This window comes from Lactuca virosa, chromosome 9 (genome assembly GCF_052849685.1).
Source record: "Lactuca virosa cultivar CGN04683 chromosome 9, Lactuca_virosa_CGN04683_v6, whole genome shotgun sequence".
Taxonomy (NCBI): Eukaryota; Viridiplantae; Streptophyta; class Magnoliopsida; order Asterales; family Asteraceae; genus Lactuca; species Lactuca virosa.
In genome coordinates, this window is record NC_136434.1 from 169,439,102 (window position 1) to 169,511,190 (window position 72,089).

The following is a 72,089-nucleotide window of genomic DNA, read 5'->3' on the forward strand; positions in this document are numbered from 1 at the left end:
ATGAAAAACCCTTTTATTCTTTTGAAAAACCGCCCTTTTTCTAATTTGATCATTCTTCCAATCATCATCCCGAGAGCGAGTTCTTGAGGACTTTCTAGTTAAAGACCTTCCTCTAGATTCGTTCTCTCCTCTTGGTGACATATAATGCACAAAAATCCTATTTTGACAATTCCTAGCTATATGACCACCAATACCACAATTAAAACAAATCTGATTATTATTATTAAAAGTGGTACTGCCTTTCTCAGATTTATTTTCTTTACTGACACCCTTACTCTTCTCACAAGAACATGTGTGAGAAACAGGTTGTGAGATAAGTGTGGGTGCATAAGATGGTGTGACCTGTGGAATTGGTGTGTTTTCATTAGAAGCATCACAAACATCAGGATTATCAAATAATTCATCAAACACTTCAAAAAAATTTAATTCAACAGGAGCAGATGCGGAAGAATCACAAAAAACATTGTCATTTTTAACATCAGAAACAGAAGTTTTTTCATTGGAAACAGAAACATCAGATTGAGACTCAGTTTTATTATCAGAAACAGATCCTTCAACTTCGTGCTTTGACTGATCTAAGGATTGATCTGCAGGGGAAGTAGAAACGTTAGTACTTTCAACATTAATAAATCCTCCTGAAACAAAACCAGATGGCTTGCCATAAACCATGAATGGTTCGTTGGCAATCTCCTCTTTAGACAAAGGTTGATATTGATATGTATGATTAAAAGGAGGAGGTACATTATCGTATCCTAAACCCTTTTGCTTGTTTCGTTTGAACTGCAGACAATGGTCAATCATGTTAGCAACTACCTCGCTTGATACATCAAACCTTTTAAAATCAAAATTTGCAGTTTCAAATTGTCTTTTTAATGTATCAAGCTCAGCAATTAACTCATCATTTTGTCTCTTGATATAATCATAATGTTCACATTTGTTACTGTAGTCTTCCTGAATTCTCCTAAAGTCCTTTATTTTTGTTTCTAACTGGGCCTTTAGGGGTTTTTGTCCTTTTCTAAGTTGATAACCCTCATATCTAAGATCCTCTACTTCTCTACGTAATGATTGTATTTCGTCATGAAGAATTTTAACATAATCAATACATGCCTGAGAACAAGAAGGTAAACCTACCTCGCTTTTCTTGGGCTCGGAAGTAGAAGATACCATCAGTGCAAACTGCAGCTCCATCATCTTTTCTTCAGGATCAGCTGCAGCATTCTTCAAGGGAGCATCATCATTGATTTGGGCTAGGTGAGCATTTTCAGATTTTGAAATGTTCAGAGCCTGAATTTGGTCCTCCCAGTCAAATGACTGAGCAACCATAGCAGTCTCACTGTTGGCCACAGCACCTCCATGATTGTTTCCCACCGCAACCATCGTCCTGTCATTGTTCAACCTTCGATCCGGTTTCGGGCACTCACGAGCAAAATGACCTGGCTCGTGACAATTGAAACATCGCAGCTTTCCCTTATTGAACACTACCTTTTTATCAGCATTCATCCCCCAGTTGTTTTTCCCTGTCTTTTTAGCAAACTGCTTCGCCCTGAATACTCCCATAGCAATTTGCCACGTAATATCCATCTCTTCCACATCTTCTGGATGAATCTGATCCAGATCAGCAAATGACAACTGAGGTGGAAGCTCTCCAGCTACAAAAGCATTATAGCAGTTAACAAGTCTTGTGGCGAGAGCAAGATTTTCATCACTTTCCTTTGTGTTTGAGGAAGAGGCTACAACTGGCACATTGGAGGAGGGAACAGCTTGTGGAGTGACAAATGATTGGCTTTGAGAATGAGGCATGGATGACGCAGTAGTAAAGGTTTGAATCTGAGGTTGTTGAACAGCAAATGCTTGACCTGAGGAAGAAATGATTGATGAAAGGGCATTGTTAGAGGAAATTCCGAGATTTGCAGTCGAATACGAGTTCACATGGTTAATCTCTCGCTGTTTATCATCAATATCACAAGCTTTGATGATCGCCATTGTTTCAGCAAGAGTAAGGCGATTCAGATCCTTGGTCTTCTTAATAACAGCAACATTCATATCCCATGACTTTGGAAGAGCATTCAGTAGCTTTTTATTTATCTCGGACTTGGTCAAGAAGATCCCATATATATTCATCTCAGTAGTGAGAGTTGTGAATCGCTACAGCTGTGCCTCCAGGGTTTCTCCGGGAATGTAGTTAAACATGTTGAATTTCTGTCGCAACATATCCTGGCGGCTTTCCTTCATGTATTCATTTCCTTCATACACCTCAATCAAGGCTTCCCACAAATCTTTAGTTGAAGTATACTCTCTGAAACCTTGAGCTATATCAGGAGATAAAGCCATGGTCAGAGTGACCAAAGCCCTTTCCTGTTCTTCAACTTTCTCAAAATCATCATCTGTATAGTTCTCAACTGCTTTGTCAATCACTTGTCCTGCAACCATCATAGTAATTCGGACAGGACCCTTGATGATGCTTCTCCAAACTTTGAAGTCTTTCATTTTAATATACTTCTCAATCCGGTATTTCCATTCAGAAAAACCATCTGCAGATAGCAACCTCGGAATACGTGTGGTTGTGCCCATGACAGTATCCAGTTCATGATGATGTGTTTGACTTTGAGAATCCATTGATGATTAAATTTTAAATCAGAAATTAAAACAAAAGAATGTCAAAGGTGAGTTTCCGGTCAGTGAGTTTACGGCCGTAAACTGAGTTTACGGTCAATAAAGATGCACTGATTATGGTCTTTGAAGATGAGTTTGCGGTTATTGAAGATGCTTTGTTTACGGTCCAAGAACACAGTTTACGGTCTTTGAAGATTCTTGAGTTTACGGCTATAAACAGAGTTTACGGCCGTAATCTCTTGGCAGTAAACTCCCAGAAGTTCTCGAAAACACAATTTTGGAGTAGATTCGATCCCTTTTAGCAGTGAAAATACCAAATCCAATCTCGGACAGTGAGGAATACGGCCGAAAGCTCGATTGAATGATGCTTTGACACCGGTTTTTCTCTGATACCAATTGTAAGGTCCTAAAACGGATCTTTACCAATGATCAAGCAATCAAACAATCAAAAGAAACTAGAATATGAGTAGAAGAAGAAGAGAAATCAAGCTTGCACACGTTTATTTCTGAAAAAACGTCTGGTACAACTCGATATACTTGGCCGTGAACTCTATGGCATCAACAACTAATAATGACCTACAACACCCCTATATATAGGAAACTTGGGCCGGAAACTGGGTTTACGGCCGTAAAGGGGTTTATGGCCGTAAACTCACTACAGGGCCGTAAACTCACTAACAACCTACTAAACCACAATAAAGACTCAAAAGAACTATTACAATGAAAAGCCTAGCCCAAACCACTAACTGGACCCTTCAGCCACTCGAGGCTATAACTCTATTTGACCCTCGGGTCAGTGTGTCTCAGTGGGACCCTCCAGTCCCACAACTCTGGTGGACCCTTCGGCCCTAACTCCGTGGACCCTCTGGTCCTAACTCTGTGGACCCTCTGATCCTAGCTCTGTAAAATCTGAATAATACATAGCAATAATCACATAGAAATAATGTAGTATATCACAGTACACAAATAACATATAAGATACTCTATCACACAGCTCTGGTTACCACTCTAGGTATGTATAGTGAGAAGACTCACCTCGTATGCTAGTAAGTAAAATCCTCGTGCTCGGGAATCCTCGATCTAGCCTCCGCCTAACACAAGGATAATATCTCTAATTAATACCCTCCTCATACTCGACTACACCACTCATTGGTCTCTCTTACACTCTTAACCCTAGAAATAGGTAAAAGACCATCTTACCCTTCCCTGACCTCCATTACTCATTTGACCAGCCCTAAAGTCAACAGAAGTCAATTCCAGTCAACAACCCAAATTGACCAGACTCGCCGAGTGCACTTGCACGACTCGTCGAGTCCCACCGTTCTCAGGAATCTCATGAAGATCCAGCTCGTTGAGTTCACCCCTGACTCACCGGGCCGTTGCATGGTAAAGCTTCATCGGGACAAACCCTAATCTACCCGCCGAGTCGGTTCATCAACTCGGCGAGTCCATTCAGACTCAACTTGTATTCAGCCGACTTTAAGGTAGGAGTCCTTCCCAAACTCCAGATCCATGCTCTCAGGGCTCATTTATCACGTAAAGTCATAGACTTTACGTCCATGCATGGCATTTTGGGCATGAAAAGCCAAGAACATGCTCTAAATGGGTTATTCACTCATAAATTCCATCAAGGCTGAATAAAGCAGGAACCTTTAGATGTTCGGGACCTCCTAAGGTCCAGATCTGGAGTTCAAGCCTTCTCATGAACCCAAATCCTCAAAGTCCCAAAAATATAAAGAAAGGAAGCCCTAATCTTCAAAATGAGAGATCTACTCAAATAAAAGAGAAAGGTTCGAACTTGATACCTCTAACAGGATCCCTTGGAGGTATAAGCAGTAGATCTATCAGCCTCTTCACAATCCTTGCTTGGAATCTTCCTTTCCTCTACCAAAATGCACTCACAAATCTCAAGTAAGGCTCAAAACTTCTCTCACAAACTCAATAGGGCGATTAGGGTTTCTTCTCAGTGAGGTGTGGTCGCAAATGAGGCTATAAGTGCCTTTAAATAGGTCTCAAACCCGGGGATCTAGGGTTTTCACTCCCAGCGCCTACTCAGCGAGTCTACTCCCAGACTCGTCGAGTAGATCATTAAACCCACGTGGCCATCCCGTCTCTACTCGGTGAGTTATAGCACTAACTCGTCGTGTAGTTCAATGAACCTTAAAATAAATACTTAAAATAACATACATGGGAATTCGGATGTTACAGGATCATAATTCCGTTTGGTACTCTTCTTAGGGTTCAAGTGCCGAAAATGGGAGTCCCAAGGGTTCCTTATATAGCTGAGCTGCTAGGGTTTCAGTCAAAACCCTAATCTGATTGCTTAGGCCTTAAGCAGTCCAGTAGATCCTTCCAGAAGATCCCTTTGGACGATTTCTATGTGGGCTACACATAGAAATTCGTCCACCTCTTCTTAAGGGTCCACAAGCCCAACTTTCAATTATCATATAAGTGCAATATCAGACCCTTTAATTTAATTAATCTCTTTTGACCACAAAATTAATTCTAAATTAATTCTTGACCAATATTAATTAAATAATATGATTTCTCTTTTATATATTATTCCTATAATATATTAATAAATCATAATTAACCTCTTTCTCCATAATTAATCCAGTAAAGTTGGTATGGTGAAGGCAACCCAAAAGGACCATGCTACTATCGGGTCAAGTACATATCAAATATAGTTATGGGCTTAGACACCTAATCCAACATCGCCTTAGTCTTGTTCCCTTGAGTGATGATATCATCATTCGTAGCAGCAGTTTCAAGTTTAACAAACATTTCTAAAATAAATGGACCTTTTGTTGATGTTTCGCATCAAATCTTCATCGATCCCATTCAGATAGTCTTCCATCCTATCAGCCCATTGCTCATAGTACTCGGGAATCTGCATCGGAATCTTAGTTGATGATCCGAGCAAGTGAGAGAAATTCGTCATTGTGTTCAGATTGAAGTTTGCCATTGTTGTTCGGATTTAGAAGAAAGAGGATTTTAAATTTAAAACGAGATTTAAGAATGAAATCAAACAAAGATTGATCATAAATCAATCAATCTAACACGCAGAGTGCATAATCAATTCAAAACAATTGATTAATACAAGTTTCCTGAATCAAATTGCAGAATATTTTGAATCGGAATGAATGACTCAAAAAAATGAAAAACACAAGAAAACTGCAATTGATTGAGAGAGTCTTGCTCTGATACCAATTGAAGTGTGTTAGATTTGATTACGAACACAAATGATATTATGAAAATTGTAAAGAACACAAGATCTACATATGATCTTATTGGCTCGTATAAAAGTATGATACAATAGAAAGAGTTTGAGAGTACAAAGTGTAGAATGACGCTCAAAGTTATTACTCTACTATATATACCTATCATATTTATAAGATACAAACAGACTTATAAAAAATTACAAGGACTACACATCAAAGTGTAGAAAACAAAAATGCCTTGTAAAATAGATAGAGAGTTAAAATCATGTTGATTTCAACTCCTTACAGACTCTGACTATTTCGAATCCTCATTATATACGTTCGACCCCTACATTATCATCCAATAGATAGATGGTGTCACAGAATAGTCTGAACAGATAAGTAGGCGACTTATGTGGGTTGGAACCGTCAAGTTTTAGATCACGTGTTACATGAATATAATGTGTTAAGTCATCCGCGAGTAGGAAGGATAAGGGTTAGTATGCTTGACCATGATAGACCCTTCTCGGGAAATGGTCAAGGTTTGGATGATTGTGATAGACCCTTTGTGGGAAGTGACCAGACCTCGGTATCCTTGTATTTTAAATAGCCCTTTTTGGGGAATCGGTTTGTTGGTTTATAGTTAATACATGTAAGGAAGAGATTATGTTAATGGATACTAACAAGTTGGAAGTTGTGGTTGTACATAAGAATTTTCGTTTTAGATCGGTTATTAGTATGTGATATTGGTTCTGGAAAATTTTGAACCGTGAGGTCCACGGTAAAGCTCCTTTATGATCATTTGAAATAGGCATGCTCCTGATCTGGTATAAGAGTTTAGATACGACAAGAGATCAAGTTTTCTCTCATTACGATGTTTAGGGAATCAGTGGGATTGTGGTAACTCGTTAAGAAACCAAGTGAGCATTAAAACACCTTGTTGGGCATGGCTTCAAATTTGGGAAGGTGTTGAGTTGTTTATTCGTAATGTATCCAGATACTTATTTCTTCATAGTTGTGGCAATTCTCATCGAAGGGGATTGGTTGGTATGTGTATGGTGGTAGGACGTCAGTCTTTGGGTATGACTTCCGAGGTTTCAAACCAATGGATTTCCTTTCCAGTGAAGTCTATCGTATAAGTAAATTATGTGGTTGTAGTGTTGGGATTTTTGTTAAGGGTGACTCCGCAAGGTTACTAAATGGATCGTCAGTAGTGGAAAGGAATGATAATTATTGAGAGTCGTGGCAGTTCGATGGATGGGTAGAAGGACAACGTCGTATGAGTTTTGAGTGGTATCGAGAACTCTTTTGGGATTCTCCAATTCAATGAATTATTTTGGGAAAAACGTGAAGGATCTACCTTAGAATTGTTTAGCCAAGGCGGAGGGTATGAAATCTAGTCAAGTGGGGGAGAATTGTGACACCCAGTTCAGGTAGGGTTTGATGCTTTGCGTTTTTTAGATATAAGATTTAGACTTGAGGTTTTTTGCCTCCCCACATCGTGGTGAGTGTTCTACCACGACATTGTGATGACACGTTACCACGACGTGGTGAAAACTTTTCCACAGTGTGGCGCCGAATGAGGCCCAAAACCCTAAGTCTTGGATCATGAGCCTATTTAAAGAATGTTAGGGCTAGGATTTTCCCACCCCTTAGCCCCCATCTCCTCCAGAAGAAATCATCCAATCCCTAATTTCTCTTTCTCATGTTCTAAGCCTCATTGTGTGCTTTTGGTGATTTTATAGGAAGAAGTGGTGCTTTGTGAGTCTTTGAGCCTTCAAGCAAGAAAACTCCAGCATTCCAAGCATCTTATGGACCTGTGAAAGCATCCTAGATCCAATCTTTTTAGTCCATTCTTTGTAGATCTAGAGAAATAATCAAGATTCTTAAGATTTGGGTGAATTTGAGAGACTAGAAGTTATAGATCTTGCAACTTTATTACTCTATGAGGTCCCATGAGCAACATATGTTTTAGATCTAAGCTAGTTCTCTTGATTGATTCCATGCTTGGGGTTTTGACCTCATTTCCCACCATTTTCACCTAGGTTTGGCTAAGTACATTCATGTCCATAAATTTACAATTTTTATGATTAATTTTGGTGCAAGGAAGCCTTTTCTAAACTATCTTGGGTTGTCTTAATGGATAAAGTGTTGAACATAAAGATGAAGACTGTCATACAGCCCACGGTGTGGTCGATAGGTGACCACGACGAGGTGAGAAAGATCATCGCGATCTATGGTCTGAAGCAGACCATAGAATGGTGAATAGGTGACCACAGTGCGATAAATAATTTCATCGCGACTATATGACTAGAATCGGACCACGGCGCACTCTTGGTCTCACCATGACACAGAGACCGTTGACTAAGGTTGACTTTTGGTCAAATTTTAGTGAAAGTGTATCTCAGGATTTTGAGTAAGGAAAAAATGATCGTTTGCCCTAGGATAAGAATTAAGAGAAGAAATAATCGTTTGGTGGAGAAAGTTAAGTAATGTACCTTAATTTCTAAATTAAGAATTATTTATTGAATAGTGGCTCGAGGCAGTGTCAGTGCCACCTAATTTGCTGTGCGGATTACCTTATCAGTTATTTAAGTGAGTTCTCATGAACTTACTAAGTAGATTATATGTTGTATGTCAAGCAGACTTGAGATAGACCTCTTAGAGGGAATCTAATGGAATCAGGATCCTGATAGACCTCTCAGAGGGAAGTGGTCAATACCATGTTAACTAGAGATAGACCTCTTGGAGGGAATCTAGTGGGCTGCGATTAGTTATGTCAGCATGATAATAGTTTTATGTGTTTGGTTATATGTTTATAATTATAAGTCTATGTGCTTAGTTATGTGTAAGTTTTAGAATACATATCATTTATATAGTCATTAGGTGTTGTGACTACTCACTAAGCCTTAGGCTTACAATTGCTACTTTATGTTTTTAGATGAAGGTCCTTCCGGTACGAATGGCATGAAGGTCCTTCCAGTATTAAAGACAGGGAGCTGGTATAACTAGGATATATGGACATTCTCAGTGGGGCATGGCATCTAGTTTAACCATTCTATGTTACGTTATGGTATTCAAAACAATTCTTAGCTTCTGCATTTTTACTATGAGAATCTTAATGTGATATGAAAAAGAGGGTTTTATGATTTAATAACAATATGAACGAAACCTTTAGGTAAAATCTATACTCTAAATTTCAAAAATTTATGGTTGGATTTTTGGGATGTTAAATTGATGAATGTTGTGATGATCTTTGTAAAGTGATTGGAATCGAGTTTGAGTGGATAAATATTATGTTATTGTCTAAGAGGGGTAAAGTTGGAATTTAAGAAAAATATAGGGTTTGAGACTATTATGCGGTATGTAGGTTGGATATATGTCGTGCATGTTTTCAACGTAAACGATGTTATACGTTTCTATTTCATGAGATGGTAACATACTTTGATAATACGTGACAAGTAGGGTGGAGGTGCCATGAAGCGTTCAAAGTATGTTGTCATAGTAAAAGCGTTGACTATTATGCTACACGACACATACATAGACATTATGCAGCATGTAATTCTACGGGAAGTGTACATGGGTGTTAAGCAACGTGTAACTTCCGACATAGATGAACAAGATATAAACATAAAAAGGTCAGTCTTTACCTCATTTTCTTAGGTGTGTGCTCTTGTAGAGCATGTGAATGTCGATTTGAGGCCGGGACATCTCAAAAACAAGATTTTAAGCTAAAAAATCAAGAAAATCAAGCTTCTAACTTCATCAATTGGTTAAGGTATCCCTTTCCCCCTACAAACTTTGTTATTGTGTTTATGGTGGAGTTGTAAGGGGTGATGAACCCTTTGGATTTGTATGATTTTACTAAAAGAAATCATGATAAGGATGATTTTGTAGTAATATTAGTAATACCAACTCAAGTATCATGTGTTAATTTCATGATTATCTCTTGATTCGGTAAGATTGTTGATGAGACCTAAATAAGAAAAGTTGAGATAAAGTGAAATTGAGTTTGTAGCTTAATCTAATAAGTCATATGAATGACTTATATGTGAAGATTAATTGGTTTTGATCCAAGATATTAGTTATAGCCTTGAGCTATGAATAAAAGCCTTGTACATTAAGTTATGGTACTTGTAAATGAATTGATTGATATTGTGGAATAAAACTCATGTCCTAATGAATTAAGATACAGTGACAAGTAATTCATGGAGCTTAATAAGTTTCACCACATAATTGTGTAATATGAATTTAAAGGAAGCGTCAGATTAAACATATAAATGAGATATATCTTGTGTTATGATACTCAAGAATTATATGTTATCTTTATAGTTGTTGAAGTGAAGGAAATAGGGATGAGGATAAGAATTCAAGAGTTGGAGGCAAGCATACATCAATCATTTCTAAGGTGAGTAACCATACCTTCTTTCGAGATAATTGATATCTAGATGTATAATGGTTATTGTGTTATGTGAAAAGTATGATATGTATAATATTAGTGATTAATGTAGTGTATATTAATCAATTGGCGTAGCTGCATACTATAGCATGATATTGCTATATAAAGTAATGAGCAAGTTTAGTTGAGTTATATTGTATGAGTGAAATGGATAGTATATCAATTCATTGTTGTTAGTTGTTTATAGATATAACCAAAGTATATGATTACTTAGTTTTATATGAGAAGTGAATGGGTGTGACAGATAGTTATAGTTGAATATGACTCGTATTATTGTACACATATGGTTATAAACCATCATACTGTATAGGCTAAAATGGTTTTTGTGGACAATGATTGTTTGTGGTGGGTAATTATAACTATTATTATTGTGCACAAACAGTTATAACTGAGTATAACTATTGTATTGTACAAGATGGAAACTGTGATTAGAGATCTGACGAAAAATCAAAACCGAATAACCAAGTTGAACCGAATAATATTTGGAATATTTGGTTTGGTTTATTCGGTTTTTGGTTAATTTGGTTTGGTTAACCAAACAATAATGATGTATTCGGTTTGGTTTTGGTTTTTTTTTAATTGTTAAACCGAATAAGCCATATTATATATATATATATATATATATATATATATATATATATATATATATATATATATATATATATATATTAATTTCATAAATATATATTTTATATCTAATTTTATAGTTTAATTAATTACCAAAGTTTTTACTTAACGGATTACTTGGTAATGAATAATTGTTATTATTTTATATTTATATCGAATGTATTATTACGTAGATAATTACCAATGTGTTCTTCACAATCAGCCACAAATTATTCCTGCAGCTCCAATGCTTCATTCAACTTGTTTTTTTTTCTTATGTTCTTTGTTATTTGTTATGGTTAAATGGTGTTTGAAATTTAAATTGGCTTAATTTGGAAAACCACGTAACCATATTGAATTTTTTTGGAAAGGGAATTTCTCTAACGAGAAGTTTGGGTCAGTTTTTACGTATCGACTAATCTTTCGTTGTGAAAATGAGACTATGTCTCATGCCTTAGAGTTAGTGCAGACGGACCTCCATAACCACATGGGTTGAGTAGTGCCAGAATTTAAACATGAGTCAATAATTATCCATCATATCTTCCACATAATCATATTGAATTGAAATATTGCAAGAATAATATTATATCTATCGGTGTTTTCTTTATTTGGTAAAGAACTAATATGGTATATTTATTTCGTTTAGTTTGAACTTTTCTTTCAACTGAAATGTTATCGGTTTAACCGGTTAACCGTAACCGAAATACCCAAAACGATTAAACCGAAGCTTATTTGGTTTGGTTATGCTTACTTTATACGTATGAAAAAAAAACCATTTAAACCGATCCGATTAAATCGAAAACTGAATTAACCGATTGAATAACACCCCTAACTGAGATTAGGCATGGCAATTGGGTTGAGTTCGGGTTGGCGGGTCACGGATTGGTAGGCCAGAATACATTGACCCAACCCATAATATATGGGTTGGCGGGTTGACGGGTCACGAGTTGGCGGGTTGGAAACATCAACCCAACCCAACCCATAAAACCCGTTTAAGTATATGGGTACGTGGGTTCGTGGGTTGATTTCAGATCAAAGAGTCGACATTTCATTTTTGGGTAACTTTTCACATGTTCAATTTATACGAATTATACATGTCTCTAAATTAAATAATAATTAACATTTTACATTGGTTAGAATGAAATGAACAACAAAATATCAATCTAACATAATAACTTAATAATCAACACGTTTGAAAAAAAAAAGTTTCCAACGTCGTATATTGACTTTTATATTAATTCATAAATAAGATTTTAATATATATATATATATATATATATATATATATATATATATATATATATATATATATATATATATATATATATATATATATATAGCCGGGTTGGCGGGTTGAACCGCGAATCCAAACGGGTAACCCAACTCAACCCATGAAATAAATGAGTTGGCGGATTGACGGTTCAGAAATCTCAACCCAAACTCGTTTATTTTCATGTCAAGTTAGGGGTTAGTTCAAAAATTGTCACCCCTAACCGAGATTGTATGTAATTGGATAGTTACAGACATAGTTGAATATAATTATTATTACTATACACGGATGTTTATAGCTGAATGTAACTATCATACTGTACATGCTAAAATCTAAGATCATATATAGAAGAGATTTAACAGTTATAGCTAAATAAACGTGATATAACTAAGTCAAGTTGAACGGTTATAGTTGAATATAACCGATTAGTTGTGTGCAGTAGAAAAAGAAAAAAGTGAGTATAGTCAAATGCTTATAGCCAAAGATAATTGGTGTAGTTGATGATAGCTAGTTTGACTGTAATCCATTATTGTATGTAGTTAACTAAAATGGTAACCTCTATGGTTATAATACTATAATTGTTTATTGTTAATTGAAAAATGGATTGTGTAGTTGTAATATTATAGTTGCATGTGACTAATTGATGATAACTTAAAATGATAGCTTGAATAGTTGTAGAATCGTTATTAAGATTATTGTTAACTGAATTAGTAGTTTGTGTAGTTGTATACTTATCGATTAGTAAACCTGTATCGTAATACTTAGTATGAGTACGTACTCAGTTGTTTGAAATGTATTTAAAGATTTAATTAAGTTACATTAAACTATTCATATAATTTACGATATGATTATTATGTATATTGTTGGAAAGGTTACTCACTAAGCATTTGTAGCTTACTTTACTTTTTGTTGTTTAATGTATTACTTTCAGGTTCATGTACATTATGGAAGTGAAGATTGGTAGCTGTAATGATGTTGTCTGGCTTATATCATCATGTCATTTATTTTGTAGATGATCATTTTGTTAACTTCTTGTATCTAGTTATTTAACATAAATGTACACCCAATTATTTTATTAATTAAAAGCGACTTTGTGTTAAAAAGTCGAGTGTTATATAAATAAAGGTTATTACACTTTAAATGAACAGAAAAAAGGATCTGTAATGGTTCATATCGTTATATTGGTGTCTAATCCCCACAACAACATCCCAACAATGAAGTTCAAACAAGCATGAATACTTAAAATGAGAATCTAGATGCATAAATTGCCACACTAATCATCAAATGATGATTGAATATCATTATTGGATGTGCAAAATCATAACATCAATCTAAACTTGAAACATGGATCCATAATCACGAAGATTGGGATACCTCTAATTTCAATTCTCATTTAAAAATTTACAATTTATTTTGCATACAAGAAGTTTATCACAAGGATCGTACCGACCAAAAGTACAGAATCGAGTCGGAAGTCACAAATAATCTACCTGCAAAATAGATCATCAAAAAAACATAAGTCTCGCGGCTTAATGAATAACAACTATAATAACATAAAATTACATAGATCATATAATCATATAAATCATTTAAATCATGCATCAAGATCTAATGTAATCTAATACTTAGAAATAATCTATCTCTCGGTGATGATTTCTCTTTTATCGATTAAAAATAAAATTTCTCAATCATGACCTATCCCAATCAGATCTCTCTCATTAATGATCTATTTCATCAATCATAAACAACTCTCTCAATAATCCATCCCTCAACCACAATAAATCTGTCAAATAAACTCTGTCTCTCAATCATAATCTATTTCATCAAACCTCACTCTCTCGATCAATAATTAATCCATTATATATAAATCAAATAATGCATATAGCAGATATCACAACAACGGATGTTAGAATAGTGTTACTCACTTGGTCAGTCGACACGACAGACTAATTCCAGTCTCGGTTTACATCCTTTGTTGCCTATCAATTCCTCACATGGTAACACCTAGTCATCACATAACAAGATCCTCAAAACCTGTCTCAACTCACTACTAGGTATACTTTATGACCACTCGTCACAAAAATAATCAAATATCATAATATAACCATAATAGGCTTAACCCGTAAGCCATTAGCTAAATTTCTCATAATGGGTAACTCTCATATATTGGGGTTCGTAACAACACCATATCACAAATACCCTTAATACACTTGGGTGTAACAAATCTTAATAATAATCAAATATTGTAAATACAATTTAACGGGTAAAAGATACCTCAATGTATCATGTAACTCGACTCAGTATCATCCGTACAACGGTATAACTCCACAATAGTAATCTCCCGTAAACGACTCCCGAGCAGCATCTCTGGTCCCGCGTGCCAAACTCTCCCAAATGACACAAAAACTCTCGTATTTATAGCCAAACGCACGTCACGTCGTGACCATATAAGTGTCACGTCGTGACGATATTACACAATCCGAACTCAACATGTATTGTACTCTTCTGCTATGTGTCTCTATGATCTGACTCATGTCACGTCGTGACCACATATGCATCACGTTGTCATGGCCAATAGACTCTGGTTTTGACACGTATAAATCTCGAACATTCTGATGACTCATCACTCTTCACGTCGTGGCATGCTTACTGTCACATCGTGACATACTCAACGCCACACCGTGGAAAACATTCATCTACTTCGTGGGATTCAAGAGTTTGACCGTTGACTTTGACTTCCGTTGGCTTTCTCAAAATAGCAACGTACTTTTGTCTCAACTTTAAACGCCCATAACTTTCTCATATAAACTCCATTTTGGATGATCTTTATATCCACGAAATCTTATCAACAAGGTCTACAACATTCATTAACTATCTTTTTCTAAATAGCACTTATCAATTTAAATAAACTCAAGGCTTTATTTTATCTACTCATCTCTTAAGATTCATATCTTGTAAAATAATACCTCTTACGAAAAACCAGGTGTTACAGTCAGCTCACATAGCGTTTCAGAAACCTGGGCTCCTAGGAAACCAAAAAAAACTCTTCAATCTCACAAGTATATGTTAGTTTTATACTAGAGCTGGATATATGAATGTAATCATTGTATAAAACTCATATGAACTCTATAAATGGAAGGGAAATTCAAATTTGAAAACCCACATAAACCCTAACACAAATTTGAATGAGAAAATGGGAAGAGAACTACATTCCACGCAAGTAAATGAAGAGGTATGAGGAAAGCTTTCAACAATTGACTCAAGACTTTTAAACATCATGGGAAAGGAGAATACAAATACCCCATGAGAGTTGATTTTGTAAAGAAGAGAAAAGGCTTAAATGTTTATATTTTTGACAAATGGCAACTAAAGTCCTTTCTTTGCAAGTTCTCTTCAAAAACACTTCCGGACTAACTAGCAACTTATGATACTTTAGGAAAGGTCCTTGTCCTCACAAACTTGATCCTTCCTAACTACTTGGTAAGTTATCTTGTTAAACACAAGTTTTCCAACTTGTCACATCTGACCCCTTATTACTAAAAGATTCCATCAACATCAAAACGTTATCATATTATGGATATCAACTAATAATAACATTTATTATTATTGTAACACCCCGACTCTCATGTATCAACTTTTCATTCTTATATTTCCAATTTGAAAGGCCGACTCGACGACTTGGATACCCTGACTCGTCGAGTAGGCACTGTTTTAGTCACGTGTTTTAAGTGACCAACTCGACGAGTTAGAGGACCGACTCGACGAGTTGGAGCTGGAGGATGAAACCCTAATTTTCTGGGTTTTGCACCATATTTAAAGGATCATTAGCCTCCCTTACATCCCCCTTTGAGCCCAGAAACCCTAAATCGCGTTTTCTCTCCATATTTGTGTGTTTTAAGCTTGGAAGGTAGATCTTGGTGAAAGGAGCTTGAAGATCAAAAAGCTTTGAGCAATGAACAGTTGAGGATCTGACTCTTCTGCTTATTGGCATCATTTTGAAGGTAACAAGTCATTACCTTGACTTTCCTTATTCTAGATCTCTTCATGTTTTAGATTAGGGCCTTTCTAGCATATATGTGAACCATTTTCGGGTATGGGCTAGGATTTGAAGTTGCAACTTCAGATCTGAACTTATCTTAGTCTCTACAATTATAAAGTTTCCATCTTTAGAAGGTATGAGCTATTCCCTTTGAGTTAAACCCCATTTTAAACTTGGATTTAGTATTCTAAGCCTTTAGAACCTTACATGCACGTAAAGTTTGCAACTTTACGTGATAAGCATGCATTAGGAAGCGAGATCTACCATTTGGAGCTTTAGAATGGCTCAAAACCATCTGGACAAGAAATAGACTGTATGAACTCGACGAGTCGAATAAGGAACTCGACGAGTTGGGAAGGGTTTTCCCTTTGTTTGGTATCTGCATTGACTCGACGAGTCAGCAGAGGACTTGACGAGCCAGTTAGGGTTTTCCCCGACTTCAGAACACGCATAGACTCAACAAATTGGTTGTAAACTCAGCGAGGCAGTGAGGGTTTTATGACCTTCTGAACCCTTAAGGAACTCGACGAGTTGCTAGCTGCACTCGACGAGTTGGGTCAACATGGACTGTTGAATTTGACCGCTGAATTTGACTTGGACCAAGGGTTGACCAGTTTGACATCTGGGGTATTTTGGTAATTTTGGAACTTATGGAAGGGAGTCACCAGTGGTTTTAGGTGTTGGATTGGGATCTGCATTTGGAGGAGTTTGACTTTCTCACTTCGAGCTACTTGCGAGGTGAGTTTTCCTCACTATATCAACAGGGTCTACGGCACCAAGGCCGACCTTTTATGATTTGCATCCTGTTTTTAGGATGGTTGCTATGTTATTGATCTGTTAGATTTCATCCTGGTTTTAGGATGGTTGCTATGCTAATAATCTGTTAGATTGATATCCTGGTTATAGGATGGTTGCCATGTTAGAGATCGGTTATATCGTCATCCTGGTTTTAGGATGGTTGCTATGTTGTTGATCTGTTAGATTTCATCCTGGTTTTAGGATGGTTGCTATGTTAGAGATCGTTTAGATCTGTATGATTGTCTGTTATTTCATGCTAGCGTATGATATTTATGTGCACCTATTTGTTGGGATTGGGATTGGGTTGAGGAAGATCCTGCTTTGTGTTGTAGGCCAAGACACCCAGGGCGGACCGGATAGACTAGGGTTTTCCTTTTATGAAATTGACATCATTACTGTAGTCGCTTAGTGTATGCATTACAGTTGTACATAATTAAGATCTTATAGCCTGAGAATGTTTGGTTTAACCTTATTTCCTGTTCTTGTTTTATAAAGGGATTTGGGTAGGATCAGGTATTCGAAATTCTATAGGGTCCAACGCTATGTATGGCTAGCATACACGAGTGTTTCAGGGTTGGTGGAAGTTTCATGGAGGGGTTGTGTGCATGAGTCCGCCGGTTATGAGATATTTAGCCTTCCTCTAAGAGTGAGGACTGAGTGCATGCCATGCTTATGTATAGTTTTAGGGCGTTGTGATGATACTTGAGACAAATATGGGTAGGTGTGGAAGGTAGTATGGGCCCGTACTACTGAAAGCACAGGACCCATACGCGTAGCAAGGAAGTCACAACCCCTAGGGTTTTGGTTGGGAGTTGGTTCCCAGATTGTTCTGTAGAATATCTGATATCTTTTTGGTATGTTTTCAGCATGGTGGTTACACGACGATTCGTGACTGGATCCGGGTCAGGATCAGGAGAGGGTGGACAGGAGGCGCCGACAGCGCCCGAGACTATCGGCCAGATGAGGCCACATGAGATGGATGACAGGATCCGAGAGATCCTGGATGATGAGATTGCTGATATGTTCCGGGCTCAGCTGTCGGAGATGTTTGGGTCTATCAAGACCGCTATGGTGGAGTATTTCGATGATCGCTATGCAGCCCTCACTGAGGCGGCTGCCGCAACAGCCACAACAGCTGTATCGGCGGCAGGGTTGGGAGCCGGTCTGGCTTTTCAGTATCGGGACTTCGACAACACGAAGCCCCCTACTTTTGATGGGACTCAGGATCCCATCAAAGCCATGAGGTGGTTGTCTGACGTGGAGGGGTGTTTCTTCACGTGTTCATGTCCTACTGACCAGAAGGTCAGGTGTGCCCTGAACCTGCTGAGGACTGGGGAAAACGACTGGTGGAGGTTGGTGACTGGGTCGTATTTGGATGATTAGAGAGCTGATGTTACTTGGGAGCAGTTCAAGGATATGTTCCGCACTCGCTACATTCCACGAGTCGAACGGGAACGGCTGACTCAGGAGTTTCTGGATCTGAGACAGGATGGTGAGACGGTGATGGAGATCACCCACATGTTCACGGAGAGGGCGATGTTTTGCCCGGAGTTTGCTTCTGAGCATGCTCAAGACTGATATTTGGCAGTTTGTAGCGACCCAGCGTTGTAATACGCTTTTGAATCTATAGGAGGCCGCTAGGCGGTGTGAGTTGGAGATTGAGCTGTAGTTGAGGGAGCAACGGTAGGCCCCGACACATTCACAGCCGGCGCCAAAGCGGTCTAAGACCACTGATTCCAGGTCAGGGGGACAGCAGAGCCGCACTTGTGGCAAGTGCGGGAGGGAGCACTCGGGGGCTTGCAGAACAGGTAGCGCATGCCGCAAACGCGGCAAGGAGGGGCACTTTGCGCGGGACTGTCGCCAGACAGCCCCGGTTCAGGATATGAGGATCGGCTACCATTGTCATCAGGTTGGTCACGTGAAGACCAACTGCCCACAGCTCGCGGCCAAGCCAGCACAGGCTCCAGCGCCGGCTACATTGAGGATTACTGACGGGGGTCAGGGTCAGGCAGCGCCCCCGAGGGCCCAGGGACGCGCCTTCCAGCTTACGGAAGAGGAGGCCAGAGCAGCACCGGACGTGGTTGCCGGTATGTTTCTATCCCTTATCTTATTGATTATATCTGTTTTATGCTTATATGTATGTACCTGTGATTAGGTATGTTTTTTGTGAACTCTTTACCTGCTTTGGTATTATTTGACTCGGGGGCGAGTCGGTCGTTTGTCTCTCAGAAATTTAGTAGAGAGTTCGGTTTGCCAGTAGGAGAGCTAGAGTGTCCGTTGCAAGTCTCTATCGCCAACGAACACGGGATTTCCGCTTCTTCGGTCTATCGGGGTTGCGTATTGGAGATCTTCGGAGTATCTTTTCCGATAGACCTGATCCCGATTCACATGGGGGATGTATGTGTGATTGTGGGTATGGACTGGCTTAGTCGTTTCGGTTCCATGATCGACTGCGAGGGTCAGCGAGTGGTAGTTCGAACCCCAAGTGGGGGAGAACTAATTGTTTATGGCGAGGGCACCAGATTGGGATCAGGGTTTTGTTCGGCTACCATGGCTCTACAGTACATTCAACACGGGTGTGCGGGTTATCTAGAGTATGTGGTGGATACGCGGGTCAGAGATCAGGTTTCAGTATCCGAGGTTCCAGTGGTCAGAGAGTTTGCTGACGTGTTTCCAGAGGAGTTACCCGGAGTGCCTGCGGAGAGGCAGGTTGAGTTTAGGATCAACCTAGTGCCGGGTGCGGCCCGTATCACCAAGGAGCCGTACCGGTTGGCACCACCAGAGATGCAGGAGCTGTCATCACAGCTGCAAGAACTGCTGCGCAAGCAGTTCATCCGTCCGAGTAGTTCCCCGTGGGGAGCGTCGATAATCTTCGTCAGGAAGAAGGATGGTTCACACCGGATGTGCATTGATTACCGGGAGTTGAACAAGTTGACGGTGAAGAACCGTTATCCACTCCCAAGGATACATGATGTTTTCGATCAGCTGTAGGGAGTATATTGGTTCTCCAAGATAGACCTGAGGTCTGGGTACCATCAGGTCAGGGTTAGGGAGGAGGACGTGGAGAAGACCGCGTTCCAAACTCGTTATGGACATTACGAGTTCGTGGTGATGCCGTTTGGGCTCACCAACGCGCCACCAGTATTTATGGACCTGATGAATCGGGTCTGTAGACCGATGCTCGATCGCGCGGTCATATTATTCATCGACAATATCTTGGTGTATTCCAAGACCCGAGAACAGCATGAGGAGCATCTGCAGGAGTTATTGGGAGTTCTGAGGCAAGAAAGGATTTATGCCAAGTTCTCAAAGTGCGAGTTTTGGTTACGAGAGGTCCAGTTCCTGGGAGATCTCGTTAACCAGGAGGGGATTTTAGTCGATCTGCCCAAAATTGAGGCGGTTATGCAGTGGAAGGTTCCGAAATCTCCCTCAGACATCAGGAGCTTTTTGGGATTGTCAGGGTACTACTGGAGACTCATACAGGATTTATCCAAGATTGCAGTACCCCTCACTCGTCTGACGAGGAAGGGGGTGGATTTCCGGTGGGGCCCCGAGCAGCAGAGGGCGTTTGAGACCCTCCGACAGCGACTATGAGAGGCTCCAGTTTTGACCCTTCCGGAGGGAGTGGAGGATTTTGTGGTGTTCTTTGATGCATCCATCACAGGACTGGGAGCGGTCCTCATGCAGAGAGGACGGGTGATAGCCTCTGCATTGCGACAGTTGAAGTCGCATGAGACGAGATACCCTACTCATGATCTGGAGTTGGGAGCGGTGGTATTTGTTCTCAAGATTTGGAGACATTACCTCTATGGGGTCCGTTGTACCATCTACATAGACCACAAGAGCTTGAGACACATCATGGATCAGCCGAACATGAACATGAGACAGCGCAGGTGGCTGGGCGTAGTCAAGGACTACGACTGTGAGATCCTTTACCATCCAGGTAAAGCGAACGTGGTGGCGGACGCTCTGAGCTGCAAGTCAGCTGGATCATCCACTCCAGTGACATGTATGAGGATTTCAATGGATTCTCTACTTGTGGGCTTGATCAGGGAAGCCCAGGCAGAGGGTATGCGTCAGGAAAACTGGAAGCTGGAGAGGATTAGGAGTGAGAACACCTGGTTTTTTCAGGATAGCCGAGGATTATTGACCCGTTGCGGTCGGGTCTGGGTTCCGATGTCTGGTGGGGTCAGACAGACTATATTGGAGGATGCTCATAAGTCTTGTTTCTCTATTCACCCGGGGGCCACCAAGATGTACCGGGACTTGCGATTGAGTTACAGGTGGACATGCATGAAGCGAGAAATCGTTTGGTATGTTGAGAGGTGCTTGACCTGCAGGATGGTCAAGACCGAGCACCAGAGGCCACATGGTAAGCTGCAGCCTCTGGAGATTCCCATTTGGAAATGGGAGCAGATCACGATGGACTTCATCACCAAGCTACCGAGAACGGTGAAAGGGTTTGACACTATTTGGGTCATCGTGGATCGATTGACCAAGAGTGCTCATTTTCTGCCCATTCGGGAGAGCTCATCGACCAAGAAGTTGGATGATGTGTATATACGCGAGATTGTCGCTCGTCATGGGGTTTCGGTCTCTATCATCTCAGACCTTGATGTTCGGTTTACATCCCGATTTTGGCAGAAGTTCCACGAGGAACTGGGCACACGGCTACACTTCAGTACAACCTATCATCCGCAGACGGACGGCCAGAATGAGCGGACTATACAGACTCTTGAGGACATGTTGAGAGCCTGTGTTATTGGCTTTGGTGGGAGCTGAGACTCCTACCTACCCCTTGCAGAGTTCTCCTACAACAACAGCTTTCACTCCAGCATTGGTGCTCCACCTTATGAGTTGTTGTATGGACGGAGATGTCGCACCCCAGTCTGTTGGGGCGAGGTGGGTCACAGGGTGATGGGTCGGACCGAGGTAGTCCTGCAGACTACCAAGATGATTCAGCAGATTAGGCAGTGGATGCAGACTGCACATAGTCGGCAGAAGAGCTACGCCGACCGGCGCCGATCTGAGTTGGAGTTTCAGGTCGGTGACATGGTACTCCTGAAGGTCTCACCCTAGAAGGGTGTGATTGTGACAACCCAAAATTTCTATCTTGTACAATTATTCAATTCAATCTCAATCATACTCGTTTCTGCTATCTTTAGCATTGTTTAGGGTCTGTTTGAGTGTTTTAAGCTTAGTACATTCAAGGTGTGGGTTTAGGGATGAGATAACTTAAGTTCATTGTATTGCACTCGGGCCAAACACTCCATCAAAAGGAGTGTACGACCGTACACATGAGTGTACGACCGTACACATGAGTGTACAGTCGTACACCCAAGGTGGTCGTGAACCCAATCATATATATAAGTTTTCCCTTCATTCTTTCTCACTTTCTCACACTTTCACCTCAATAAATCCTATTCTCTCTCAACTATCATCAAGTTTTACACCTTAATCTTCAAAGATGTAAGTATTCCTTCCATTGAATTGTTGATACATGGCTTTATCTAGTGAAGATCCATGTTTTCATCCATGAAATCTTCTCTTTTGGTTAGATCTTCAAATCTTCTTCACTTTCACCAAGAACACCTACTTGTTCTTAAGCCTTGAACTCCTTAGAAGCCTTCAAAAGTGTGAGTATCTCTTCTATCTGCTTATTAAGCTTGAGAAACACTTAATTCCTAGCCTTGATTCATCATCTAATGCATGAACACCAAGGGTGTACGACCGTCCACACTTTATATGGCCGTAAACCCTTGTTTAGTGCATGTATTGGCCTCAAACTCACCCTATGTTCCAACATAAGATCATGAACACTTAATGGATGCTAGATAGGACCATGAACAACCATTTTTGCATGCTTCTTCAATGAGTGTACATCCGTACACTCCATGGCCGTACATATCATGACCGTACACTACATGGGTCGTACACATAATGGTCGTACATTCCCTTAAGTGACCATAAACCCCTTTAGTGCAATCACATGTGATTGTAACACTTCAATTCAAGTGTTTCCTAGTCCCTAAAGTGGTTTCTTATATAATTAGTTGTTATATACACTAATTATATCCATATATGTGTCATTATATGCTAATAGGATCCGTTTGTACTCAAGACTTCACTTGACACTTAGCATCCTACATCGACCTTTCACTCGAATCACTCACTACAGGTGAGTTCATACCCCCGTATTTTCATAGTTTTTACTGTTTTAAGGGGGGGGGGGGGGGGGGGCGGGGGGGGGGGGGGGGGGAATACAAGTCTAACACAAAGATTTTGTGTTATAAACAAATGATTTCAAATATCTTATCAAAATGGATTTCAGTTATCATCAATTCAAATGGTTTTTCAATGATTGTTTCAAAACGACATCAAGTCATTAAAATGTATTTCAAATTATTAAACTTCTTTTAAATGTTTTTATAAACTTATATTTCTTTCGGAAATCATATATATATATATATATATATATATATATATATATATATATATATTTATATAAATAAAATTTAAAAGGCTTAGGACTGATAACCCACTTTGGTTCCTTTTCCTTGTTTGGATGTGGGATTATAAGCATCAGTTATTTGTTAGAGTGTCATTTAAATTTTACTTATATATAACTGTATATGTATACAAGTATAAAAGTTAGTTCATTAAGTTCAATTACCCTTTGTAACATGTTGAGCAAGGGGTTGCATTCATGAATAATCAGTATCAATTCAGAAAGTACATATAAATTATAATAGGTATAATTTATGATTCATAGAACATTAATTCACAATTCAAGCATACTAAAGTACAATGTTTTACAAGAACAAAGGTTTGATTCAAAACTATTTAAGGGTATACATCTTTCAGATACATGTTAAGAATACTAATTCAAGAACATACTATCAATCATTTATTTCAGAATGATTGGGTTTTCATAACTATTATACATGTAAAATTTATATGCTTTTTATGAGTCAATTGATACAGGTTGTTTAATTCATTTAAACAATATAGTTAAAGTCCTAACATTATAACCAGAATCTCCAGCCGGGGATCGAAACAATGTGTGTATAGATCTATATTGGGATTGACAACCCCGCACACAGACTGCTAGCTACGGTCAGGCATACACGCCTGTGAGTGACAATTGTTATCAACAGTTTTCAGCGCATTCATAGCGTTGGATCAGGCCATCTAGTCAGTATGGTTATAATAACTCATATAAAAGATATTAACAATACGTTAGTGTATAATTAACTAAACTTAAGTACATTTTCAAAGTACTAGTTTACCAGATACAGTTTACAATATTACACTATAGTTTACAATAACAGTTGATGAAACCAGGCACACTGTCAGATACAAGTTTACAAAAGGAATACAAATACAGAACATTGGTTTACAAACAGAACGGTTTTATGTAACTAAAACTACTTTTCATATACAGCAGAAAATATAGGATTTTCTGGAACAGATTACATATTCAAGAAACAGAAAACATTCTTTCAAACATAAATACTTATGCACTCACTCAACTTTATGTTGATACTCTCGTTTCAAATTACTTGTATTCTCAGGGAACCAGTAGACAGCTACTCCCCGAGCTTTTGAGAAGATGGAGCTATTTATGTCTTGTCTTCTTCTTTTGAATAACTATTTGGTTTCAATATACAATGATGAAACACATGTAAATACTTATACTTTTTAAATACAGTGGTTTTTGTACTCTGATTACTATAATGCATGTGTTGTAATACTACAAATGAAGTCCTCCACCCCCCGGACGTTTCCGTCGTCTGGTTTGGGGGTGTGACGGTGATCCGCTTCAAGAAGAGGGGGAAATTGGGTCCCCGATACATTGGACCGTTTCGGGTCATTGCCAGGGTTGGCAATGTGGCATATAGACTCGAGCTACCAGAAGAGCTTAGTCAAATCCACAGTACTTTCCACGTTTCACAGCTGTGGAAGTGTGTTCTAGACGAGGAAGCGGTAGTGTCATTAGATGATATTTAGGTCGATGAGCGTCTGAATTACGTAGAGAGGCGGTAGCCGTTCTGGAGAGGAAAGTGAAGGTTTTGCGGAACAAGGAAGTGCCTTTGGTAAAGGTACAATGGGAGCACCGGAGGGGATTTGAATGGACTTGGGAGCCGGAGGCTGAGATGCGATAGCATTATCCGGAGTTGTTCACCGCAGCAGACTTCGAAGACGAAGTCTAGTTAAAATGGGGGAGAATTGTAACAACCCGACTCTCATGTATAAACTTTTCAGTCTTGTATTTCCAATTTGAAAGGCCGACTCGACGAGTTGGATTCCCTGACTCGTCGAGTAGGCACGGTTTTGGTCGCGTGTTTTAAGTGACCAACTCGACGAGTTGGAGGACCGAATCGACGAGTTGGAGTTGGAGGATGAAACCCTAATTTTCTGGGTTTTGCACCCTATTTAAAGGATCCTTAGCCTCCCTTACAACCCCATTTGAGCCCAAAAACCCTAAATCGCGTTTTCTCTCCATATTTGTGTGTTTTAAGCTTGGAAGGTGGATCTTGGTGAAAGGATCTTGAAGATCAAGAAGCTTTGAGCAAGGACAGTTGAGGATCTGACTCTTCTGCTTATTGGCATCATTTTGAAGGTAACAAGTCGTTACCTTGACTTTCCTCATTCTAGATCTCTTCATGTTTTAGATTAGGGCCTTTCTAGCATATATGTGAACCATTTTCGGGTATGGGCTAGGATTTGAAGTTGCAACTTCAGATCTGAACTTATCTTGGTCTCTACAATTATAAAGTTTCCAGCTTTAGAAGGTATGAGCTATTCCCTTTGAGTTAAACCCCATTGTAAGCTTGGATTTAGTATTCTAAGCCTTTAGAGCCTTGCATACACGTAAAGTTTGCAACTTTATGTGATAAGCATGCCTTAGGAAGCTAGATCTACCATTTGGAGCTTTGGAATGGCTCAAAATCATCTGGACAAGAAATGGACTGTATGAACTCGACGAGTTGGGAAGGGTTTTCCCGTTGTTTGGTTTCTGCATGGACTCGACGAGTCAGCAAAGGACTCGACGAGTCAGTTAGGGTTTTCCCCGACTTCAGAACACGCATAGACTCGACGAGTTGGTTGTAAACTCGGCGAGTCAGTGATGGTTTTATGACCTTCTGAACCCTTAAGGAACTCGACGAGTTTCTAGCTGCAGTCGACGAGTTGGGTCAACATGGACTGTTGACTTTGACCATTGACTTTGACATGGACCAAGGGTTGACCAGTTTGACCTCTAGGGGTATTTTGGTAATTTGGGAACTTATGGAAGGGAGTCACCGGTGGTTGTAGGTGTTGGATTGGGATCTGCATTTGGAGGAGTTTGACTATATCACTTTGAGCTACTTCCGAGGTGAGTTATCCTCAATATATCAACAGGGTCTACGGCACCAAGGCCGACCCTTTATGATTTGCATCCTGGTTTTAGGATGTTTGCTATGTTATTGATCTGTAATATTTCATCCTGGTTTTAGGATGGTTGTTATGCTAGTAATATGTTAGATTGATATCCTGGTTATATGATGGTTGCCATGTTAGAGATCGGTTAGATCGTCATCCTGGTTTTAGGATGGTTGATATGTTGTTGATCTGTTAGATTTCATCCTGGTTTTAGGATGATTGCTATGTTAAAGATCGGTTAGATCTATATGACTGTCTGTTATTTCATGCTAGCATATGATATTTATGTGCACCTGTTTGTTGGGATTGGGATTGGGTTGAGGCAGGTCCTGCTTTGTGCTGTAGGCCAAGACACCCAGGGCGGACCGGATAGACTGCAGACCCGGTTAAGGCATACTAGTCAGGCCGAAGGCCCGGCGAGCGGTTCGGATAGGCTGAAGGCCCTGAGAGGGCGGTCCAGACGTGCCGATGACTCGGAGAGCGGTCCAGATAGACTGATGGCCTGCGAGGCGTTCCAGTCAGACTGATGGCTCATTATGCATGTTATGTTTGTTATATGATATGGTTATATCTGTATGGTGTTGGTATTTTGGGGGAATTCACTAAGCTTCGGGCTTACAGTTGTTGATTTTATTTCAGGTACTTCTGACGATCGCGGGAAGGCGAAGGCATGATCGTACACCTCCTATGCTTTTATGATTGGTTCTGGGACACTCTGACATTAGATATTTTGAAAACAAGTTTTGTAATAATCAACAGATTTTGGAAATGTTTTAAAAGTTTAAATTTGACATAATTTTTATGGTTGTTATAATTATTATTATTATCACTTAGTATTATTTTGAATTATTTATTTATTGATTTAAAATTTAAAAGTTTTTTATTTTTTATAAAAGTTAACCTAACGGTAAGACGGATTTTGTTTAGACCACGGGGTATGTATGGGAAAAATCCTTCAATTTTTAGTGTCACATCAGCTTTCCCTCACTCTCATTTACCTCACCAAAAGACAGAAAATTGTCATCTTTCACTACTTTTCACTATATTTTATTTTTTTATTTTTTTTAAATATACATTTTAAACAAATATTATACATATTTTATAGGGAATTAAAAACCATAAATTTTGATATATTTTTTATGATTTTTTAGTAGGTATAAAATTAATAATTATTAAAAGAAAAAAAAACTAAGCAATCACATTGGGAGAGAGAGTGCGGGATACGCTCCCCTCACTCTTTCCCTGCACTCATCTTCCTTCACCCTCGGTATGATGTTCCAGGACGAGGGAAAACTTCCCTCACTCATTTCCTGCTCCATACCAACCAGCCTTAGAGATAAGTGGTTTGAATCCCGCATTCCATGTTTTTTGGTTTACTAATCTTATTTTACGCCATATGGTATTAGATATTTCAAATCTAACAGTCATATTTTTCTTTCTATCAATTGCTTTTTAGTTTTAATTGTTTGTTTTTACCTCTAAAGATCTAAATAATTCAAATTTAACAATGACATTACACATCTCAGTTTGTTTTTTAGTTTTAGTTATCTGACTTTTGTTCGTAAAAATATTTCACATTTTACCACTATACTTTCTCATCAATTTTATTTGGTAATAAATAATACATTCCCTTTTTATATATAAAACAACTCTGTATTAGATCTTACGATTTAACTTTTTAATTACCAATTATTAATACTATTGATGACGGTGAGTCTAACCGTCGTCCTCAAAATCTCAGCCGTCTAAACTCCACGTTCTTTCAATCTCGTCCGCATAAACTCGATTTTGGCGGTTTCTTGCAGTTTCGCTTCCTGGTTCTTCTCCCCCACGATTCCGTCTCTACCCACGTTGTACACAATTGGCTGTTGTTTCCTGAAGAAGCAATTGATTTGGAAACTGCATTCAAGTGTAGCACGCATCGAACTTTTGCCGTTAACCGCAAATTGGTTTTAATCAAGAACTGCACCACACAATTCCATGATTGCTAGAAATCAGGTGGTTTTCATTAACTGTCTTGCCTATATAAAGAGTTGAATTTCAATGTAATTGCTTCAATGATAGTTGTCGATTGACAATTGTTGGAATAAATATTTGCTTCTGTTGATCCAATGGCTTCTGATTCGTCTGACATACCTTCACTTAAGGTAAAAAATCATTTGTTTAATCGATTTCGATTCTTTGTATCTCATTGCATTTGTTTGTTTCAATTGGTAAAACTAATTGATTCGTTTGATTTAATGTTTTTGCCAATTCGTATATTCTTTCTTCTCGTAATGTTAGCTTATTATCTCCATTCCTTTGATATTTAGTCCATTGTATAATCAAGTTCGATATAAAATTGAAGGTAATGTCCATTAATGTTTCAAGTTTCGATTTCATATGTATTAACAATTGTGTTACGTTTACTTTTTATGTAGAACGTTGAAGTTGTTGTTGGAAAAGTGAATCCACCGAAAGATGTATCAAAATCGACAGTTGATCCTAATGATTCCAATTCGTCTGACATACCTTCACCTGAGGTAAACATTCAATTGTTTAATTGATTTTTGTTGTTTGTATTTCATTGGATTTGTTTGTTTAAATTGGTAAAAGTAATTGATTCCATACATTTATGTTTTTCAATTCGTTGGTTGTTTTTTCAGATAAGGTAAGCTTTTTTTGTCTCTGTAATCGTATTCTTTGATTGTTACTTAATTGTATTTTCAAGGTCGATGTATATTTGAAGTTAAGGTTCAACTATGTTTCATATTTCGATTGCTTATGTATTAACAATTGTGTTATGTTTAATTATTATGTAGAACTTTGAAGATGTTTGTGGAAAAGTCGATCCACTATCAGATGTATCACAATCGACATTTGATCCTAATGATTCCAGTTCGTCTGACATCTGTTCACCTAAGGTAAAAATTAACTTCTTCAATCGATTTCTATGGTTTGTACTTTATTGTTTGCAATTTGCCTATTATTTCATTGCCTATTATTTCTTCACACAAGGTGAACTTATTGTGTATGTAATAGATTGATTTGATTTGTAATTCATTGTGTATTCAATTTCGTTGAAGTTAAATTTCGTTTATTTCTCAAATTTGGATTTGATATATATTAGCAATTGTGTTCTTTGTAATTGTTTTGTAGAAATTTGGAGATTTTGATGGAAAAGTCAATCCACATTCAGATGTATCATAATCAACATGTCTCTCTGATTCTGATAGTGTTGAAATAATCGACTTTAGTGTTCACTTCAGTCCCTACAAATCCCAGTTGGAGAGGGTCATTTCGGAAGAGGTAAAGATTTTATTAGTTTTGTTTTCAGATAGATATGCATGTTAGTTTGTTTTTCTCTTTCAGATTTCTTTAATTGCCAAAGAAGAGGAGAAGCTGTCAAAAAAAGAAAAAAGGAAGTTGGCTTTGTTATGTTGGAAGTGGGAAGAAGTTGTAGATCTATGTGAAGATGAAGACTTGGGTGTAGATCTACCATTGATACCAGTGAAAAAGAAAGTGAAAGTTTCCATTCAATCTCGAAATCGAGTCATGAAACTTTTTGATGAATCAGATGTTGATGAGTGATTTAGAATTAACTTTGTGAAATTTTTTTTTGTTTTTTGTATTGTTCTTTTGGATTTGCTGCACTTAGTGGTTATTTGTTTTTTTGAATTAATGTTTATAAGTTTTTCAATTGTAGTTAATTGTTTTTAATGTTATTTCACTTTTATTGCTATCAATTAAGGTAACCCACTTTCATTATCAACTATCTTCAGCATTTTTTATTTCATTTAATACTGTTTATCCCTCGTGCATCATTTATGGTTTTGGACCAATTTACCCTTTCTACCCCCAATTTTGTATTGTATTTGTGATGGATAGTGTTGGTTTGCAAACAATAAAGAAAGTCAATTATGCAAATAATAGATTTTAATTGCTAATAGAGTTTATGTTAATGAAAATTCATATGAAAATTAATAAATGAAATCAAGTTCAAAACAGAAAAAGTCAAACCTATTATCAGGTTTGCAGTTCAGTTTTGATCGAAGGGCTGATCTTTGGAGGTGTATATGTGTTGATTAATATATGAAGTGTGCTTTCATTGAATAATTCGAGTCCTTGGAACTTGTGCTGAATGGTTTAGTTGTTGGACATACTGTTAACATGTTAATCTTCTAAATTTCCACATATACCCCTGAATAAGCTTTTTACCTCAAAATAGTTAAACACACTGAAAATGAAACCTTTTACCAATTATAAAGACGTTAAAGTTTATATAAATTATTTTGTCTATACTATGGAATTTGAAATATTTTTTAATTTGGGTTATCCATCAAAAAAAATTATGTTATTGTCTTATTTAAGCAATGTACTTTGCATGATAGCATCATACTTTATATATATATATATATATATATATATATATATATATATATATATATATATATATGTTTTTTGTTATTGTAACAGATTGGTAATTGGTTTTAATGATATTGGACCATTTTACCCCTCTTGCATTGTTAATGATTTTTAACCATTTTACCCCTGCTTGCATTATCCGTGTTTTATGTTAGAGGTTGTCTTGAGTTTTTGTTGTAAAAAACACAAATAATAAAAAAAGTAATTATGTTATATTTTCGTAATTAAGCATTATATTGTAAATTATAGCATCATACTTTACATTTTAATTCTTATTTACAATAAAAGAGTATTTTTTTTGTTATTGTAACATATTCGTTATTCGTTTTAATGATTTTGGACGATTTACCCCTCCTGCATCTTTTCTGATTTTGGACCATTTTACCCCTCCCCCATTTGTATTGAAATGATTATGGGTTGTCAAATAAAATATCAATAAGAAAAATAGCATAATTTTTTTAAAAAAATGATGCTTTATTTGAAAGTACGTTGGTTAAATAGTTAAATCTTTTAACTTTATTTACAATACATTTGTTGGAGATGGACAATTGTTTTATATATCTACTTTTCAATATTTCATCATTAAGAAGCACCACAATTACATCTTTCAGTTTGTCATGTGATCTTGAGACCTCTGGTGCACCATCTATGGCTGCCTCTGATGCGTACGGTTCGTTTATTGTACTTTGTGGTGTACATGGGTTGATATGGGTAAGGTCAGGGGCATTTAAGACATTTGAAGAACCTTTTGTGTTCTTTAAAGCTTTTAGAGATCTGAAGAGTTCGTTATCTTTGATTTCATTGGTTGTCTCCATTTCTTATATTTCTGTCTCACAACTATAAAAAGTTACATTATTTATTCAAAAATATTGGAAAATGAACAGGGTAGTTTTCGAATGGAGGCACCTTTAATTTTTCTAACTTCTGTTTGGTTTTTTCAAGCTTTTAAGTTTCTGTCGCATGCTTAAATGTGAGAGACACACCCTCCTTAGATAATGGTTATATGCAAGAAATAACAATGTTCTTTCATTGATTTGTTTATCATAGCATCCCACTTTCATTCTTCCTATTAAATCTTTTTACTTTGAAAATCTACCAATCATAGCAATGTCATTCAAATACAAATGAATTTTCATTAACATAATTAAGTAGACTTTTCAAAGAATGATGTCATAATAATAAATAGTTTAAACTACAATCAACCTGATTCCTATAGCCAATGTGATTTTTGCAGCCATGTTGATTCCACAATCAAGCTTCTATCAAATATTGTATACCTACTTTTGTTGTTACACTTTCCAACGACATTTTCCACAATATATTAAAAAGAATTCCACTTTATAAAAAGATAAATTGATGTAGAAAATGATACAAAATTGAAAGTTGCAAACCTGATAATAATCACCTGATTTACAGATGTGGTATGAATCGAAACCAGTTAGAATCCGTACAAATAAAATACTTGTAATCTTTTTATACGATTATAACGGATTCCTAATTCGTTTTACTTATTTTTGACCGTTTTACCCCTGCTGCATTATTTTTATTTTGGACCGTTTTGCCCTTAATTGCATTTTCACTTTTTTATGTTACATATCATTTTGATTTATTGCTGTAAAAAACACTAATAAGAAAAAAAAGCATGATTTTTTTTTTGAAAAAATGATGCGATATTTGAAAGTACACTGGTTAAATAGTTAAATCTTCTAACTTTATTTACAATACATATGTGGTATGAATCGAAACCAGTTAGTATCCGTACAATTAAAATACTTGTAATCTTTTTGTACGATTATAACGGATTCCTAATTCGTTTTAATTATTTTGGACCGTTTTACCCCTGCTGCATCATTTTATATTTTGGCCCCTTTTGCCCTTAATTGCATTTTCACTGTTTTAGCTTACATGCCATTTTTATTTATTGTTGTAAAAAGCACTAATAAGAAAAAAAAAGCATTATTTTTTTTTTTTGAAAAATGATGCTATATTTGAAAGTATAATGCTTAAATAGTTAAATCTTCTACCTTTATTTACGATACAGATGTGCTATGAATCGAAACCAGTTAGCATCCACACAATTAAAATACTTGTAATCCTTTTGTACGGTTATAACGGATTCCTAATTTGTTTTAATTATTTTGGACAGTTTTACCCCTGGTGCGTCATTTTTTATTTAGGACCGTTTTGCCCTTAATTGCATTTTTTGCTATTTTAGCTTACATGTCATTATGATTTATTGTTGTAAAAAATACTAATAATAAAAATAAAATCATTTAACCTATTTTATACCTACTAAATTCAGTTAAGTAGTTACAGAGGCTTAAAAATATAAGAGATTTTATGAGGGAAATTTAAATTAGACGTTTTGCTTTTTTCTTTTGTTTTTTATCTATTATTTGTTTATTTAAATATTATTTATATGAATAAAAAAATTGAGGGCAATAATGAAATTTGCAAGTTTATGTGATTGTAGTTTACGAAAACTTGGGATTAAAGTTGAGGGGTAGTGTCTGTAACCGTTTCTTCTTTAACCTGTTACATCGGATTTTGCTCTGCACATTTATTCTATAAGTTGCGATCACATGAATTATGTGCATTGTAGTACATCTCCCTATGTCCATAACTTCCTTCATTCTGCTTCAATTATTCGGGAAATCTGAAATTGGAATACATAAAAGGGTGATACAAGGTTTTAACTTCATATTAGCTATTACTTTGATTTTTTTTAATGTTTATTTATATGTTTGTAAGTTATTTATGCGACAAAAAGTATGACTTTTGTGAAATTGGATTAGTTAGGCCGTTTAACCATTGAAATATTGTATTCTGTTTTCGAAGTTTTTTTGTTATGTTTGTTGATTTTGTTGTTTTGTTTGTAAAGATAACGTTTTACATAAAACAAAATCGGATTATTTTGCCACATTTTGTTTGTTTTTGCGTAAAATTGTAGATGAATTTATGTTTTATTTTATTTTGATGTAAGTTGTTTGCTATACAGGTTATCTTTTTCTTTCTGATATCTGTCAAGACAAACAAACTCTTTTTTGGTGTGTAATTATCTGAAACAATATAACAACTTTCTTTGCTACAATCAAGAATGGATGATGCTGAAGGTTATGAAATCAATCGTCAAACAGAACTCCATACGAAGGTATCTTTTTCAATTATGTTTATGTCAATATGAAAATTGCATAAATTTTGAATCTTATTTTTGTTAATTTGTTGCGTCTTGTGCTCTTTGGTTCGATTTTTATCATATATGAATGTGAATATTATGTGACATTACTTTCTTTTTGGTTATAGACTCATTTTACATACATTACCGTTTAAGTCTGATGCTGTTACTTGACGTTTTGTTAATCTAACAACCCTAATGTTAAGTTCTCGACATTGGCAATTATTAAATAAATCTATAAATGGTGTGGGATGAAATGGGAGGAGTGTGGGCATAATGGTCATTCTACTTTCAATATACTACGATTGTACTTATAATGGTTATTTTTATACTTTCATCTACCTTTTTTTTATCATTCATATGTTATATGCATTTTAAATAATTATTTTTAGTTTATGTTTGTTCATTATATGATTATTTTAATTGTTTTACAGCTGGCATTATTGGAGACAGACATGTTTATTGAAATTCTTTCAAGAACATCATTAAAGACATTTCATATCATACGTTGTACAAGTAAACATCTTGAAAAACTAACATACAACAGCCATGTTCTTGATCTTTTCAAGCGGAAAAATAATGTGCTTCATGGAGTTATTGTTCAACAAAAGAAAGCTTGGGGACCGATAGAACGTAAGTTTATTTCGTCGTGTGGTTCGATTAATTTTGACATTGGTTGTATACCAAATTCGTGTACAATCTTAGCAACTTCGTGGAACGGACTCATTCTTGGTGAATGTGATTGTCCGGATGAATATCCAGAAAAGTTTTTATTTATTTGTAAACCGACGACATTAGATTGCAGAACATTACCATTTCCAATATATAAGTACATTGCGGTTAAGTTTGCTATGGTGGTTATGTGTTCGAACCCGTTGCAGTTCAAGATAATTCGTTTATCATATGAAGAGTCATCGTAAGTCGTTTTTACAATTATTATTTAAGTATTTATTTTATTTGGTTGTATAACTTTTATGTATCTTTCGTTGTAGTGACGTGACAAACGATCATGACTATGAAAACTTCGGAGTAGAATTATTTCAGTCCACTACATGAAAATGGAGGGACCTTGGTAATATTCGGTTACCATCTTCTGTTCATCCTGTATCGGAAGAAGCAGTCATAAGTAAAGGTGTAGTTTACATCTTATTGTCAAACTATCAAATTTTGCAATTTGATGCATATTCTGAAGAATATGTAATCATATTCTCACCTTCTACAAATATAAATTACATGTCGTATACATCGAGGCTAATAAAATTTGAGGGAAAGTTAGGATTTTTTTGTCTGAATGGAGATCATATGTGGGGTTTATGGGTTCTCATTCGTAATCAGTGGGTTGAAGTTGATGTTATTAACATCAATGCAGATGCACATGAATGGTGAGATTATCGAAACAATGAACTTTCTTTTTTTACAGGAAAAAGAATTGAGTGTGTTGTTCCGATTCATCGTTGTCATGAAGTCTTTTCATTTCGTTCGGATTTCGAGACAATAACTATGCCAAGGAGATTTATTTGATTGTATTTATTTGACATTGAATTTATGAACCATTGTTTATTTGTTGGGTATTATATTTTAAATATTTGGTTTTATTTTATACTTTGTTTTTATTGTAATTTATAATTTCAATCATCAGATTATGTTGTTTTATGTTATATGATCTGAAATTATTATTTTATATATGTTTTGAAGAAGGGAAACCATTTATTTCCAATTTTATATAAATTTTAAATCTTATTTTATCTTCAAGGGTTGCAATTAGATGTATAATCTTAGAACCATATTCATCATCACTTTTATTTGACATAAAAAAACTATATCTACATTCTTTGGGGTTCAGACAATCTGTTCTACAATGTGTTGATCAAACTAGAATGTCCAACATGGTGGGGTTGTTATCTTGCTTAAAATTTAATTTTGAAAACAAATACAATGAAAGGTAAGACCTTGAAAAAAAAGTTTATATGTTAATGTTTTCAAGTTTTCTAAGTTTCATTATCCAATGATTGTGGTTGATTTTACTCTCCAACATTATATATTTTTAGATAGATTATTTGTTGACATGTTTAATGATTGGTTGTCAGTAGATTAAGCTAACTAGCTTCCTTTTTTAAGAAGAAAACTTCTAGAATCTTGATTCAAATTAAAATGGGTGTGGTGATTGTTTTGTTGAATGAGTGAATTGGGCTATGGAGTAAAATTTACAAGGCCCTAATAAGAAATATTTTCACTTTATACCAGATTCAACCCTCCTTCCTAACTAAAACTCATATGACTCAAGTAGTTTTATTTTTTGCAGCCTAGGTATATGGTGAATCAAGTGACAGTTGGGGATTTTGCATGCTTTATGTCAGGAATGATTTATTGCAACAAAAAAGATTGGTGGTATGTTATCATTTTTCTGTTATTCCTATATTGCCCCTGTCAGTACCGTTAAGTTGCTCCCTCTTTTCATAATAAACTTTTTGTTTTTATAGCTTTCAAGTGTAAATGCTATCATTTCAATCATTGATTTCTTATTTGCCTTAACTTTATTGTCTGAAATTAGAAAATTTTAATGTTGCTCAATTCCTCAACCCTTCATTTCTATGGATGTTGCTCATGCAGTTGAATGGCAAGGATCTTGATTAGTTTTTGAATAGATTAGTTGATTCCTGTATCATCTTTAAAGAAATATGTATGTTCAACCTGTAAATGGTAAAAAAATATTATAACATTTTATAAAAATGTAAAAGTTTATAAAAAAATATTGATTGAACAAATGTAAAGGTTTTATATAAATTTTAAATCTTATTTACAATAAAAAATATGTTTTTTTGTTATTGTAACATATTCGTTATTCGTTTTTATGATTTTGGACGATTTTACCCCTCCTGTATCTTTTCTGATTTTGGACCATTTTACCCCTCCCCCATTTGTATTGAAATGATTATGGGTTGTCAAATAAAATATGCATAAGAAAAATACCATAATTTTAAAAAACAATTATGCTATATTTGAAAGTACATTGCTTAACTAGTTCAATCTTTTAACTTTATTTACAATACATTTGTTGGCGATGTACAATTGTTTTATATATCTACTTTTTAATATTTCATTATGACGTGAATGCAGTTAGATTCCTTAAAATCAAAATACATGTAATATTTTTGTACGACTATAATGGATTCCTATTTCGTTATGACTCGAAACCAGTTACAATCTATAAAATCAGAATACATGTAATCTTTTTGTACGATTATAACGGATTCCTATTTCATTTTAATGATTTTGGACCGTTTTACCCCTACTCCATCATTTTTGATGTTGGACTGTTTTACCCCTTCTTGCAATTTCAGTGTTTTATCTTACAGGTCGTTTTGATTTTTTGTTGTAAAAAACACATATAATAAAAAAAAGTAATTATGTTAAATATTTCTTATTTAAGCATTATACTTAAAGTTATAGCATAATACTTTAAATTTTAATTCTTATTTTCAATAAAACAAATATGTTTTTTTTGTTATTGTAACATATTCCTAATTCGTTTTAATGCTTTTGGACCATTTTACCCCTCCTGCATATTTTATGATTTTGGACCATTTTACCCTTCCTCCCCGATTTGTATTGAAATGCTTGTGGGTTGGCAAATAAAATATGAATAACAAAAATAGCATAAATTTTTTAAAAATACGATACTATATTTGAAAGTACATTGCTTAAATAGTTAAATCTTTTAACTTTATTTACAATACATATGTGGTTTAACTGAACGTTTCTTGGAGATTTACAATCGTTTTATATATCTAATTTTCAATATTTCCTCATGACGTGAATGCAGTTAGAATCCTTGAAATCAATATACATGTCATATTTTTGTACGATTATAACGGATTCCTATTTTGTTTTAAAGATTCTGTACCATTTTACTCCTCCTGCCTAATTATTTTTGGATCGTTTTACCCCTAATTGCATTTTCAGTGTTTTACCTTATATGTAATTTTGATTTTTTGTTGAAAAAAACACAGATAATAAAAAAAGTTATTTAACCAAAATTTTACTTACTAATTCGATTAAGCAGGTAGAAAGGTTTGAAATGTAAGAGATTTTATGAGTAAAAGTCAAATGATACGTGTTGGTTTTTTCTTGCTGTTTTTTATATGTTATTTGTTCAATTAAATGTTAGTTAAATCAATTAAAAAAACGGTTAATGGCACTAATGGAATATTATTTGTTCAATTAAAGGTTAGTTAAATCAATAAAAAAACGGTTGAGGGCACTAATGGAATTATCACTGTCAACGTTATTGGAGTGTAGGAACCATGTTATTAAAGTTGAGGGCTAGTGGCTATAACCATTTCTTATATAATCCATTACACCCGATTTTGCTTTGCACAATCATTCCTACTATTTAAATGAATTAAATGAATTGTGTCCATTTATAATCTCGAAACCTTCTGTGTCTCCATACGTTTCTTCATTGTGCTTCAATTAGTCGGGTTTTCTGAATTTGGAACACATCTTTGGGTGATACAAGGTTTCAACTTCATAATATCTATTACTTTCTCTTTTTTTGATGTTTGTTTATATGTTGTTAAGTGTTATATACCACAAAAATTATATGATTTTTGTGAAATTGGATAAGTTGGATCGTTTAACCATTTAAATATTGTATTGCGTTTTCAACTTTATTTAGTATGTTTGTTGGTGTTGTTGGTTTGTTGGTAAATAAAACGTGTTACAGAAAACAAAATTGTATTATTTTGCGACATTTTGTTTGTTCTTGAGTAAAATTGTGGATGAATTTATGTTTTAATTTATTTTGATGTAAGATGTTTTGCTATACAGGTTATCTATTGCTTTATCATATCTGTGAACACAAACAAATTCTCTTTCCGTATGTAGTTCTCTGAAACAATAGATCATCTTAACTTTTGTTTCTTAGTCAATAGTATTAACATGTTTAATAGATTTTATGGTTTAGTTTTTTTTTAATTTAGGATTGTGCTAATATGAAATTTAACAAGTATTGCATTGGGGTTTGCAAAATTAATAAGAAAGCTGTTAATCATATGATCTAATACATTTTAAACCTAATAAAGGAAATCTAAATTTATTATAAAATGATTTTTACAGTTGTAATTATAAATGTATACATAAATAACATCTTATTATGTAATGTCATCGTATTATTATATTTGTCATATTAGATTATCGTTTCATAAACTTTATTTAATTTAACTTACCAATGTTTATAGAGAATGGATGGGTATGTGAATGTTGAAGTTTTTCAATCTCTTCGATTCCAATATACTGGAGTTTCATATAAGATATCATTTGTTCGAGTTCATTTTGTCTGGCACGACATTGAGAGAAAAAGAAAACAGGTTATATTCATTGATAAAAAATGTCGGTATATATCTTTCATATTGATATTATATTTTTCATAAAGATTTACTAAATTTATATTTTTAGAGAGAAAAAATGGTAGGTTTTGTCCCAGAAGAATTATTTCATTTATATGGTGATCATTACATGAGATGTCTTTTTTCGTTATCGTCTTTTCAAGTAGAAAAGTTTCACTTCCATGAATACCCGAGATATGAAAATTACTGTTTCATTTATGGTGATTTAAAGATTATTATCAATGAGAAGACAGAACTCGCTCCGATATAGGTGGATTTTCACAATGGATTTCCTTTATATCCATTAGTGTTTCCTATTAAAACAATTGTGCATGACAGTGTTGTTCGAAAACTTATAATCGGTAAATATAAAACGATACTTATTTTGTGATCATATTAACAATTACATATATTAAATATATATAAATATGTTATTACATTATGTTTTCATTTTTTGTACATTTTGTTGGAAAAATTGTGTCGGGCAAACGAATTAAATTCAAAGATGAATTTATAATACTTTTGGAAGATGAATTGTAAGTAAATATTTTTATTAAATTTTTTCATAAGTATTTTGTAAGTAAAATGATAGAAAAATAAAATGTTTTATTAAAAACTATAAATAATTTGTAGGGGACATAGAATTCAAATGAAGCTATATGACACAAGTGCTTCGCTTATTGTTCCAACGCATCGTGCAATATCAAGGAAATATATCATTTTTGCGTCTCAGGTCAAGTTGGTTTGCTTACCGTCAAGTATGTTATAAAATATATTATCCTTATTATTATACATTATATTGTCTTTCAAAATATTAAATGACAGTGTTTTATCTGTAATATATATTAAATTTTTTTTGCAGTGTGTCTTTTGGTATCAACAAAATTTACGCAGCTTGCATTTAAACCAGATATGTTTGAAGCACACAAGATTTAGATTTAGTATAATAGTAAAGTAGAATTTTACTTTGATTAGCTATTAGTTTATTTTTATTAGATTTTTTTTGAACCTTTATATGTCTATAGTATTGTTTTATTTTCAAATTTCTTTAACTTATGTTTGTCTTATAATGATATAGAGAAACCAAAAAAATGCTATTCGGTTAAATTTAAAATAGTTAATATTTTGTAAAAATAACAATCAAATTTCATATGTATGTTATAACATAAAAATGATCATAAAAGCAATAAAGAAAGTCAATTATGCAACTAATAGATTTTAATTGCTAATAGAGTTTATGTTAAAGCATAACAATATGTTATTTGTCTTTTATGGATCTAATGATGTATCATATGTTATCGAAACATATATATTGTAATGGATAGTCTTGGTAATACATCTCTTCATTCAAGTGACTTTTATTTACCGTCAACAACCGATGTTTTTATTGCTTTACCTTCTGATACTATTGAAGCCGAACAAGTCACGAGACGACGCCGTGGAGGTCGTCCTAGGGTAAGACGACGACCTCCAGATTGTAGCATTGACGATATTACTTCCCCAAGGTGTCGTCGTGGGAGACTGTCTTTTGTTGTGTCTCCTTACTTTGTTGGTGACAATGCTCATCGGTATTCACAATATGGAAGTATACATGTCAATGAGAATATTATTACTTCAAATTCGGTACCTAGCATGACATTCTCATCAGGTTTGTATACTTATGTTTGTAAGTAAGTTACTTACATCGAGCAACCATATGTATCATTTACATTATATAATTTTATATTAGCCTGTACTGTCAACATAGAGGTGATGCGCGCTTCCAATCGGCCATCACCTCATATGATGATTTCTTCAAGTACAACTATTGGTATTGACGGGAATCCAGTTCATTCGACTATAATGAGTAACTTCAATGCTCCAAGTACAACTAATAACTTAGTTGTACATTCGGTGGTACAAACTTATAGTCTGGATAATGGTAGAAGTTCTACTGCTTTACCTTCTAATACCTTTGAAGCACTACCATTCTGGAGACCAAGTCGGGGAGGTCATCCTCGGTTAAGAGGACGACCTCCAACTTTTAGCATTGACACTATTAGCTCCACATGTCATCATCGTGGTAGACCTTCTTCTGGTGTGTCTCCTTTCTTTTTTGTTGTGTCTCTTACTTACATCGATGAAGGATATGTATCATTTATATTATATAAATTTTTTTTATTAGCCTCTCCTCTCAACAACGAAGAGATGCGCACTTTTGATCGGCCAGCACCTCATAGGATAATTTCTTCACGTACAACTTTTGATATTGGTGGGAATTCATTACATTCGACTATAACACCTAACTCGAATGATCGGATTACAACAAATAACTCGGTTGTACATTCGTCCATACCAACTGTGGATAATGCAAGAATTTTGTCTTCTAATGCATCACAAATTATACATTTTCAACGTAATCCTTGAATACTTATGAATCAATTTCCGAACTTTGTAAGAGCATGTCATTTCCTTATATTTAATTCCTTTAAATTGATGTTCTTTAGGTCGTATTTTGTCGTATTGGGATTTTGGTGATGCAACTCGCACATGTATACACTCTCAAGCTATATTATGGTATGAGGAGCGCACCATTAAAACGTATTCGCCATCCATTCCAAAGTTCTCCATATGTTGTAGTGAAGGGAAGATTAAATTGCCTTTGCTTATGCAACCTCCTCAATTGTTGTGGAACTTACTGGATTACAACGGTGATCGACGTTCAAAAGTTTTTAGAAAAAATATTAAGCTTTTAAATCGTATGTTTGCGTTCACGTCAACCGGAGGAAAGATACATACGAGTGGTAATGATGGTAGAGGTCCGTATACATTTCATTTGAATGGACATAATCACCATAGAATCGGTACTTTGTTACCCACACACGAGGATGGACGTCCTAGATTTGCGCAGTTGTACATTTATGATACTGAAAATGAAATCGACAATCGATTTTATGCATTATGCAATTGTGTTCCTACAAGGTCAGATGTAACTATGCTTCGACGGTTGGTTGAAGAACTCCTATCTATGCTAGATGAGAATAACTCATTGGTTCAAGCATTTTGTATGGCTAAAGATAGGTTGCATGAGTCATCAACACAGTCGGTTAAGATTCGATTAATTGGTAACCGAACCAAAGACGGGAGACAGTATAATCTACCAACTGTATCTGAAGTAGCTGCATTGATTCCAGGTGATGGTAGTCCTATACAGTGTCGTGATGTACTTATTGAGGATCGTGGTGACGGTACCGTGCGAAGGATAAGTGAACTGCATCCATCTTTTATGGCTTTGCAGTATCCGTTACTTTTCCCATATGGAGAGGATGGGTTCCATTTAAATATCCCTTTATCGAGAAATTCTACATCATACAAAACAAAGAATGTTACCTTGAGGGAATATTATTGTTTTCGTTTTCATTTTCGGTTAAATGAAGGTAAAACTCTACATAAAGCTGGTCGTTTGTTTCATACATTCATAGTTGATGCTTATGCTGCAGTGCTTTAACATGATTTAGAATGGTATAAGAGAAACCAAAGTACTATTCTTTCCGAGCTGTATCATGGTTTGACTGATAGTTTATGTAGAGGCGAAACAAGTGCTTCATATGTGGGTCGTCGAGTTATACTACCATCATCATTCAATGGTGGACCGAGGCATAAGATACAACAATATCAGGATGCAATGGCCATATGTCGCTGGGCTCGAACTCCGGATCTATTTGTTACGATGACGTGCAACCCTAAATGGCTAATTGAACGTCATATTCAAGAAATGGTACCCGGTCAACCAAGTACCGATAGACCTGAAATTGTTGCGCGTATGTTCAAGATTAAGCTTGATGAGTTGATGAATGACATAAGGAAAAAACATCATTTTGGTCGTACAAAAGCTGGTATGTTTTCTTAATATATTTGTTTTCGTCTATAATTTTAATGTATGTTATTTTGCTGTATAATTTTAATTATATGTGTATGCAGTTATTTACACAATTGAGTTCCAAAAACGTGGGTTGCCACATTGTCATTGTCTTGTGTTTCTTCATCCGCCAGATAAAATAACCACAGCCCAAAAGATTGATCAATTTGTATTTGCCTCAGGAAAATGACCCAGTTGCTTTTGAAGCTGTTCGTAGTCACATGATGCATGGTCCATGTGGCCAGCTTAACACTTTAAGTCCATGTATGCACAATGGAAGTTGTTCTAAAGGGTACCCTAAGGAATATTGCGATGAAACTTTCATTAGGCGTGATGGTTGGCCTTGTTATAAAAGGTCTAACGATGGTTCGAAAGTTAATGATGGTAATGAGGATATCATGCTTGATAACCGATACGTTGTTCCTCATAATGTCAATTTGCTTGTCAAATATGGTTGTCATATAAATGTTGAGTATTGCAACCAAGGCAGTTTGATTAAGTATCTTTTTAGTTACATTAATAAAGGCCATGATCGTGCCACTGCTGTTTTGGAAGGTCTAGACAGAACACGATCTTTTATATCGATGTTGCACAACAAGAATGAGATCGAAGAATATATTAATTGTCGTTACATTTCTGTATCAGAAGCATGTTGGAAATTGTTGGGCTTTGAGATGCAGTATCGCTCGGTTGCAGTAGAACGACTACCATTTCATGAAGAGGATTGTCAAAGAGTTTACTTTAGAGAAGATGATGATATTGCAGAAGTTCTGGATAAGAGGGTATCTGCAGTGTCTAAGTTTACTTAATGGATGAGAGCAAATCAATTATATCCAGAAGCCCGTTTGTTAACTTATTCAGACTTCCCGACGAAGTTTACATGGCATGAAAAAGGGGATGTTAAGGAATGGAGGCCACGTAAAAATGATTTGGTTATTGGTCGGTTATATTTTGTAAATCCAAATGAAGGAGAAAGGTATTATCTTCGTATGCTACTAAATGTTGTACATGGAACCTGCAGTTTTAAATATATTCGCACTGTTGATGGGGTTGAGCATCCGACCTATATGTCTGCTTGCAAAGCATTGAGGTTATTAGGAGATGATGGTGAATGGGTTGAATCAATCCGAGAGGCTTCCCAATGGCAGTCAGGAAAGCAACTTCGAGAACTATTTGTAATTATTTTGTTATTTTGTGGTGTTACTAATCAAGAAAAGTTTTTTTGGGATTGTTTTCCGTTTTTATCAGAAGATGTTGCTTATAATCAATGTAGATTGCTTGATAATGAAGATCTAATGTTCTCGCATGATGAGTTGGTAAACTACACTCTGATTTATATCGATAATATTTTATATGGGAATTGTCATTCGTTGGTTGATTTCCCCAATCTACCTCAGTTAAACCATAGTTTGTTAAGTATAGGTTCGAATAGGTTAATTGCTGCTGAGCGGACATACAATGTCGAAGAAGAAATAAGGATTTTCAATGAGCTTTACAGTGGTTTAAATGTGCAACAAAAAGAAGTTTATACTATTATAATTAATGTTGTCAATGAAAAGACAGGTGGCTTTTATTTTGTATCTAGTTGTGGAGGGACAGGCAAAACATATTTGTGGAGAACAATTATTGCTTCTATTCGATCGCATGGAAAGATTGTTTTATCAGTCGCGTCATCTGGCATTGCTTCTTTGTACAGCGCATTCGAGGTTTAATATTCCTATTGATATTGATAAAGACTCAACTTGTGGTATCCATGTTGGCTCAGATCTCGCAGAGTTGATTAATATTGTTGAGCTGATTATTTGGGATGAAGCTCCATTACAACATCGTTATTCATTTGAAGTTGTTGATCGTGAATTTCGTGATGTATGTCGTTATTATGTTGTTGGATGTGAAAACAAAGTGTTCGGAGGGAAAGTGGTAGTTCTTGGGGGTGATTTTCGTCAAATTTTGTCTGTTATTCAACATGGAACCCGTTCTGATGTTGTATCCTCTTGTATAAACAAATCAGAAGGTCTATGGAATTCATGTCGTTTTTTTTTGACAACTAACATGCGTTTGTCTGATCAAAACATTATTGGCGATGAACTTATAAAAATGTGTGATTTAGTAAGTGGATTCATGATATGGGTGTTGGTCGGCTTCCTACGTGTACAGTTGAAGGTGACGACGATGGTACATGGATCACTATACCTGATGATCTTCTTATTCCCGTTGCTGATAATCCTATTGATGCTGTTACATCCATTGTATTCCCAGATATTTTGAGTTCAGTTAACGACATCTCTTACATAAAGGAACGATGCATTCTTTGCCCGACAAACGATGATGTTGACATGATTAATTTACATGTGCTTTGTATGATGTCTGGTGACATGCATGAAATGTTAAGTGCTGATGAGATTTGTCGAAGTACTGATAATTTTGCCGAATTGGAAATTATGTATTCTTCTGAATTTCTTAACACGTTGCGGTTTTTAGGAATTCCAAACCATAAGTTAAACTTAAAGGTTGGTGCACCGATCATTTTGTTACGTAACTTAAATTTGCAAAGAGGTTTGTGCAACGGGACTCGGTTGGTCATCACACAAATTAGTCGGAGGGTTTTGGAGGCGGTGATTATTATCGGTACTCATATTGGAGAGAAAGTATTAATTGGGAGGATTGATATGACTGCATCGGACACAAAATGGCCTTTTAGATTTAAAAGAAGACAATTTCCTGTCAAAGTTTGCTTCGCTATGACAATCAACAAAAGTCAATGGCAAACGTTTAATCATGTATGTGCTTTCTTGGTGAAACCTGTTTTTTCGCATGGTCAGCTTTACGTGACAGCGTCTCATGTAAACTCTCGTGCTGGTCTTCACTTTTATATTGACAACAACGGGAAGTGTGGTAACAATATGACAAAGAATGTTGTTTACAAAGAAGTTTTCTATAATTTACCATTACATGGAATAAACAACATTGAATGAGTGGATTGCAAGTTCCGATATAGGTATAATCCTGTTCATAAATGCATAAGTTCATGAAGAGGCTTATTTCTTAAAAGGTACAATTTTTTTTTTGTTTTTCATAAAAATAATCATGTAATGGTTTTTACATCCTTTTTTTTAATACAAAATTATCATATATTATATTTGATTTATTAAAAAACTATAATTTTTTAAGGAAATATATATATGCATCATTTACTGACTTCAACCATTCGGTACTAAATTAACTACTACAATCGCTTTAATACTTCTATTAGGGCTATTAATGTAATCTAGTTATTTATTTATTTATTTATTAATTTTTTTTAATTGATTAAAATTTTTTATACTTAACGTTTTACCCTAATTGATATCGTCTATCTCCACTGAATATATCCGACTTATCCCTCATTCCTATTTCTCCGCTGTTAACTTCCAACGATCGGTAGCTCCACGTTCTCTTCTAATGTTTCAACTTATTCGATTGTTCAGGGTCTTCAACCTCTTGTAGATCACTATTGTCATCTGCATATTGTCCTTCAGGGATAAGTAAACGTAATTGCCTCTTTTTTGATTTCATAGTATACAGAATTTGTGCGTGCAAGGTTAGTCTTTCTTTATTTTTGTTTTTGATGTATGTAATAATCGATTATTGACGACACTGATTAACGATCACACTGATGGTGTTATAAATCGAACTTCTGGTCAGTTTATTTATTAGAAATTTTGATTTATGTTGTATATCGATCGTTTGATTGCAATTTTGATTTTTGTTGGATATCGATCGTTTGATTGCAATATGTTATGGATATGTATATAGGAAGACATGACGATCAGTTCCAATTATCTGTTGATAAGTGATTTGAGGCCTAACATTACTGATAAGTTGCAAGTACATGTGATGGTCACACGTAAGTGGACAACATGCAACCCTTCAACAGATCGTGTTTTGTCTTTAGATCTAATTCTTTGTGATGAAAATCTAAGTTTATTTGATCAACTATTTATGACTTTGAATTAGTCTATGGATTTTGTATGTTATGATATTACTTCCATTTAACAGGGTTCTTCTATTCATGCAACCATTGCAAGTTCATTCATGTGCACGTTTACTAATGTTATACAAGAGGGATGTGTTTATAGGATATATAAATTCTCGGTTTTACCTTGTCAATCATTATATTGGTCACTACGTAAGGACATCTTTATTAAATTTCTTGCTGATACGTCAATTGCTGCTTCCCACTTGCCATCAACAGTCTTTCAACGTTATGTATTTGACTTATTTTCGTTCAATGAGCTTAGTTCACGTGTTGGTGACGACAAATATCTTACAGGTTAATATTGTTGTGCTACGTTTGTTATTAGATTGCAAAATCTTAAGCAATTTCTTCTTATATTGTAGATGTCATTGGGAATCTTTGTGAGTGGGGTTCTCTTGAGGAAACAACACGACCATCTAACTCATGTAAAGTTGGATTGCGAAAGATTGTTCTTTCTGATCAAAGGTACATTATGGGTATATATATATATATATATATATATATATATATATATATATATATATATATATATATATATATAACTGCGATAATTTAATTTAATATGTTATAACATTGGTTGATGCTTATTACTAATTTTATTTGCTACAGTGATATGGAAGTGAGTATAACCTTGTGGGGTAAGTTGGCTAAGAAGTACACCGATGAACATATAAAAAGTTTTAAGGAGATGAAAATTGCACTCATTGTAACGTCTTGCAAGGTTGTATTGTTCATAGGTGTGATTTCTTTTTTTTTTATAAATAACATGTTAATTATGTTTACGTGTAATATATATATATATATATATATATATATATATATATATATATATATATATTAATTTCTCATATTTGTTACTATTGTAGGTGTTCCAAGTTTGAGAACTACAGTTGGATCTGAATTGTATTTTAATCTTCCAATAGACATTGTTGCTACATACAAATCAAAGTAACTGTATTATTATATTTATTATTTATTAATTTAATTTAAGACATTTATCACTTTACCTTGCTTTTTTATGTTGTCGGATTATAGTCAAGCGATGCATGTCTTGCTTCAATCGGAGAGGCTAGTTGAATGTCCTTCTGTGGCAACCATAGCAAATATGTATAGTGATATACAAAAAGACGTCATTGACGTAGTACCTTATTACCATGAAATATCAATTGTTGTAGTAAATATGTAATTAATTATATCTATATTTCATTTATGAAGGGTACACAGTACCCTGTTGTTGGAAGTACCTTATTACTATGAAATATCAATTGTTGTAGTAAATATGTAATTAGTTATATCTATATTTCATTTATGAAGGGTACACAGTACCCTGTTGTTGGAACCATCATTGACATAGATATGTTTAATGATTGGAAGTTCATCCAGTGTTCAAGATGCTATAAGAAGGCTACTTTCGTTGATAATCGCTACTTTTGTTCTGGCTGTCAGAAAAATATAATTAACCCGCGTCAAGTGTATGTTTATATATGTACATATATATATATATATATATATATATATATATATATATATATATATATATATATATATATATATATATATATATATATATATATATATATATTTATATTATAATACTTATATGATGTTTCTAATAACTTTTGTTTAGGTATAAGTTGGTAGTTGAAGTAGCTGATAAGGATAAGGAGATGAGATGTGTTTTCTTTAATGAATATGCTACTCAACTTACTGGCCTTACTGTTGGTGAATTAGTTAATATGAATTTATTGGAGGTACTGTTCTATATATATATATATATATATATATATATATATATATATATATATATATATATATATATATATATATATATATATATATATATATATGTATAGGGTTGAGATCGGTTGAGAACTCATAGTTTCCCGAGAACCCGAGAACTAAAAGTGGACCGTTGGATTGGATTTAAGATCATAAGGGTAAGATTGTCTTTTACGTTTTATTTGAGTATTACAACATCTGTACGATTTTCTTTCCAAAATATCATCTTCTAACCTTCAAAATTATCAAAATCAACGACGAAATCATAACAAATGTACATCGATCGAATAGTTGTTATCTTAAATTCATAATTTCTTTCGTCATTGAAATAGTTGTTAACGCAAATTCGAGATCGATTACAAAGCAAAATTCATACGATTCGTCATTGATTTCTTTCGAGATTAGCATGTTATCTTAAATTCATACGATTCATTCATTACGATTATATCAATGAAGGAAAAACAGATTGCCGAATATTTTACGTTTTATTTGTATATTTAAGTACAGTAGCATTCGGATTTCTAATACGTTGTTTTATTGAATGTAAATTGAGATTTTTTTCAGCAATTTAATGGATTCAGGAAGAATAATTGAGGATCTGCAAAGCGAGATAAATTTTTTAGCAGGTAATGATTCATAATTTTTTTAATAATAAACGTATGGTATTGATATTCATATTAAAATCACATATGCATAATATATGAATCACATATTCATATATGAATCATATATAAATCATATGTTATTCATAGTTGATTCATTAAAAATTCATGTGATTATACCTGAATTAGAAGATATATCAGTTGTCTCCAGTTCAGGCCAAGCTACACTTTCAATTTCTAGGAACCTGTTCCTGACAAAGATGTAGTACATGTGATTTACTCATGATTTACATGTGAATTACATATAAATCACATGTAATACATATGTGATTTACATGTTATTTACATGTGAATTATGTAATTCATATGTGAATTGTATGTGATTTACATGTAAATCACATGTAATTCACATGTAAATCACATGTAATTCACATGTAATACACTTGTGATTTACATGTGAATCACATGTGATTTATATGTTAATTACATGTGATTCACATGTAAATCACATATAATTCATTTGTGAATTACATGTAAATCACATGTAATTCACATATGAATTCACATGTAATACAGTTGTGATTTACATGTGTATCACATATTCACATGTAATTAACATATAAATCACATGTAATTCACATATGAATTTACATGTAATACTTGTGATTTACATGTGAATCACATGTGATTCATATCTTAATTACATGTGATTCACATGTAAATCACATATAATTCATTTGTGAATTACATGTAAATCACATGTAATTCACATATGAATTCACATGTAATACATTTGTGATTTACATGTGTATCACATGTAATTCACATGTAAATCACATGTAATTCACATATGAATTCACATGTAATACACTTGTGATTTACATGTGAATCACATGTGAATTACATGTGATTCACATGTAAATCACATATACTTCATTTGTGAATTACATGTAATTCACATGTAAATCACATCTAATTCACATATGAATTCACATGTAATACACTTGTTATTTACATGTGAATCACATGTAAATCATATGTGAATTACATGTTATTTACTCATGAATAATATGTGAATCATATTTGATTCATATGCCAATCACATATGAATAATATCTGTTTCTATGTAAATCAAATTGTATTCAAACATTATTTTAATTTTAATTACATACACTGATGATAAATAAATATATGATTTTAATAGGTGATGCTGATGAAGAATCTACTGAATTTAACATAAGCAATGACGATATACATGTTGAAGATGCATTTTTCAAAGATATTATTGAAGAGGATGAGCAAATTTCTTCGACATCCCAGTCGAATGATAATGAAGAAGGTAAGTTTCTATTAATATTAATCTTGACTGTAACTAAAATATTAGTTTTATTTTAGATGACATGTTTTCCTATATATGATTTGATTTAATATTATTTAATTTGCAGCAAAACATTTTGAATCAGAAGATGAAGATGAATTAAGCTGCATAGAAGTAAAATCTCATTGTAGCACAAAAACAATTGAGTGGATCCCAAGAGTTGATGAATCATTCCTGCCAAAGAAAGATATGGGTGACACATGAAGTTGTACAAATAGATGACTCCTTCCACACAGTCTTAGAAGGATTCTTTTGATTCACCTCGTACATGACCTCCAACTAAAGGGCAAAATGGTCACATATGAATTACATGTAATTCCCATATATTTCACTTTGTAATTCACATGTAAATCACAAATGTATTAGCAATTTTCAAGATGATGATAACACAATATATATTAGCAAAACTTTGTAATTCATATGATTTCTTTTAATGTGTGTTACGTATTGGGTATAAGGGATTCTAAGATGTATTGAAATAATAATATAATTCTCATATCTTCACATCAATATTTCCATATTTTTTCAATTTATCTATTTTCAGCTCTTCAAATATTAACCATAACTTCCTTCCAAATGTACAAGAAAATTAAAAAAAAACAATTGATCAATTCAAAAACACTCACAAAAATTCATGTGATTTACATATGAATTACATGTGATTCATATCTGAATTACATGTGATTTACTAATGATTTACATGTGAATACATTTTTTCATATGTAAACACATTTGTGATTTACATGTGAATTACAAAGTGAAATATATGTGAATTATATGTAATTCATATGTAAATTACATGTGATTTACATGTGAATTACATGTAAATTCACAAGTAATTCACTTGTAATTTACATGTGAATCACATGTAATTCATATGTGATTCACTTGTGATTTACATGTGAATCACATCTTATTACATGTGAATTACATCTTATTTACATGTGATTCATATGTGATTCACTTGTGATTTACATGTGAATCACATCTTATTACATGTGAATTACATCTTATTTACATGTGATTCATATGTGATTCACTTGTGATTTACATGTGAATTACATCTTATTTACATGTGATTCACATGTAAATTACAAGTGAATTACTTGTGAATTTACATGTAAACCACATGTAATTCATATGTGAATTACATCTTATTTAACCACCAAACTACCACCATCAAATGTTCATATACATATATAATTCTCATCTAATAAAACATATACAATATAATAAAACCATCAACATACCTATACAATCTCATTTAGACAATCTTCTCTCTGAAACACCTCACAAGCTTTTGTCCTAATGTTTATGAAACCCGAATCAAATTTCTCATATAATGATTTCAATAATCAAAATACATATTAACAAACCTGAAGATCATAACAATTTTAGTAAAGATCATAGCCAATGAATCTGAACATCGCCTTTAATCATATGATTAATGAAAACATAAACGATAAAAAGAACATAATCAATTGCAATTGCTAACAGCTGAAATGAAACCTGAAGATTGCCTTTAATCATAGTGAAAACATTAGTAAATAGATCATTAACATACAATGGCTATGCATTTACAAAAGGATAAAGGTAAACAACAGCTAAAAATCACAATAACATCAACAAAAAAAAACATTTGTTGGGTTTGGTTTTACATAAAAACAATTTCCAACATCATTCTACACACTACCATTACAATGTCAGCAGCACTCACACAACCGTAAAAACAAACTTAAAAAACTTTTACTACTACTACTACTTTCTTTCTTCACATCATATGTCAGACGCTCAATTCCTCAATTCCTGTTTGCATAATATCCATGTAAGTTGAGAAGAGAAGACTATTGCTCGAGTAAATGGTGTCTAACCAACAACTCTGGTATTCCCATTGCTGAAATGCTCTCACATCCAAATACTTCCTTCAGCTTTTCATCACACACAATCATCACTGAATTCAAAAAAACCAAATCAGCTACACTTCATCCCTTTTTAAGACTATTATTGTTACTTATTCTTCTGTTATCATATTTTCAGACATGCCAACAATCAATTAAATTATTACACTAATAGCCGATGAATCTGTCGATAAAAAAAAGTGTAATAATCATCTGGTAATAATCAAATTAACAAATATATTACTAAGATTTCTTGATAAAAATCACCTATTTCATGTCAATAGGACGTTACCTGTATGTATGAACAACATTCAATAAGATTAACAAGTATATTACTAAATGATTTTGGCATTCAAAATCATTATATGATAACTTTCAAACTTGTAATTCATCAAAACATTATCAATATAAGGCTTAAATAAAGGGAAAAAACAAAAAGATCAAACATACTTACCAAAAAAAGTCATTTGCAGTTGGATGAGCTAAATAAAATCTCCAAGATACAGAGACTTCAAATCGCCTCTTTCAGTTCCAGACAACATTCCCTGTACTACTGTAGAACAAAAATCCATAAAATTGGATAATCATGGCAATTGATAACATTAACAATAATAAATATTACTAGATTTCCATATGAAGGATACTGATTGTTTTAAATCCGAGTACCTGATTCTTAACATCATTGGTGACTGCACTATATCCTCTCCAATTGAAATCATACGGGGAAACGTTCGTCGGAAGGATCGGAGCCTCGCTAACGTCGGCATGGAACCTGAGATTAGATCCAGATCTCAATCCGATATGCTTTCGTAATTCAGATGCATTCATGTCGGAAAATCGAATGATGTCGTGTACAAGCTGACAGATCAAACTTTTGGTGATTCTTTGACCAGCGGAAGTTAGTTTTGAAGTCATGCTCCTCCGTGTTCAAACGACTGGTCTCCGTCTTCGACCACCTCACCGATGAAGACGTCATCTCCGACGACTACGAGGCGATTAGACGACAGCAGTAGAGATGAGAGAGAGGAGAGAGAGAGAAGGGTCTGAATTATTTATTTACTAAAATGCCCCTCATTCATAATAATTAAGATGCCCCCCTCTATTTTTTTTCAAACTATTTACAAAAACGCCACCGAGCATCCTAGCCTTTTATTATTTTGATCTAACGGCCCACAATTGGTTCTCGGGAAACTTTGAGTTCTCAAAAGATCCTTCCTCTCTATATATATATATATATATATATATATATATATATATATATATATATATATATATATATATATATATATATATATATTGAAACACCCACACAAATGCTTACATATAATACTATTTTATTATGTTTTTATAGGGTGGTAATGATCCTAATTGGGTACGTACTTTCCTGTTTGAAAGGTTATGTGGTCTAAGTATTGTTTTTTCAATTAAGATAGACCATTACAATTTGGCACCACAATATGTGTGTCGTTTCACGGTTACTAAATACCACGGTGCAACTTGTAAAATTCCAAACCAAGAAAAGACCTTGCCTACAAATGAGGTCATTTCTCAGTTGCAAACAACTGTTGTCGAATCATTGTTGTCTCCATCATCTGCATCAACGGTAAAGTTTATTGGATCTTACATTATACATTTTTTATTGTATTGTTTATATATTATTTTACATAATGTATTTTTTTTGTTTTTGTATTTGTTTTTTGGTTTGTTTATCAAGGAGTTTGTGTTTTTGATAAGTGCAATTCTCATGTAAATAATATTAAATTTAGAAATTATGCTACGGATCATGTTTCGTTTCATTAAATGATTTTTACTACATATTTTCTTAAATTATCTTAATTTAATCTGTTCATTATTCATATTTTTTTGTATTAGGATGACTTACGTAATGTCAAAGATGAGGGTTTCAGTGCTTCTATTTCAGAATTAAATCATACGGAATATAAAGATGTAAGTTATAATGCTTTGTTTACCATTAATTCTGTTACATATTGAAATTCTTTAATTGTTACTTTGTTATTGTTTTCTTTGTGTGCATACTTAGGATGATGTTGGTTTATTTCCAATTCAAACAAATGTTGTTGAATCAGTATCACCTAAATCAACAACATCAACAGTAACGGTACTGTTTGTTGTATTATTTACTATAAATTATAAATATAAGTTATATTCGTTATATCTTATATTTCTTTATCTATTTCACTTGCACAATTATTAGGTCATTTGTGATAATCATCAGGTTGATGTTTCTGACAAGCTCATTTATAAGGTAAATAATATTGAGTGCAATAATTAATTCATACCATGTTTTCTTTCCATTCAGTTTAAATTGTTGTATATTTAGTTCAATTACATTATTTGTTATGCTTATTATTTATCTATTATTTTTTCTTACTAGGATGCTTCTGGTAATATGAAAGATGATGCTACTGTGGCACCTATGTATGAGGTTAGACATGTGAAATATATTTAATAATGTAAGTTGTAACATATGTTTTGTCATATCGTTTTACTTATGTTAATTTCTTATAATTAGGTTGCTTCTTATAGTAATGAAAATGATGGTGTTACAAAATGTGTATCTGAGGAAGAGGATGTGGAAGATAGTGACAGATGTGACAATGTATTATTATATTTTTTTTATTTGTTGTATTTTTTTTAGGTTTGAAGTTTTCTTATTGTTCTTATTGATCTATTCAATTAGGTTGGTGATGATACTATTGAAGATGATGTTTCTAAGACACGTATCTCCATATGTGGTTTACAAGATGGTGAACAAAGTGAAGTAAGTTACAACGTATTGTGTACAGTTTCTATTTTCATTACGATATGAAACAAAATTTCAACCATTTTTGTCACCTCATTTGATATATTTGAAGTTTTTTTTTATTTTTCTCATTGATCTATTCAATTAGGTTGGTGATGATACTATTATAGATGATATTTCTAAGACACCTATCTCCATATGTGGTTTACAAGAATGTGGAGAAAGTGAAGTAAGTTACAATGTATTGTGTACAAAATTTCAACGATTATTGACACCTCATTTGATACATTACTTTGCTAGTTATTATTCTTATTATTATTTTTTTTTACAATTAGGATGCTTGTGCTGTTATTGACGCTGATTCTTCTGAAAAATCGTTTATCGGATCCTCAATAACACCAATGAAGCGTCGACTTCCACGATTGTGTGAGGAGTCTTCGGAAGATGATATTGTTAGTTGAATTGAATTTACTTTTGAAGTTTTTTGACATTGTTTTATAGATTGTATTCCTCTTCCAATTTTCAAATTTCAGTTTTCATTTCATCGTAGTCTTCAGTTTTTTTATAGGTTAATTTAAATTATTAGGTAGATTAAGCTTTTTATAATAGGTTTTAGACATATTTATCATTCAATTATTTTAAATGTATGGAATGACATGGTACATTCATGTTTTTTTTGTCCTTATGGTGAAACACATTATTGTTCGGATACCATATGCCAACTGATCTTACTGCGTTTTTCCAAAAGATCTAACTTTGTTTGTCGTTTTGGGTAATTTTATCTGAACTAATATATAAATGAATGAAAGTAATATGCAATAAGATTAATATGAATTAATATACTATTTATCCATTTCTCAACCAGTCCTCCGCCAGACGGGTATGACACTAGTTAGACTTGTTTTACGGTGTATTTTAATTCAACAAAAATCTTTTAATTTTTTATTCAACAAAACTATGTTATTAATACGATAAAATTATTGGATAAATGTAAAATAAAATTAAAACCTTTAAAATAACTATCGCCTAAAGAAAACCTTTAAAATAAGATAACTTTTCTTTTTAAGGAAAAACATAGTTTTTTATTTTTTATTTTTTTAATGCGTTTTCCAGTTTATTACGGAGAAAATTATAAATTTAGCCAAATATCTTAGTGATTTTTTAAAACATAAAAAATGAATTTTTTTTTATTTTTTTTAAATTATGCATTCAAATCGCAAGTGATTAGCCACACCTACAATTTTATACCTTTTAACTGTGATTTATAGCATCTGGGCTGCGATTTTGAACATAAAAAAAAATAAAACAAAAATAAAAACAAATCAAGAGGAATCGGAGGTGGCTTTTAGCCATATGTTATTTCAAGACAAAAGCTAGAAAAAAGAAAATAAAAACTTTATATTTATTCACTCTTTTTGGCAATGGGCCGAAAATACGGTCAAATCGCAACCCAAGTATACGAAACCACAACTAGATGGTGCTGCTAGTGGATTTAACCATATGCGATTTTAGTGACTATTTTCGAAAAAAAACTTATTTAAAAATTCATTAACATATTTGGCAAGATTTGTAATTTTCTCTTTATTATGTGATCATTGGATTTTTTTTTTAATTTAAGAGTCTACTTTGCATCAATTTTTTTGTGGGATGATCTTAAGCACATATGAGAAAAGATGAATCATTTTATAAGCTTGAAGAGGGCATTGGATTTTCAACTCTCCAACAATATGGGATAAGTTTTATTTGTTGGGGAAAGTAAGGTTGTAAACCAACCAAACGTTTAGTAAACCGTTCGGCAGGAAGTTCGTTTATATTTATTTATTTAATAAATGAATGAACATGAACACAAATTGTCGTTCGTTTAGTTAAATGAACGAACATGAACAATGATCTTGTTCATTCAATTATGTTCGTGAAACTTTGTTTATGTTGGTCGTTCGTTCATTTAAGTTTGATTACATTATTATATTATATGTTTGTTTATGTTCACATATGTTCAATTATATTTGTTTTTTTTCATATATGTTCGTTTAGCATGTTCATGAACATAAAATTATACACGAAACGAACATAAACAAACCTTCGTACTCGTTTGGTTCGTTTACAACTTTAGAAAAATTAAATCAAGAAGAGTGTATGTCGTGTTTCAAACATGAGACCTTGGTTTCAAAGGTCCAACACGTTAACCACTTGAACCACCTCTTGCTTGTGTTATTATTTCGCAGAACATATTTATATTAAGTACATAAAATATATATTTTTGCAAACGTTATATATATTCGGTTTCTTTTGGTTTTACAAAATCCACAAGCCGAACCCAAACCGAAATTTCCGGTTTTTGAAAAATTTAAACCCAAACAATCGGTTTATGCTTCAATTTCAGTTTCTCAGTTTTGATTTCGTCGGTTTTTCGATTTTCGGGTTCAGTTTTGCTCACCCTTCCTTAATCCTTTATCAAAATTTTCAATGTGTTATAAATAATTCTTCAGCAAATTATCTTTTATTCATTGTAGATACATAAATTTTTTATAGCATCTCACGAGATGCCATCTTTAATGATAACATTTGCATAAAAATTAAACATACTTTAATCTATATATATATATATATATATATATATATATATATATATATATATATATATATATATATATAGGGTTAGGTTATTTTGTTTTTACTAACTATTGTGTGCCAGAATGCACAGATCTGGACCACCGGATGGAATAAAATCAAAGGTCATGATCTGAGGGTCTATCATATTAGAATATGATAACATGTACCATATAATCACACAAATTTCAGCATAATGACATTTTAGTCAATCAAACTATATTAAAAAAGGAAATTTTCGGATTTTTAGGGATACTTAATTTTTTTATTTTTTAAAATCTGAATATTTTAAATTAATTCAAATTTAAAAATCCGAATTTATTCTGTCAGAATGACAGAATGCCAACCATAAACTAGTAAATATTTTTCGATTTTATTCTGTCAGAATGACAGAATGCCAACCATAAACTAGTAAATATATTTTCGATTTTATTCTGTCAGAATAACATAATGCCAACCATAAACTAGTAAATACATTCTGAAAAGAATACACAAAATCGATTCTTGAACTAATAATATACCAAATAATTACATTGTATGATTTTGATTCATTGAATAATAACAACATTATGAAAGAATAACAAGTGTAATTCTTAAAAAATAACAACATTCTTAAACAATGAGTGATCATTCTTTGATTCATTTTTCAAGCCTTTCTCATCAGGTCTTCAAGCCATTCTTCAAGCCATTTTTATCACAAATTCATTGCCAAATATTTTGTAGTGATACATTGTAACAACTGCACATTAAACATATAAATAATTAACTACAATTCTATCAGAATACAACAATAATATTCTTACGGAATACACTATTCTTGCAGAATGGTTTTGAATATTCAGTTTCTCTTTATGTATAAAAAATCATGTTACAAGAAAAAAAAAATCCAAACCACATGGAACACAGTAAGGGAACATCAAAGTTTAAGTTTTTCAATACCAAATAAAAACAAAGAAGACGAACCTGATAGTTTTTCATTAAAACCTCATCAAAAACCTCATAAGCATCTTGACATGCTGCTTCATGAACTGGTCTTGCATAATATCGAGGATCATGACGTTTACCAGGGGTCTTTAAATTGTCGATTCATCACATACCAATTTGAAAACTTGTTTTGCTTCTTTGGGTTCCCTATGTTTCTTCTGGATATCCTCAATGTATTTAACTGCAAATTCTGACAGAATAAGGAACTAGCATCAACCTATTTGTTATGAAAAGGGCATCCAACCCAATCTAAATTAAGTTATATAGTTCTGAAAAGAAGAAGGAACAAAGCGAAGTAAAAACATTAAAGATTATTAACTATTTTTTCATTGAAGCATTTTATCGAACACATAGAGGCCATGACATAATGTTATTGTTTGTAAACGAAATTCAACTGACATCCATAGTTAAGCTGTAGATTATTTCTTAGGTCTTTTCTGCGACAAATTCATTTGTATCTAAAATTTTGAAGTTCTGAAAATTAAATACTGGTGTACATCAAAAAAAGAAGGAAAAGGAACTTGAAATACCAAGAAAAAAGAATCAGTGTCTTGGGTTATCGGTGTAGAAGTATCAATTCGTGAACTTCCGACGTAACCCCCAAATCCAACAGCTGTAGCACCTGATGGTAGCAGCGAAGCTGCTAAATTGCTATCAATCGATTTCAAAATCATTAATTTAAAACAAAATTAAACAAAACATGTGCGTGTATCTTCTTGTGAAGGAAAGAGAGTCAAGTTTCTAATTGCCTGCTGCTGGAAGGACGAGCTTTGCTTCTTGCTGCCTCTCCCTTCTGTCTACCCATCTTCTTATGACGAAGAAACCTGGATTTTCGCGGTGGAAGACGGTATCGACGATGGCTGTTGTTGGCAATGATGGAACTGTGGAACGAAGGTTTTAAAAACCTGACTGTGGTCGACGATTTCAAGGCCTTCTGTGGTGATGGTGATGAAAACGATGGTTTTGTCGGGTTTAATTGATATCTTTATTTTAGGGGATATTAACTGAATGATTTCTTTTACCATAATTAGATGTGTTAAGATTACCAAAATACCTTTTTATATTTATTTATTTTTTAATTTTTGCTAATTTCTGATTCGTGCGTTCAGGAACACGATAGTTGTTAAAAACATTTGAACCTAAGTCTATATATATATATATATATATATATATATATATATATATATATATATATATATATATATATATATATATATATATATATATATATATATATATAGAGAGAGAGAGAGAGAGAGAGAGAGAGAGAGTTAGGTTCAAATGTGGATTGTCATCTATTGTGTGGACGTATGGACAATGCTATTATGTAAGAATGACAAAGAAAATATGATGTTTGATAATATGAATATGTTCAGTCTTACATAACTATTGTCATTATTACACATTCTTACCAATTAAATCGTCTATAAGGTTATTATAGACTTTTTATTATTATTCTCATTCCGTCAGAATGTTTATTGAGTCGTATTCTGTCAGAATGAAAATGAGTGAAAAACGATGTGTGAGAAAAAAAATGAATAAAATTTAGTGAGAATGTATGAAAATGACGATATTTTTGTAAGGTTGAACGTATTCGCATTACTAAACAACTTATTATCTTAGTAATTATATATATATATATATATATATATATATATATATATATATATATATATATATATATATATATATATATATATATATATATACATACATATATAATAGTTTATAATCCGTGGGAACCACGGTTAAAAAATTAATTGCACTTTCATAGTAGAAACTCATGATTATTAATTAATTAAAATAAATTATTAATTAAAAGATATTCTATATGTTATGTAAAATTATAATCGTTGATTAATTTTAAATTTACATGTTAATTGTAATGTTTTTTTAAAAAAATATTTCTCATGTAAAATCAATAAATATATCACCTTGTAATTTGTTTAATTTTAAATTTAGATGTTAATTGTAATGTTTTAATTTTAAGTAATTAAATTAAATTTGAATATGTATTTATATTCATGGCATACTAAGGCCCAAAAAGGAAATGGAGTAATTTTATTTTTTATGGAAACTTATTTAATATGGGAAAATGCAATTCAAAAAGAAGAACCACAAAAGTGACACGCCGCATATGAAATTAATGAGAATGTATAATACTTTGACACAGAAGGATATGAAACCTATTCTTTTATTAGAATAGTAATATATATATATATATATATATATATATATATATATATATATATATATATATAATATGTAATTTATTCAAATTTAATATGTATCGTAGGCAGTTGCACATGAATTTCACTTAACAATTATTTGGTTGACGTGGCAAATGTCACAAGTTGTTGGACTTGTAGTCGTAGTTAGATATTTTTTGGATCACTAAATTTAGATATTTATTTTTTATTTTATTTTTTATTTTTTTAAGCTTGTGGTTTGTCATAATAGGTTACTTTGGTCCAATTTTCTTTATTTTATTATTTTTTCTTGGCAGCAACATCCGTCCTTTTGCATTAACCTAATTAGACCTTCCATCCATCCGTTTGCCGTTAAAACTAACAGTAGAATCGTTACATGTTGACAAAATGCATTTTTACCCTTATTAATTAGAAACAAATAAAATTTTGACATTACCGTGCTCCATCATCTTGTCCTTTCTCCCCCCTCATCACCAACGACGTTGTGTCTCGTCTCTCTCACCATCATCCAACAATTACGACCCTCTCTCCTTGATCATCTCTTTTCCATTCTCTATTGTCTCCTATCGCCACCACCCCCACTAGAAAACCCTAGTCGTCGTTACTTCTCTACCACCCACCCGTTGTCGTCTGAACCATCAGTGTCGGAAACTCCACCAACACAAGATCGTCTAAAACACCATATCTTCTTCAACCCATATCGAAGCTCGAGAGAGGCGATATGGTAGAAATTTCTCCTATGGAACCAAGTCTCAAAGAAGCTTGCTAAAAAAAACATCATCTCATCTTTATACAACAATTAATTCATTTTTCATTAGCGTATCCTTGTCACTAAATATAGTTTTGGGCCCTTTAGAAATATTTATTGTCTTTGTCAAAAAAGTTAAGTTAGTTCTTTTTCATATTTCGCCAAACGATTTTTCAAAGTCTGATATTCTTGATGTGAAACACAAGGATGGAAGGTGGATGACAAAAATTATCAAGAAAATATGGCCAGATCTTGAGCAAAAGATAACTTTATGGACCTAGGTTTTCATATTGTACTCATTGTGACCATGCAAATGGATAAAGTTAGAGAGTTTATCCATTAAGACATTCATTTAGATAAGATCTGGGAGTTTGAGAGTTTGGCTTGCTGTATTAAAAGCTTAATAGAATTTTTTGGGATCAGGGGCACTACATAGTGTAACACCCCATTTTTACCGTAGTAGATTGTAATAAAATTCGAAATAAATATATATTACTCTTAAGCCAGAATAATCATCATAGACACGTAGGAAACGTCGATACACTTTTCATAGATATATAGAACACGTAAACCCGACTTCATATGGAGAAGTTATACTTCTTCGAAGTTTCACGATTAAACCGATATGACTATACGTATTGTAAAAAGTAAATTTTTGATAAATTATTTTTATCCTAAGTGATCTAAACGAAAGTTGTGTAGTCGTTAAACCGAGAGCATACATATAGAGAGCATCTAAATCTGACTTCATTAGAGGAAGTTGAGATTTTTCTAAGATTCAACATAACAATATACAACTCAGAAATCAAACTTTAGATCGATCGATTTTTAGCCAAAACAATCTAAACGAGAATGGAAGATCCCATTAATAGGAACCCAACGATATAAGGAAGGTAGAAAACGGACTTCGGATAAGAAAGTTATGCATTTTATACAGGCTCCATATAAGAAAAAGGACTCCAGATAAGAAAGTTATGCATTCTATACGCCGAAATGGTCCTGCCTCCCAACTTTCCTGCCTGGTTGATCCTTATTTGATAGAACTATCGGTATTCATTGGGATTAGTGATAGGTCTAGCCTACATTACCAGATTACCATAAGAACTAATAAACTATAGTAATATAGGTTAATCATCATTGGAGTGTTGGCCGTCAGCTGAATTATCCGGTTAGCTGTTAATCCTCAGATAATTTGTCAATGTGAGTTCTTCTCACTATATTGTATACTCTAGTATATATCCTATGTATGTTAGGATATATTTACCCTGTATTATGAACTTAGGCAAATAGACTAGGATAGTTAGTTGCATGTTATGTGGATGTTGTTATATATATATATATATATATATATATATATATATATATATATATATATATATATATATATATAATTGTGTGACAACCTGAAATTTACTCCGTCACTGTAACCCATTTCCGTTAATAAAAGTTAGTTCTATTAAAATTTTCCGTTAACTTTTATTTATTAAAATAATTCATTTTTGAATTATTATTATAATATATTTATTGACGGGATAAAAACAACTAAGTCGGGTTACGGTTAGTTTACCGGGTAAAAACATTTAGCTCCGTTTAAACGACAGTGTATGGTGGGTCCCCACTAGGCAGCCATATATAAAGGAGGAGTGTCCACCTTTAGAGCCTTTTCCCACCTTGGAGATTTCTCTCTCTACTTTCTCTCTCTAAAAATCGGGTTTGGCCAAAAGATCACCTCATTCAAGCTCAAAAATCAAAGGTAATCTTCCTAACTTGTTGTTTAACTTGGTATTCATAACTATTTCGAGTTGGATCATCCAAATACCCCAACATGCATGTGTTTACGGTTTGGGGAGCCTCCCAAAACCGTAAACTCCTATATGAGGGTTTCGAAGCCCCAAAACACTTCCAAACCTTCTCTAAAGCTTAGATACTTGCATGCATGGACTAAGGAACCCAAGATCATGACTTTTTGGCCATAAACTTGAGTTTAAGGTTCTTGAACATTCAAGAACCGTAAACCCAAAAACCGTAAACACCTCAAATGGTGTTTTGATGCCCCTAAACCCTTCCTTAGCTTGTTTGATGAACTAGAAACTAGTGTAGATGAGCTTAGGACCCTAAAACGTGAAATGGTTGAAGTGGTCAAGGGTTTACGGCCGTAAACCCTAGAGTTTAGGACCGTAAACTCCCAAGGAGTGGTCCAAGGACCGTAAACTCCAAGGGAGTACCCAATTGAACCCTAATCACTTCCAAAGCCCTCGAATTGATCCTAGGAACCTTCCTTGTGATGCATGAGACCTTTAGACACACAAACTCACCATTTCCATGAGTTTACGGCCGTAAACTCATGGGGGAAAATGGTCTCCCAACCGTAAACACACTTAAGTGTGGCCAAGTGAAGTGTAAACTCCATAGTGAGGCCATACACTCCTTAGATGCAACCCTTAGCACTCCTAACACTTGAAACAAAGTGTTTTCGTACATTAAAGTGCCTTTACTCACTTAATTAGTGATTACACAACTAATTAGATACTTTATACATCACTACATGTTACATAGGATCCGTGTGTGTGTTCAAGTCCTCACTTGACACCTAGCATCCTACTCGGCGTTTCCATCCACTTCACTCACTACAGGTGAGTTCATACCCCTAAATGAACCTTTTTAAATGTTTTTAACAGTTTTATGGGGGGGGGGGAATACAAGTTGAACCAAATAAGTTATAGTAACAATCACATGTGAATTATAACTTGCAACCAAAAGGATTTTCTACACTATTAACTGTTTTTACCACCAAAAAGGGATTTTCTATATTTTCAACTATATTGCCAATTAAACTGTTTTCAAATGCTTACCAAATTCATTTTCGTGTCAAATCACTATAAAACTATTTTTCCAAAATTCGTTTAAACAAATTTTTAGTCTCAAACCATATCTACACAAATATATTTATATAAGTAAGACTTGAAGGACTTAGGACTAATAGCTCACCTTATTTCCTGTTCTTGTTTGATTGTGGGCTTAGGGTATTTTGTTATTAGTCCGACTCTCGTTGAATTCTTAGTTATATATCTTATATATATTTGTGTCAGATATAAAAGTTTTCATATCAGTTCAATGCCTTTGGATATCAAAGACATGCAACCAACAATACTATTTAACTATAATAGGTATCTACACCAATATATTTATATAAGTAAGACTTGAAGGACTTAGGACTAATAGCTCACCTTATTTCCTGTTCTTGTTTGATTGTGGGCTTAGGGTATTTTGTTATTAGTCCGACTCTCGTTGAATTCTTAGTTATATATCTTATATATTTGTGTCAGATATAAAAGTTTTCATATCAGTTCAATGCCTTTGGATATCAAAGACATGCAACCAACAATACTATTTAACTATAATAGGTATCTACACCAATATATTTATATAAGTAAGACTTGAAGGACTTAGGACTAATAGCTCACCTTATTTCCTGTTCTTGTTTGATTGTGGGCTTAGGGTATTTTGTTATTAGTCCGACTCTCGTTGAATTCTTAGTGATATATCTTATATATTTGTGTCAGATATAAAAGTTTTCATATCAGATCAATGCCTTTGGATATCAAAGACATGCAACCAACAACACTATTTAACTATAATAGGTATAGTTAAGGGATACTACTCAATGCTACTATTGCCATGACAACTACCAGAGTCAGTTCAATTGTGAGTCAATATATGCTATATACTATACAAGAGAACACTATATACTATACAAGAGAACACTATATACTATACAAAGAGAACACTACATACTATACAAGAGAACTTACTAAAATAGAATGTGACATACTATTTCTCGATACGACACATCTTTGTGCTATCACCGCGTAACCAGAGTCTCCTGGAGGGAGAGCGGGCATTATGTGTATAGATCTATTCGGGACAGACACTCCCACATCCCGACTGCTAGCTACAGTCCGAGCCGTCTAGGCCCAGGGGTGACAAAATGTCACATCTACATATGACTCGGAGGGTCAAAGGGATTCGATCGTCAATCAGCATGGTTACGTACGAGTTCACATTCAAACCTTTAATTAATACTTTAAAAATTAAAGGCAACAGACTCCCTGAGGAGTATTGTACATTTAATACTACCTGGAGCCTGCATTTCATTACATATGGCCGACAATGATACTGTTGGGGGTAAAACATTTTTCTCATTACTATATATGAATAAAGTCTAAAACTATATTTTCAAACTTATAACTACTGGGAAACTTGTACATTATCAAAGGAACAAACAAACCATCAGGTCTTGGCGAAGTCTACTTTTTCTTGAAAACATAGGGTTTTCTAGGGCTCATACTATTTTCGAACATCGAAACTTTCTTTTACAATGTATAATTGTGAATATTTTTATACAGGAAATGACACTAAAATACTTATGAACTCACCAGCTTTATGCTGATAAACGTTTTCAAAATAACTTGTATTCTCAGGTCATCAGTAGACAGGTACGGATGCAGCTTTTGAGAAGACGGAGCACACATAAGACTCCACTTTATTTTGATTGTATTTTTGGTGTCTAACATTTGTACTGAACACGTTTGTATTACAATTATTATCTTAATGCAATGGATGTTGTTGCTTGTCTTTACTATTATGCTTTGTTATGATACTGTACATGACGTCCTCCACCCCAGAACGTATTCCGCCGTTCTCGGTTTTGGGGTGTGACAGATTGGTATCAGAGCACTGTTTATAGTGAATCAAGTATATCAACCCATAAAAGATATACAAACTATAAACACATCGGGACTAAAACACTCTGAACAAGAATATATACTTTTAAATAATAAAATATTTAACTAAGTATATATGCACATTCATTCATACAAAGGGTCAGTATCATACTAGAACAGAACAAAAGTATTAAGATTGTTGAACAGCACAGTTAGGCTTAGAGACATATGACCAAAACTAGATGGATGTAGCCTGATCAACTACATTTTCCTAGGAGTGGCTAGCATGTGCCTAAGAATGGTTGTGGTGTTGCAACAAGTCTAAAACTTACCAATACTGTTACAAGAACATCAGAACAAGAATACTATAGGAGTATTCTGCATTCTAGTTACAACATATGTGAGAACTAAAAGGGTCGTTACTAGTAGGGCAATAGTTGCTAAGTGGATACACCACGGTTACATGTGACTAAGGCGTTATAGACTTAGAATCTGTGACCTTTGCTTCATTTCCTGTTCTTGTTTGATTGTGGGCTTGGAGTTAGGGTCACTTATTCGAAGGTCTATCCTGCTTCGATTACATGTAATTGGTATGCACTATGCAAATATTGGGTCGACTAATAACGATCATCTTATAAGTATCATAGATTAGCGCGCCTATCAATTTTCTTTCCCCAATCTCGTGTAAATGGCATAACCGCATCCCGAGCGGAAGTCATGGAACTCCAAGCACGTCAGAGGACGCACGAGCGACATCTTCAGGGAGTTGTGCGCCAACTGGCTGATCTTAGGGTTTGCCCCAAAGGATCCCCGTCGCCAGTAAAAGATGCCAACTCATCCATCTCTTTTGATTAAGGAATAGCCTTCTTTCTATAGTCAATAGAGTACATGCCTGTAAACATTCCTAACTTTGGAAGTACTCTAGCCAGACTACTAAACTGCCAACATTTTTCCTTGATGGTTTGATGTAAGACCTCCTGCTAGGTCATTTTCTTTCTCGAACTCATTATACATCAGTAATACCAGTACTATTGGCAGTATCTAATCGATGGGGAAGTTGTACTTTTGGGTGTCCCTAACCTAGCAGTACATTTCCCTCTGTTTGTGAGACTATAGAGAGTTAGTCCAAGAAACACTCTTATCATGTTTACAAATCGATTCTTACTATTGTCATCGTTTTCGTAACCTTTCAGTACAGGATGCCGCCTCGCAAGCGTCCAACCAGGAGAACTCCCGCAACTCAAGCTCCACCACCACCACCTACACCGCCAGTTCCTCCGCAGTTCGACCCGGTGTTGTTCCAAACAGCCGTGACTACAGCCGTGACCGCCGCTCTGGCACAAGTCAATTCTGGTGGTGCCAGCGGAGGTGGACTGGGCACTAACTCTAGCCAGGGTGAAACCCACCCCCGTGCTCGGGAATGCACCTACAAAGATTTCATCAGTTGCAAGCCTACCTACTTCAACGGGACCGGGGGAATCCTTGCCCTAACCCAATGGTTCGAAAGAACCGAAGCAGTATTCGAAATGTGCTCCTGCCCCGAAGGGAGCAAGATAAAGTTTGCTACTTGTACCCTTACCCAAAGGGCCCTAACATGGTGGAATGGCCATGTCAAAGCCCTCTCCCTGGTAGCAGCTAACGCCATGGGTTGGGATACACTGAAAGACCTAATGATGACTGAGTACTGCCCAAAGGGAGAAATTCAGAAATTAGAGGAGGAACTCTGGAGTCTCAAAATGCAGGGTTCCGATATAGTAGCTTACACAACCCGGTACTGCGAGCTAGTAGCCCTATGCCCTAACATGATCCCCTCGGAAGCCAAGAAGATTGAGCGTTACATCGGGGGCCTAGTGCCTCCGTATCGTGGGAACGTTCTATCATCAAGACCAACGACCTTCGAAAGTGCCAAGGAGTTGGCCCAAATGCTTATCGATCATGAAGTTCCCCGTGCTCCATCAACAACTACACCCATCACTACTGCTCCAACTCACGCCTCCGACAGCAAGAGAAAACGGGGAGATCGAAAGAAGGGGAAATCAGTCAAATCCTCTTCCAGTAACCAGCAAATAGTGGCTGTCCATGCTGCCACTACTCCTACTGCCCCTGTACCCGCCAAAACATATGCGGGGAATCTACCCAAGTGCGATAAGTGCGCCTTCCATCATAACGGCCCATGCCGTGAAATGCACTGCGCCAATTGCGACCGGAAGGGCCACACCATCCGGTTCTGCAGAGCACCTCCCAAACCTATTTCCCAAATTCCCAGTTCGGGAGCGAGCCAGGCCTGCTATGGCTGTGGCGAAGTCGGACATTTCAAAAGAAATTGTCCAAAGGCTGGCAACGCGGGAGGAGCAGGTAGACTACTTGCTATTGGCCATAATGAGGCTGTAGCAGACCCCACCGTAGTCACGGGTACGTTCCTTCTCGATAACTCTTATGCTTGTATTCTATTCGATAGTGGGGCAGAAAGAAGTTTCGTAAATCAAAACTTTAAACACTTACTCAAACAATCACCGCAATCACTGAAAGAAACCTTCGTCGTAGAAATGGCTAACGGCAAGACGGAAAGTTTTAACGAAATCTACATAGGTTGTACCCTCACGCTAGATAATCATTCGTTTCCTATCGATCTCATACCAGTAGCGATCAAGAGCTTTGATGCCATCATAGGCATGGACTGGTTGAGTCTCCACCGTACCGACATCCTGTGTTTCGACAAAGCCATCCGTTTGAACTTGCCCAACAATGAAACATTGATGATCTACGGAGACAAACCCAGTACGAGCCTTCGCATCATCTCGAGCATTCAAGCTCAGAAATACTTGCGCAAGGAATATCGTGCATTCCTTGCACACGTTGTCGACACGAGCCGGAAAACGAAAGAACTCAAAGATTTCCCCGTCGTGTGCGACTTCCCTGACATCTTTCCAGAGGAACTTCCAGGTTTACCTCCTAAACGACAAGTCGAGTTCCGAATCGACTTAATCCCAGGAGCAACCCCCGTAGCAAAGGCGCCCTATCGTCTAGCGCCTGCTGAGATGCAAGAACTATCCGACCAACTTAACGAACTGCTCAACAAGGGCTTTATAAGACCAAGCTTCTCACCCTGGGGAGCACCAGTCTTGTTCGTAAAGAAGAAAGACGGATCGTTCCGCATGTGCATCGACTACAGAGAACTCAACAAGTTGACAATTAAGAACCGTTATCCCCTTCCTCGGATAGACGATTTATTTGATCAACTGCAAGGGGCGAGTTACTTTTCCAAAATTGATCTAAGGTCCGGGTATCACCAGTTGCGAGTGCTCGAGGAGGATGTTCCAAAGACAGCCTTCCGGACTCGTTACGGGCACTACGAGTTCGTAGTGATGCCGTTCGGACTAACCAATGCGCCCGCAGTCTTCATGGACTTGATGAATAGAGTATGCAGTCCTTACTTGGATCAGTTCGTCATCGTCTTCATTGATGATATACTTATCTACTCTAGAAGTGAGGTAGAGCATAGCGATCATCTGCGACAGGTCCTGGAAACTCTACGATCGGAGAAGCTTTACGCAAAGTTCTCAAAGTGCGAATTTTGGATCCGAAGAGTCGAATTCTTAGGACACGTGGTTAGCAAAGAAGGAATCCACGTGGACCCATCCAAGATTAAAGCTATTGAGAACTGGTCAGCACCGAAGACGCCTACCGAAATTCGCCAATTTCTAGGCCTCGCTGGCTACTACCGAAGATTCATTCAGAATTTCTCTCGGATTGCGAAGCCTCTTACGGCATTGACCCAGAAAGGCGTGGCCTTTGACTGGGAAGAAAAACAAGAGAAGGCATTCCGAACCCTGAAGCGAGCCTTGTGCACCGCGCCGATACTGTCCCTCCCCGAAGGGACAGAAGACTTCGTAGTATATTGCGATGCATCCAATCGGGGGCTCGGCTGTGTTCTGATGCAACGAGGTAAGGTCATCGCCTACGCCTCAAGACAGCTGAAGACACACGAAGTCAACTACACCACGCACGACCTCGAGCTAGGAGCGGTCGTGTTCACCCTAAAGATATGGAGACACTATCTGTATGGTACAAAGAGCACCATCTATACCGACCACAAAAGCCTCCAGCACATCTTCAACCAGAAGGAGCTCAACATGAGACAACGACGGTGGGTCGAGCTACTCAATGACTACGAATGTGAAATTTGTTACCACCCGGGTAAAGCCAATGTAGTAGCAGACGCCCTAAGTCGGAAGGAATATTCTGGGCGAAGAGTCAAGTCCCTAACCATGACTATCCATTCGCATCTACCCGCACAAATTAAGGGAGCACAACTTGAAGCTTTGAAACCGGAAAATGTGGCGGGAGAGTCCCTGCGAGGAATGGATAAAAATCTGGTAGTCAAGGATGACGGAGCTTACTACCTCATGGACCGGATCTGGACACCGCGACACGGTGGCTTCAGAGACTTGGTCATGAAAGAAGCGCACAACACTCGATATTCCATTCACCCAGGTTCATATAAGATGTACCTGGATCTCAAGAAATCGTACTGGTGGCCTAACATGAAAGCGGAAATCGCTACCTTCGTGAATAAGTGCCTTACTTGCGCTAAGGTCAAGGTCGAATACCAGAAACCCTCGGGTCTTCTCCAACAGCCAGAGATACCTGAATGGAAGTGGGAGAGAATTACTATGGATTTCATTACCAAATTGCCCAAATCTCCGAGTGGGTACGACACCATTTGGGTAATCGTCGACCGGCTAACCAAATCCGCCCACTTCCTTCCTATCAAGGAAAATTTCAAAATGGAGAGACTTACGCGAATTTACATCCAAGAGGTAGTCCGACTGCACGGTGTACCTGTGTCCATTATTTCCGATCGGGATAGCAGGTTCACCTCGAGGTTCTGGCAGTCACTACAGAAGGCTCTTGGAACTAAGCTGGATATGAGCACAGCATACCATCCTCAAACCGATGGACAAAGTGAGAGAACTATTCAAACCTTGGAGGATATGCTGCGAGCCTGTGTGATTGACTTTGGTAAGGCGTGGGATACCCACTTACCCCTAGTCGAGTTTTCCTACAACAACAGTTATCACACAAGCATCAAAGCTGCC

The 72,089-nt window shown here is 34.9% G+C and overlaps 1 protein-coding gene and 1 long non-coding RNA gene across 2 annotated transcripts; both read left to right on the plus strand.

Annotated features, from left to right (window-relative positions):
- The first annotated feature begins 28,849 nt into the window (after positions 1 to 28,849).
- Positions 28,850 to 29,590, plus strand: LOC145136812 (uncharacterized). The gene is made up of 3 exons (XR_013720722.1): positions 28,850 to 28,933; positions 29,213 to 29,314; positions 29,550 to 29,590. It is a non-coding gene; the product is annotated as an uncharacterized LOC145136812 (long non-coding RNA).
- A 14,497-nt stretch (positions 29,591 to 44,087) lies between these two features.
- Positions 44,088 to 46,250, plus strand: LOC145139997 (uncharacterized). The gene is made up of 3 exons (XM_079073626.1): positions 44,088 to 44,783; positions 44,839 to 45,335; positions 45,386 to 46,250. The coding sequence occupies exons 1-3, from the start codon at positions 44,088 to 44,090 to the stop codon at positions 46,248 to 46,250; spliced, it is 2,058 nt and encodes a 685-aa protein (XP_078929752.1).
- The last annotated feature ends 25,839 nt before the right edge of the window (positions 46,251 to 72,089 follow it).

Coding starts and splice junctions, on each gene's coding strand:
- LOC145139997 (XM_079073626.1), top strand. CDS start 44,088: ATGAGAGCAAATCAATTATATCCAGAAGCCCGTTTGTTAACTTATTCA. Junction 44,784..44,838: donor AGCTTTACAGTGGTTTAAAT/GTGCAACAAAAA, acceptor ATGAAAAGACAG/GTGGCTTTTATTTTGTATCT. Junction 45,336..45,385: donor TTGACAACTAACATGCGTTT/GTCTGATCAAAA, acceptor TGTGTGATTTAG/TAAGTGGATTCATGATATGG.